The 72089-nt window shown below is 44.5% G+C and overlaps 4 protein-coding genes across 5 annotated transcripts in view; 1 reads left to right on the top strand and 3 right to left on the bottom strand.

Annotated features, from left to right (window-relative positions):
• Positions 1-4727, top strand: part of LOC307085818 (ranBP-type and C3HC4-type zinc finger-containing protein 1-like) — an 8824-nt gene extending 4097 nt beyond the window's left edge. For both annotated transcript variants that reach the window (XM_079750688.1, XM_079750687.1), the window contains 5 exons: positions 395-485; positions 1446-1731; positions 2484-2587; positions 3156-3266; positions 4003-4727. In XM_079750688.1, the coding sequence (XP_079606814.1) occupies positions 395-485; positions 1446-1731; positions 2484-2587; positions 3156-3266; positions 4003-4053 (643 nt within the window). In that variant the 3' untranslated portion in view covers positions 4054-4727. The remainder of the gene's footprint in view (positions 1-394; positions 486-1445; positions 1732-2483; positions 2588-3155; positions 3267-4002) is intronic.
• A 16965-nt stretch (positions 4728-21692) lies between these two features.
• Positions 21693-33858, bottom strand: gpaa1 (glycosylphosphatidylinositol anchor attachment 1). Its single transcript, XM_079751552.1, has 13 exons — positions 33744-33858; positions 33315-33433; positions 32850-33029; positions 32440-32551; positions 31744-31891; positions 31114-31215; positions 30440-30636; positions 29517-29713; positions 28674-28827; positions 28021-28089; positions 24114-24310; positions 23386-23556; positions 21693-22010 (listed from the first exon to the last, which is right to left on the bottom strand). Exons 2-13 carry the CDS (start codon positions 33386-33388, stop codon positions 21767-21769), a joined length of 1845 nt encoding a protein of 614 aa, XP_079607678.1. The 5' UTR covers positions 33389-33433; positions 33744-33858; the 3' UTR covers positions 21693-21766.
• Positions 33859-34733: 875 nt separating this feature from the next.
• Positions 34734-37888, bottom strand: exosc4 (exosome component 4). Its single transcript, XM_079750212.1, has 3 exons — positions 37671-37888; positions 36837-37043; positions 34734-35263 (listed from the first exon to the last, which is right to left on the bottom strand). Exons 1-3 carry the CDS (start codon positions 37839-37841, stop codon positions 34910-34912), a joined length of 732 nt encoding a protein of 243 aa, XP_079606338.1. The 5' UTR covers positions 37842-37888; the 3' UTR covers positions 34734-34909.
• A 123-nt stretch (positions 37889-38011) lies between these two features.
• LOC307085827 (cAMP-dependent protein kinase catalytic subunit beta) lies at positions 38012-47472 on the bottom strand. The gene is made up of 10 exons (XM_079750703.1): positions 47180-47472; positions 43619-43680; positions 43380-43508; positions 42768-42866; positions 42601-42683; positions 42159-42285; positions 41961-42056; positions 41250-41372; positions 40876-41040; positions 38012-40125 (listed from the first exon to the last, which is right to left on the bottom strand). The coding sequence occupies exons 1-10, from the start codon at positions 47223-47225 to the stop codon at positions 40000-40002; spliced, it is 1056 nt and encodes a 351-aa protein (XP_079606829.1). The 5' UTR covers positions 47226-47472; the 3' UTR covers positions 38012-39999.
• Between the last annotated feature and the right edge of the window lie 24617 nt (positions 47473-72089).

Raw genomic sequence — 72089 nt, 5'->3', positions numbered from 1 at the left:
TGTCTCTAACCTTAAATTATTCTAACCAAAATAAATCTGGAGACGGAACACAGAAGAGTGGCCCCGGCACTTAATAATAGTGCTTAGCATCGTGTAGTGTCTTATCCTAGCATTCTGGGAATTTGTTGCATTCTGGGAATGGGTTAACCTCACAATTATTAGTGCTTTGCACTTGGTTCTATGAACATCCTTACTGTGCCGACAGCGATATATTGTTGTTTCTCTTTCTTCCGACAAATGAACTTATTGTAAGTCGCTTTGGATAAAAGCCTCTTCTTAATGCCCTACATGTAAATGTTAGAGGGACCCCTCCTTCAAGGGATGGTTAGGGTGCAGAATGAACAGACCTAAAGGTGAACGGGGTTAACTGAATGCAGTACTTTCTGTCCCGCAGTCTGTCCGTGGCCGTGGAAGACATGACATCGTCCTGCTGTGTCACTGTCAAAGTGCTCCCCCACATGACAGTTGCGGCACTCAAACAGCAGGTTAGAAGGCAAAAGTCGCGTGACAACGTTTTTCCATCGAAGTTCTGTGCTATATTTCTTCTTCCTTTGAGATTATTTGCACTTTAAAGGTGACATATTATACGGCTTGTAACGGTACCCTCACACACCAGGTGTGAGGGTACCGTTACAAGCCGTTTCGAAAATCTGCCTCTTCTGACATCACAAGTGGGCGTGTCCACCTAGATGCACGACAGATAGATGAGCAACCTTTGCTACAGTCCACCGGGTAGGCTGGTAGACTGATCTATCCAGCACACATCTAGGTCGACAAGCCCACTTGTGAGGTCGGACGAGGCAGATTTTCAAAACGGCTTGTAACTGCACCCTCACACCTGGTGGTATAGTATGTCACCCTTAAACTTAAATTCTGCCCACTCCAGCCCTTATTGAGAAAGACATAAAAATCCAAATGCATCAGTGGACTCACATCAGTCCAATCAATTCAATTCACTACCTGTCTTTAGTTTGCTATTGAGTTTAATATTAATTCAGTACAATTGTATTTGTATAGCCATCAATCACCGGTACAGTCTCAAAGGGCTTAACAGGACATATATTTATGACACCCGCCGACCCTATCCCCCCAGAGGGCAAGAAAAAAACCAAGAGGGCAAGAAAAAACATACCTACACTATGACATTTGTACTACTACTTTGGTGAATAGTGCATAACAAACTTATAAGGCTACTGTGACATGAATGATCATGACATCCTGTGCCATCACACTATAATTGTCATATTAATGGAATACCTTCCATCCAAAAAAAACCATACACAAGGCAATCAATCATTTCCTTAGATCAATATCACTAATTATACAGTCTTTAGTGTGAATGATTGTGTTGAAGTGAATTATTTTCATACTCTTATAAATAATTTCCGCATTGTGTCACTGCTCACATGAGTTACATGTTACCCGTCTTTCGATTGTTACTGCAGGTGTTTGTGGAGTACGGCTTCCACCCCCGGGTGCAGCGCTGGGTGATCGGCCAGTGCCTGTGCACGGAGCCGCGGACGCTGGCCTCGTACGGCGTGCAGAAGGACGGCGACACGGCCTACCTCTACCTGGTGTCGGCCCGCCAGGCGCGCACCACGCGCCAGACGCTGCAGCAGGACCAGGACAGCGCCGCGCTACTGGGCCTGCCCCCGCCGCCGGGCCCCGCTCCCCAACACGACTGGAGGGGCTACAGCACGCTGCCCTGCAAGCTGACGCACAGCAGCCAGGGTAAGAGACGCGTGTACACACCGATCCCACACACACCACAACAACTGCATATCTTTCTGTAATTTGCACAGCATTTTGGCACTAAAGAATCCACCGTGGTTTGTATCACTACCACTTAGACACTTTAGTTTACACTTTACTACATTTTTATTATTATTATTTATTATTGTGATCTATTGATGCTGCTAATTATTTTTACTTATTTTTTTATTTTACTTAGTGTACTTGATCTTGTATTGTTGCTGCTATGTGGCTGTTGAGGAACCAAGCCAAAGAATTGTACTATTATTATCATTATGATTCTCTAAAAGATTATATGATATTACTATTGACTACCTGTGGCTATGCTAGGGCTGCTAGATTATGGAAAAAATGATAATGACAATTATTTTGGTCAATATTGAAATCATGATTATTCAAACGATTAATTTTGAGTTTGAAAACATGATGCATTTTTTCAGCATTTCTCTCCGAAAAACACCTAGTAAATGATAACTTTGAAATTTAGCCTTAAAAAATACACCAAATGTTCAAATAGAAAATGCTCAGATTGAAAATAATGTACAAATATGAGCTGTTCTTTAATGAACATTTAATGAATAAAATAGATTGACTCAGAAAACAAAGGAAAATGTTGAAATCGCGATCAGAATTCGATTAATGGCACAGCCCTAGGCCATGCCTTCATAGAACAGAAGCTCGCCGCCTGTGGGAGTTTGAGTGAATAACGAGCCCTCCTGGCCCTGGTTTAGGGGCGACGCCCGGAGGAGGGGAGCGTCCCACAGAGATCAAGGAGGCCCTGAACCTGGAGACCCTCCAGCTGACCGACAAACCCAGCAGAGCCACCAAGACCCAGGTACACCCCGTGCTTCTCTGTGTGTCCATAAACATCCTAATAATGAATGGGGTGTTGGAAGCTACTGTATTGTATACTGTTTTAAAAGATACCGGTGGTCCACTGGGTAGAGCGCGAGTCCTCACTGCAGCGACCCGGGATCGATTCCTGCTCCTGGTTCCTTGTTGCATGTCCTCCCCAATGGGAGATAAAATATATTAAATTTATTATTTGTTCATTTTTATGCTTTATTCAAGATACAGCGAGTGACACAGACTCACTGTGTCATTAATAAAGTATGAAAAGGAAAAAGTAATAAATTCAAAATGTATATTAAAAAAAAACAAACAAAGACACTACTGTACATGTCTTATCCTAGCTGTTTTTGTTGTATACTGAGTTGGGAATGGGTTAACCTAGTGATTGTTAGTGGTTGGTACTTCTATGAACATTCTTACTGTACCCACAGCGATATATATTTCTCTTTCTTCTGACAAATGTACTTATTGTAAGTCGCTTTGGATAAAAGCCTCTGCTAAACGCCCTAAATGTAAATGTGAATGTAATGTAAATGTCCATGTCTTCTCAGATGGAGTGGGCGTGTCCCTCGTGCACTTTCATCAACAAGCCCTCCCGGCCCGGCTGTGAGATCTGCGCCACCGCACGCCCGGACACGCCCAAGCACGGCCGCATCCAACAGGTGTGGCCCCCCAACGCACTCACAGCATGCAGCACGCTAGTGACGAGAGAACCGCGATGATACAGTCCCCACAGCATTGTGTAGGACTCAGCGCCCGCAGCTACCAGGCAACCCTCCATAACTCAACAATGAAGGCTTAATTATGGTTCCACGTTGACGCAATGCAGTCGCTTCAACGCAGTCGTGAACCTGTTTTGGTTCTGTGTCGGGTTTTAGTTAGCGGACCAATCACAGCCCTTGCTGCTGCATCGCATCGACACAAGGATACAATCTTGGGAGGCACACATCAGGCCCATGCGGTGGACGCAAGGATGGTCCGCAAGGACGTAATGGGTCTGTAACCCCCTTGTGTTGTGCGTCCACGTGGAACCATAATTAAGCCTTAAGTCGTGTGGACAAAGGCTCGAGCTAGGCATGGCCTGCTAGAAAACAATTTTGATGACTGAGCTCTGAATGATGTTATTGATGTTATTGGTCATGGCACTTAAAAATAACTTTGCATCGTGTAGCATCTTATCCTAGCTATCTTTGTTGTATTCGGGGAATGGGTTAACCTAGCGATTGTTAGTGCTTGGCACTTGGTTCTATGAATATCCTTACTGTACCGACAGCCATATATTGTTGTTTCTTTCTGCTGACAAATGTCTGCTACATGTAAATTAGAATTGATGCCTCTTAATGTTCTGTATTATCGCATCATTGAGTAGTTTCAGTCTCTGTCCTTTCTTTTTTTCAGGAGAAGGGAAGGCGAGAAGAACGAGCAGAGGCGGGAACGACCAGCAGCTGACTGTCCTCCAGAACCCTGAGTGCAAGGCTGCAATATCTCACTCATCTCTTTTACACTTTCACATGCCATACATGCAAACTCATTTTGTTTTGCATTTCTGACCGAGAGCGTATTGTAACATTGAGAGCGTCGGCGGGCTGCCTTGTAAAGACCAGATCACCAACGGCTCTCTAAGCATGACATGAGGTCCATGAACACAGACTCAACGAGTTACCGCAGACAAAAAAACAAAAGAGGACAAAGCTGGACGTCACAGTGCAATCTATAATATAGGCCTACAGGCGGGGTCAGCGGCTGACACCGCTGCAGCGAAGGGGGTCTTATTATTTATTTTAAGAAGGGTAGAGGACATTGTGTTCCTCCTAATTTTATCCAAATTGAAGCTTCAAGAGAATGGCATACTTTCAAATTCTGACTGTGAATAGATGGGGCATTGTACCATGTCCCGTTGGTGTGTGTGCGTTTGTGTGTGTCATCGATGGCAACATAATAGTTTTTAAAAAACAAACATGGCTGCTAAGACGACACGCAGCGTTTACAGGGTTTCAAAGTGCTTTTATTTTTTATAACATTGTCTTGTATTGATCTCATGACAATGCATCCAAGTAGGTGATGTTTATTTCACACTCCATGAATCATTTTGTTTGATTGGTTTATGATATTGTAAAATGGTGTACGCTAATAAATATAATCTGATAATGTGCAGAGTTGTTTTCTGTGGAAGGCCGAATGTTCTAACACTGATAACTAGTAGATCGCCACGCAAACTGCAATCAACGGTAGAACACAGCTGTTGATAGGTAGCCACTGAAATTTAAGATGTAGTTCCTATATTTTAAAGATACCGTTTCTTCTTTCGCCGCGACACTACCCCGTTTCCCGAAAGCACCGTTAGCCTAAGTGGATCGTGAAGTGCGTCGTACGAGCATCGTACAGATTTCACACCGTTTCCCGAAAGCATCGTTGGTAACGAACGTCGTGAAATCGCTTGTAGCTAACGAGGACTCCAGGGGTTCTTGTAGGATGCTAAGAGCATCGTTAGCCTACTATAGCCTCAATGGCGTCACCAGCGGACATTGTGTATTGGATGCGTTAAAACACATTGGTAATGGTGTGTCACGTCTGAGCAAATTGTGGGCCTTTATATTCTTAATTTTGCTGATTGATAAAGACGATGTTAAAATGGTTGAGGGCCAAAATAAAGCGGGACAGTCCAGAAAATGTTTGAGCAGGGAACTCAAAATGTGTGAGAGAAAGTGGGGGGATCTCATAAAACATAGTCTATAGCCTAAAATTACGTGAAACAAAATAAAATAAAAATAAGAGCAAAGGAGTAGGCAAAAGGCTGGGATATGGTTCGAAATGGTGGGGATTGGTCACGTTGACGGGGATGTTTAGTGACGTGTGTGTGTGTGTGGGGGGGGGGTCCTCAAACTGATCTTCTTCGTCATCGTCTTCATTGTCCTCCGGTTCACCTAACTTTACCCCAGCCTTAGCTGCAATGTTATGCAACATTGCTGTCACACACAGCGCATGACTTGGCTGGCGAAACCTGGAGCCCTCCGCCGGACTTGTGGAGGCATCTGAAGTGCAACTTCCACCTCCCGATCGTGCGCTCTACGATGCACCGGGCCAGACGGTGGGCTTCGTTGTAGTCTTCGTCATGGACGTCTCCCGGGTTAGCCACTGGTGTGAAGAGGTGAGGGAGAAGAGGACAGCCACTGTCTCCGAGGAGCCGCCACTCTCCCCTGGAGGCTGCAGCCAGCCGACCGATGGCCGACTCGCGGAAGACGAAGGAGTCGACTCGTGTGCTTCCAGGCCATCTCGCCACAACATCAAGGATGGTGCCCTGATGGTCGCACACACCACCTGGCAGTTCACAGCGGCATATCCCTTCCGGCATATGAAAACGTGGGTATCCACATGGGGCGTAATAATTGGAACCAAAGTTCCGTCCACGGCTCTGGCCACTTGAGGAATGCGGAACGACTGAAAAAAGTTATCTTCGGTCGCACTCATCTCGTCTCTGGTGTGGAAACGGACGTGCTGTGGAACCAGTCGAAGGAGGCTGTACGTCACTGCCTGGACCGACCTGCACGCCGACGCCTTGGACAGGCCCTGGCCATCTCAGACGACCTGCAGAAAGCTCCCTGTGGCGTGGAACCTGAGGGCGGCCGAGAGCTGTGCTTGCGGTGTGAGCGCAAAGCTTGCGCGTCTCAGGTCTTCGCTGATCGTCCCAAGCAGCTGTCTGATGGGCACCCTGGGCAGCCTGTAGCACACGCTGTCTACCAGCCATTATTTGCACAGATGTACTGCATTGCCCCTTGCACTATATAGACCTATGTTCCGAGACTAATTAATAAAACCTGACAACGAATAATGTTAATTTGATGCGTCATGCCTACTCCTCAACACATTAACAGTCAATCAGACCCTCGGTAATGTTAAAGTTAATTTGTTAAGGCTATATCAAACATCATTGCCGGTGTTTCCACATATATTATTTTATAGTTCATATTATAGTTTTATAGTATTATAGTCTATTATAATTATATAGTAGTATAATTAAAATTGATTTTTAATGATGCTATGTAGCCAGGCGTCTTTTTCCTTTCAATGATTTAAACCAAGAGTAATTTTAAAAGCTTTAACGCCAAAACATGCACACATTTTCGACAATGAAAGCAACACAGCCACTCATCTATTGCGGCCACTGAAGTGTGCTTTATCATTTGTGGAGACCATTGTGGTTCATATTAGGCTGCAGTTGACAAACATAGTAAATTAATGATTTTCACACTGACAGTGGCGTTTCTACATGTAAAAAACAGGTGGGGCTAGGCAAATATTTTTTATCCTTTTAAATGACGAACCAGTGTCCTTGACGCTACCCGATGTTTTCACAGTCGTGGCGATCTTTGTAGACGTTGATTCCGCCTGCTCCCGGCTATCCTGCACAACACAGGACTGTATGTAAAAATCTAGTTCAACATCTGACCTGTGAAGGGCAGTCATACGCTAAACAGCGTCTAAACTGCCGAAATCTTTCAACAAAAATGGTAGACCCCTTCACTTTTACGTGTTGCTACTGGCTCTGCAGGCATACAGACATCCATCCAAACAAATTACGGGGCATTTTAACATTGTTTGAAATTCATTTTTGGAAAAAGTTACAGCCCTAATATATTACAAATAAAAATGGTAATTTTCATAAAAAAGCAAAAGTATTTCAAAATAGAGATTGAGCTTCCTTCATTGGTCTCACTTACGTGTCAGTGTCCCACCATGCTGTTTGTAGCCCTGGCTTGGTGCTTCCCATTCTCTATTCAGCCCTCAGCTCCACCCACAAGGACCTGCCAGGACAGCAGGCGGGCACTGGGGCCATCACAACCATTACAAATAAAAATATACTTTAACACTTTTCAGTATGCTGAGCTTTTTGTTTTTGAGCTAAGTGACTGTTCTCCATGTATCAGCTATATATATATTTAATTAATAAAGAACATTAGTGCAGCTTTTATCTTTTATTGCTGACATCAAAACATTGCAATAATGAAAGTATTGTTTTTTTTAAAGTTTTTAAACTTTAAACTAAGCTTTCATAAACCTCAGAATAAAATGATACTACTGCAAACAGCTGTTAGAGCAACTATAAGAACCCAATACCATTTTACCATGGAGTACACCTCCCATAGGCCTAGGCAGTGTCCTGGAGGAGAAATCAAAGATAATAGCTGTGAAAGAAAAGATTCAGAATGACCTGTCTTGGTTTAAAGCCCACTCACCACGACAAGGTGCAGGCCAGGAGTGGGAACATATAAAGGTTCGGCCACACCAAACGCGCGTTAGGGGCGTCGAAAATCTGCATTTTTGCATAGGGAACCATTGGTTTAGGCGCGTAGACGCGTTACACGCAGTAGACGCACGTAATGACGCACGTAAACGCACCAACGCGCCGAGTTCAAAAAATTGAACTTTTAACGTGAGTAACGCGTGAAGCTTGCACAGAAGCACATGGCGGACATCTTACTCTTTATTCTGGGTGGAAATAGTAACATAGTTACGCCATTTAAAGCGTTTTTGTAAACATTTTTAGCGAGAAATGTGCATTTTACTTTCATAATGTTCACTCTGTGAATGTGAAGGATGTTTGGTTTGATAGTTGTGACGAAGAGGGAACGCTCCATTCACTTGCATAGGCAGCATCTTTGGTTGCTAAGCAACCTCAACGTCTTTGGCGGACTATTTCTCTGCTGATCAACACTACGAATGCTGGAAACACACCAGACACACCATGTGAAGTTATTTAACCCGATTATTGTTATTTATATCCGATATTATTTAATCTAACCCAATCTTAACTCTATCATGCACACAAACACGGCGGCGTTTGGGTTTCCTACCTCGGACTCCTAAATACAGCGTAGGCGCGTTGAACCATTTTTGTGACACACAATGATCAAGCGGCAGGTTAGGCGCGTTACACGCGTTATCCAACGCGAGTAACGCGTTTGGTGTGGCCGTACCTTAAGACGGGAAAAACATAAATAGACTGAAAAGCACAAGACATAAGGCGTTTTACCTCTAATTATTCCTCCAGACTAAGGGTCTCAAATCTGTGCTCCAATAGATGATCTACCTCATTCATGTTGTCGACTCGTTTTCGTTTGTGTGTATGGAAGTAAATCTGTGCCATCGGGTTTTGAAAATAAAAACACATTGAATTATAAGCACTGAATATTTATGCATTGAAATAACCTATCTGAATTGTTTGCCTCTGAATTTAACTCTTTACATTTTCAATTTATCATATTCACCTTTATTTTTCAATGTTAAAAAATTCAACGTTGAAAAATTCAACGTTAAAATATTCAACTCAAATATTTTCAACGTCCCAAAATTCAGTCCGCCAAAGTCACCATCAAAATTCAATGTACGAAATTCAGTGTTAACATCCGGGGACCCATGAAAGAGCAATCGATCCTAGATGCTAGATCGCGGTCAAACGAGTGGGCGCGTCATTCTCGTTGGATACCTGATTCACGCGGGAAGGCATAACAGATTTAGCCATGTCCAACGGAAACAGGAGCAGTAATGGTGCTTCGGTGAGTACATTTTTCTATCTATATATATAAATAAAACAGTCTTGCCCACTCCACAGTACACCCGAGGTAAATCAATTATAATGCCAGACTATTGATGTAATTGTCTGTGTTGATAGAATAATGTTCGATATTAAATTAACCTCGCATCGCATGAATCATCGCACTGTTTTATTAGCAGGCTAGCATTGCCCTTTGACTTGCGATAGCCTAGCACGAGCGAACTCTGCAACTAGAAGGACTGAATGAAATGTGTTAAACTGTTTCCAATGATAAAGAACACCAACACCATTCTGTGTATTTATTATGACAGGGCAGCAACGTCAGTCAGGGTGAAATCGTGGATTCAGCAAGACTATTGCTGGATTTAATTACGTCCGCTGAAAGACAACGGTGAGCCGATGTCATAGATGTGAGGTTTTGTGTTAAACTGCAATTCATGTAGGCCTATATGGCATACTTACTTCTACATTCTCGATCTATCGGATACGATCTTGCAGAGAACCGAGGCAGGTCGATGACAGTGGGCGTTCAGCCCCAAAGCCCGCCTCGCTTCAGATGGAAATGACCAGGTAAAGGCTTCAAAGTAAATAATTAGCTTTTTTAAAAGCAACTCTATGCATACTTACTTTGTCGTGCTGTCAATTTGTAGTCACATTTTTACCTGCTACTTACAGTAAGTAATGATATACTGTACATAGTGTATTGTAGCATTCTCTGCTTCTTACTAATATTGCAGACAATCTATATGCTTTTTTTTGACCATTCAGTGAATTTCAGATTCAGAGTAAAGACCTGTTTTGAAGGTTCAATCATTGCCTGTTACACTTTACTGAAACCTGATGAGTATACAATATAGTGCAGTTTTTTTTTCATGCAAGACAATGTTCAATTATAAATATGTCCGATTTTTTAATGCAGTAAGAAAACACTAACAATGTGTTTTATATTCTAACACTCTTATTTTCTATAGGTCATTTCCAGGGATGTTCACCAAGGCCAGAGGAAAGAGGCGCTTTCCCACCCCAACACTTGTCCCAGCCAAGAAGTTGAAGCCATTAGAGGTGGCTTTCTATTTGCTTCCAAAGCAGTGTGAGAAGACCCCGAAGGAGGGGGACCAAATCCTCCATCTCCAAGCAGGGTTAGGCCGCAGGACTGCTCACCTGGATGAAGCTTCAACACACGAAGAGGTATTCAAATACTATTAGTAATTTAGTCTTGCTATACAACAAAAGAGTCAATATGATGAATTGAATCATCAGTTTGATAAAAGCAGAACAGTGATGAAATAATGTGTGTCGTCAAACACTATAGAAGAACATTGTGAGCGTGGGCATTGAGCGGGTTGCAAAACTAAACTGAAAATATCAAAAGCAAAAAACAGTGGATTCATATGTTTGAGTTAAATATATCTTTTCTCCTCTGCCTGCAGTGTGCTTCAAGGCTCTTTAACGTGCAGTGTGGCACTTGTTAAAGATCACCCTAAAGGCCATATGTCAACTCGTTTTGTAGACAGAAGGCCTGATATCTAACTCCAATGCAATTTTCTGTAGTTGAATAGTCTAATATCTCTGTGACTGAGAAATCCTGAGTCGAGGACAGCCCTAATAACGGCACCAGAAATTATATATTCATGTTTTTTATTGCTTTCTTTTATTGATTTTGATTTTGCCATTGGTTTAACCAAGCTATCCTTGTTTCAGAGTGTTAAGCTTAAATACATTTGTATAATTTTAACTTGCAGCTATGTGAGGCCCTAAACATTCTTTTTCCCAAACTGCGGAATGTTTCCGGTGGGTGGCTGGTTTATAAAGCTTCAGGTAGGCCAACACAAGTGTGTTTTGTTTTGCTCATTAATTTAAAAAAGTACATATTCAGCAGCTAACTGCATATTATGCAATGCAAACTTTTAATTATTTCTTACAGATTGTACCCAAATAATCAAAATAAACTCTTCAAACTCATTTATGTAAATGTATTATTAAAATGATCTATGTTGAATTTGAATATTTTATTTACTTTGTGTTTGAAAAGTAAAAGAGACAGGTGAACTCTTCAGACTGGACTGTATTCACACAAAGAGTCTAGTCAATTGGCCTTAAAATATATTTTATACATTGTTGACCATTTCTAATCAAATTTTCCTATGCAATATTTTCTACAGCTGGATGGGGTTGCCGAAAAATCACGCTTGTGCCTCCTGAAGATAGTGGCTATTCAGGCAGGATCCTGAAGTTTGCAAGTCGTGGGGCCAAAAATCTCTTCATAGCCACAATTCAGGAAGAACTGAGCACTCATTAATGTGGGCAGTCCAGCGATAAACGATTTGCTCCGATACAAAAAAATGACAGTTACATGACAGACATGGCCTATTTAAGCCAGGGTGAGTGGGTTTATGTCTCTATGCAAATCTCAATTCAGTTCTTTCACAGGGAAAGAAATTGTTCACAAAACTGAACAGTGGCAATGTAAATATCACAGCCAAAGGACTGGGATGCAGCTCTTGGGTTAACTGCATGTCTCAAAGATGTCATTTGGTCATCAGTCAGCGGGCATTCTGTTTCTGGGACAATGATGCCTGAGTGGTCATCACGGGGAAGTCCACTGTTTTCCCACTCAATTTCTGGAATGTCCATACCCTAAAAACAGAATAATTTTGAATTTCATGCAGTATTATCTGGATAAACAGTGGGCACATTTTCACATGTCTTCTTGGATTCTAATTTAATTGCTTAAACACGAGAACCAGACTACTTATTAAAATCACATATTTTGCACGTACCTCTGTGTTATCTGGGCCAGGAATCGGGTGATGTGCATGACCCAGCACCCACAGTTGGTTAGGGGTCATCTGGCTCTCTGTTCTAATAGGATGATTGTCCCAACCACTGCGAAAAGTGTCAAGGTCATCCTGCAGGCGTGGAAGGAACACAAAGTGGCAGCAGAAGAGGTGTGTAGCATTGTCAATGCTGAGGAAGCCCTCCTCTTCAAGGTAGTGGAGAGCATCGTAGTAAATGTTGGTTACAGCTACCCACAGGTCTCTCCACAGCCGCTCAATCCTGTAAAATTATGAAAATTAACTAGTATTAATGTCATATTAAAAAAGACCTTCCACTCAACTTCTTGCATCCCCAAATCAACAGGAAACATTGATTGTCATGTATTTATTTTTTAAATATATTCCTGATGTGACCTTTCTTTATACTGTGTTTATGCATACAATTTAATTATAGTTACATACTGCGTTTGTACCCAAATGTGACATCAGTGGGGTGGCAGCTGTTAATTAGCATTATTTATTCTGTTGAACAAACCTTTGGTTGTGAACACTCTTCCCAGATATAAAGCTGCTCCTCCCAGTGCCACGGACTGTAAACATGAGTCGTGCAACATCCACGTTTTCCACCCCATGATCACCACGTACCCTAAGATAGACAAAAACATACAGTTCCTGTACTATTGATTACAGTATATTGGTTGGATATTAAAACAGTGCAACAAGAGTGGTTGAGCATCTGAATAAAAAAAACAGTTCAAGTCTAAAATTATTGTTGTGGGATAGTAGTGTTGGGCACTGTTGTACTCAGGTTGAAAAAGTATTCAGAACTACTACAGTAAAAATTTGTATTATGAAATTGATGTGTTTAAAAGTATTGAAGTATTAAAAGTCGTGGTTTGTTCCCTCTAACAGAGTTTTTATATAAGGTTCTTACCTACTTTTCAATGAAAATTCAAAACTTTACTGTCATGTTCCATGACTTCATTCAATTTAAAATATGTAGGCACATAAACCGATTACAGGGCACAATAGGAGATGGTGAGGAAGAGAAAAGTGAAAGAGTAGAGGAAAAATCAGGGTACAAATACATTTTTACTTAAGTACAGCACTTGAGTAAATGGACGTAGTTACTTTCTTCCACTGGTTGTACTGTACTATAAAAAATAAATTTAAAAAGTAAAATTTAAAGTATACATTTACCTGAGAGGAAACCCAAACTTCTCAACAGATTGTTGGAAGAAAGCCAGGGTAGTTGATGCTAGGTTGTTGGAGGCTGCACCAAGATACATTATCTGCAGCACAAATGCAATTACATCCTATGAGAGACTCAACTACTTAATGATTATAAAAATGTGTACACTTTGTCCTGACAACTGTGTTTACCTTACGGGAAAATCCATCAATGCCGCCAAAGATAACAATGTTGTAGCTGAAAGGTAAAAGGCAGAATTTGTCAACAGTACATTCTGCAAGTATGAAAAAGTGTTAAAACAGAGAACAGAACAGTTGCTTACATTGCTTAAGGTCAAAAACATCTTAATTCACTTGCATTTTTTTTTACAAATAATTACCGAATCAATTTATGGTTTGTGTCGATATGAATCAACGACTGGGGACCTGGAACTGTCGAGCAATACATCCTAAATGGACCATTCGGGAGATGACACCAGTGGTGTCAACACAGTGCATGGACGCTCGGACACGGTTATACTGCACCCTCAGTCCTCTGGCTTGCAGAAGTCCCTTCACCATTCGGTATCCAGAGTGAGGCTGTCGGGATTTAATCTCGCTCACACACTGGTCCAGCTCTGCATCTGACATGGTGCTGTATAGTGCCTTTACTGAGAGATCATACTCAGCCATGCGCCGGTAAACTGTCCTTCTTGACATCCCCAAGAGTTTGGCAATACAAGGGACCGACAGATTAAGTTCGAGAAGTTGGCGAAGGTAGTCTGGGGATATGACCATTCGCTGGCGCCCAGCTGGCCCTTCCTCAAACTGCAAAACTGAAACATGTTGCTTCCTTTTTTCTTTTTCTAAATTGATTTCACTGTATAGCTGTGTTAGTGCATCTAAAATTGATGGACAAACAGCAATTTCAGAGGATGCAGCATTTAAAAACACAAGTTCTTGTGTGCAAGTGAACTCCAAGTAGTCCAGATCCAGAGGCATGCGACCCAGAATATGTTCCAATCGAGAACGGAGTCTTTCTAACAGGTGACTAAGCAGCATTTCCTAAGAGAAGGAGAAAAAAAATATGTAATGTAAACCAGCAATAGATAAAAAACTTATGACTTTAAGAACAGTCTATATTTCAATTGATGCATCTACAGCTGAAATCTGCTGCAGTCATAGACCTAAATATTAATCAATAAAAGCTATGGAAGTAAATCTGTGCCATCGGATTTTGAAAATAAAGACCCATTGAATTCTAAGCACTGAATATTTATGCATTGAAATAACCTATCTCAAAATAAAATGTTTGTATTAATGGATATTTGGAATAATTATTAGCTATTGCATATATAAACCCACACATGCATAATCCCATTCACAAATATATACAAGTTTTAACAATTCTTGCTACACTTTTATTTAGTTATTTATTTAGTTTAATTGAGTATTTATGTTTTTTCTTGAAGTTTTACATTACATACATTGCACATATTGTACCCCTGAAATCATCAATATATACGTTATAAACAGCATAAACAATGTACATGGGGTGAGTAGTGGTGTAAAATAACGTGAATCTGCAGTGGGAGCATTATTTGATAGAGGCAATTGGTCTATCCACAATACTGTGTAACGTGCGATGGTGTAGGTCAGGGTTAGCATGAAGGAGGCAACATGCGAGAGTCTCCTCACGGTACTTTTAGTATACTATAAGCTTTTCACCATACCACGCCAGGTCTCCACAGCACTATATATATTTAACACACAGGTGGAAAGTCTTAATATGAGTTATTACTAAATAACTCATATCAAAAAGGGAGACTTCGATCGTATATTGCTGTTTATTCTAGCAGAGCGGAAGAGCACGCACTACTTCACTCCACGTTATCTCGTATAACCAAACAAAAGAGGGCGGCGCCCCCTAGTGGCGCTACACATTTTAAACCTGACTGTTAAACTGTACCCCTGAAATCTTCAATAAAGACGTTATAAACCAGCATCAAAGTATGCCCGTTGACTTGCGCTAGCCTAGTCTCCAATGATAAAGATCACCAAGGCTAACTTGAGAATCAGGTCCTATGTCCAAAATTCCGAACTACCCCTATTTTTCAATTCGACGTCCTTCTTATGTACAAGTGTCCGTTAGTATTGTCCATTGCTGAATCTTACAGAAACAACCCATACTAATGGCATATATATATAGAAAAATGTACTCACCGAAGCACCATTACTGCTGCTGTTTCCGTTGGACATGGCTAAATCTGTTATGCCTTCCCGCGTGAGAATCAGGTATCCAACGAGAATGACGCGCCCACTCGTTTGACCGCGATCTAGCATCTAGGATCGATTGCTCTTTCTTGGGTCCCCGGATGTTAACACTGAATTTCGTACATTGAATTTTGATGGTGACTTTGGCGGACTGAATTTTGGGACGTTGAAAATATTTGAGTTGAATATTTTAACGTTGAATTTTTTACCGTTGAATTTTTTAACATTGAAAAATAAAGGTGAATATGATAAATTGAAAATGTAAAGAGTTAAATTCAGAGGCAAAAAATTCAGATAGGTTATTTCAATGCATAAATATTCAGTGCTTATAATTCAATGTGTTTTTATTTTCAAAACCCGATGGCACAGATTTACTTCCATATGTGTGCCTCCTACATGTTTGTTAGCAAAGTTATCCTTCTCCTTTTCTTCGCTACCGGACTTCTCGCGCGCGGCACGTGAGGTGAGGTGAGGTGGGAGGTCACTCGAGTCATGACTCATCACAACACACACAACAGCCAATGAAAGGTGAAAAATAAAATTACGCTGTAGTGGAACGAATCATATGTCCATGGCTGTGCCGGTGGGGCCAGCCCCACCAGAAGTAAAATAATCTCCGTCCACTTCAGAGAAACACTCTGAGCATGCGCATTTCAATTTTTCAAGTCCAATACACACTACTTTGGGCTGGTGGGGCTCGAGCCACTCTTGCCCCTCCAGACGAACGCAGTCTGAAGAAGCAAGCTAGGGTCGACTAAAAATGAACTAAAAGTGCCGAACTTATTATTTTACAGTACTTTCTGGGGAGATTTTTTTAAAATACATATATAATTTATTTTATATCTAATTTTTTTATATTATTTAATTTTCTTTTTTTTCTTGTGCGAGTAGGTGGGGCCGAGCCCCACTTGCCCCTAATGACCAGTCGCTACTCGTCGTTTGAAAAACCAAGTTTTTTTTATTTCAAAACTCAAAGAAAAAACGGTTCAAAGGTGCCCACACCAACAAGAAACATTTTAAGAAGCGGGGGGGGGAATAGCTGATAATGACTGCGGTCACTAGGTCCGATGTGGAGCGAAAAAGAAAGCGTCGGAAGTTCGACATCAAACCAATTAGACCGGTGCGGGGGTGAACACGGAGCAGTCCCTCAACGATAAGGAAGAACAAACCATGGCCATCATAGGCTTCTCAGCGTCCCATGGCATCCCGGGGGATGGATAGCCATGCGGGTATCACGGAAGAGGGATATCCTTCAAGTGAGCAATGGCAGGAGGATGAGGAACCTAGGATACCCCACCAGTCCAACTCGGCTGCCCCCATGTCCTACCCTTCATGACTCGTCGCCATCTAAAAAGAGAACGTGAAAACGTGTTCACAGCTCATTCAACTTTCCCAACATCCACATCAAATATCTGTATGGAGGCCTACTGAAAAAAATATGCATCACCTTGTTGCTCCGGGATAATTATTGAAGGTTTTGCTGGCCAAACCTCTCCCCCTCGAGGGCAAGCTGACGTGCCATAAGGTCCAACTTGGCCCTCTTCAGCACAATCACCTCTTGCTGATATCTAGCGTCTCGCTCGGAGGCTTCCCGGAGAAGACTACACACGTCCTTGAGCAGAGCCACCTTCTCCCTCTCCAACTCCACCAGGTCTTGGCTGCATTGACAGCCACGACCGATGATGGAGGCGGTGGCAGTTGAGACGGTGGAAGGGGTAGAGGTGGCAGCCGAGGTGGACGGTGTGGTCAGCTTGGGCGTCATGACGGGTATAGAGGTGGAGGTAGCCGAGGTTGACTGGTAGGGGGTCCTTGGTTCCTCATCCTCCTGCCATTGCTCACTTGAAGGATCTCCCACTTCCGTGATACCCGCATGGATATCCACTCCCCCGGGGAGGCTTTGGGAGGCTGAGTAGCCTATGATGGCCATGGCTCGCTCTTCCTCATCGTTGAGGGCCTGCGCCGTGTGCACCCCCGCACCAGTCAAATTGGATTGATGTCGAAATTCCGACGCTTTCTTTTTGGTAAGACTGACATAGTCTTGCTATATTTCCGGACGTCCACATCGGACCTAGTGATGCCAGTGACCGCAGTCATTCTCTCAGCTATTTCTCCCCACTTCTTAACTTTTTGCTTGTTGGTGTGTGCACCTTTGAAGCGATCAAATAAGAGGCCTTTGTTTGCCTCCACCTCCTCAAGCAGAACGTTCAGTTCTTCAGCTTTGAACAATGCTCTCCTCTTTCGCGCCTTGTCCGCCATTTTGCAGAAGCCCTAGGCCTACCCTTTTTCCGTAGGGTTTTATAGGCGTGTCATTTCACGTGACCAATCAATGCATAGAAAGCAATGTAGCAAAAAATCAATATATATGGCTATATAATGCATCAATATAATACATGCGCAGCCGAAATGTACCGATCAAACGCCTCGTCACAAGGCATATAATAAAATCAATTGATTCCATTTGCACTTGTTTGGGAGGTCGCTTTTCGAGCTGCACTTGCCGTCTCCCTCTGATTTTAATTCAACTATCGTGGTTAAAATGTCCTCATAGTGATCAATGACAGAAAACATGAATGAATCATGCTGAGACCAGCGGGTTTCCTCATTCATAAAAAAATAAACACATTCGGGAGTATGCAAATTATCCTGCGTCTCCCCCTTTTACATAGCCCATTTCAGCACCGTGTCAGTGGACAGCTACAATCCTACGAACGTCGTGAGTGCAGTGAACGCGCGTTCATGTTAAGAGGAGTTTCGGGAAACGCTCAAAAGAAATTCACGATGGTTCGTGTTAGTGCCATTTCGCCATATTGTAATTTAGACTTAGAAATTATTAGGATTTAGATATTATATATTTAGATTAATATTTAGTGATTGTTTATTATATTGATTAACTAATTGTTTTGCATAGTTTTGCTTTTTAGTTTAATAACTGTTTAGTGTACTTGTTTTCATTGCTTATACTTATTAGAGATGCATAGGACATTGTTTGCTATAGAGGGCGCTGTTATGCCGTAGCATTGAGGGAGAGTTAAACTGTTTTGTATCTTTTTATGGCATTCAGTAAAGACGGAGCGAACGCACTGTTTTTTCTACCGTCGTTTCAACAGTAAACACGCGTAGATCTCGTTCTTTCTGTCAAAGAGTGGTTAATCGACTGAATATGTTTAGAGCAATTTACAAATGCACAAGAAGGGAGTTTTAGCCACTACAGTTCGCAAGATCCATCGTGAGAATGATCGTACGAGCATGGATCCATCGTTATCGGGAAACGGGCCCCTGGGATTGTGTCTACTGACACGGTGCTGAAATGGGCTCCATAGGAGGGGGAGATGGAGGAATGTCGCAGGAAAATGGGGTTAAAAATATCTCCCCATCAAGGCCAATAGCAGAGAAGCCTATGAAAAGAACAGACTGCAATAATATGAATGCTAAAGATATTAAAATACAATTGATTAGGCCTAGGCCGACATATGCTATATCAGTCCTAATTCTGAACGCACTGTGTGTACATATTTTCACGGCATTTTCCCCCCTGAAATAATTCCCTATTACAAAAATCCAAAGTGACAACTACATTTAGGCCTATCTTAATGTGCTGATTTCTGAAACATGCTTTGCGCAGCAAAGAGAGCCGACTTTACCTGATTCCGCATAAGGTTTCATTGATTGGCGCGCACTCATTAATAGAATCTTTGGTGTTAACATAAAAAATGCAACATTCCATTGATTCAGTATCATTCGATCGAAGAGGCTGGGCATGTACACAAGGCTATTGCTGACCCGATTAGGAGAGCTTGGCCTAGATCCTGCCCATATTGTTGGGCAGGATGATGTATAGGCCTTTTTACACTGCCATGCCGGTTCGGTAGCAGCTTGGCACCCCCTGCGATTTCACCGTCTTATCTCAAGTTTCCTGTGTAAAACCGAGGGGGTCAAATCCCCCGTTCGTCACCGCGCAGGCTTTCTTGGTTCACTGGAGAAGGCGGGGCCGCGCACGGAGTCTAGACCTATCAGATTCAAAATGAAACCCAAAAAACCGCTAATGTGTGTAGGGTCCGGCAGGGTAAAATCGGGGTGCTAGCTCAAGTAGGCAATTTACCTTGCGCAGTGTAAACGCGCGGACTATGCCGCGAAAAAGGCGTGCATAAGATGGCATATTTGGGAATGTAAAAACGCCTTATGGTGCTGGTAATGTAAGCGGGAAAGCGCGCGGCGTTCAGGCACATATCGCAGCACATTTCTTCACTGCAGAAACCGGCGATTGTGCACAGGGATGTTTGTAACTGTCTAGACAGGGTTCAATAAATAATGAACTTCATTACAGTCTCACCGAAGCGCCTACAGTGCTTTATGGCAAACAATCGCAACAAAAAACGCCTGCAGAAATTCTCCGACACCCGCTGGTCTCAGCATGATTCGTGTACAGTATGTACACGAATACATACTATGTACAGTATATGTGTACAGTCTTCTGTCATTGATCAAAATGAGGACATTTTAACTACGATGGTTCAATTAAAATCAGAGGGGAGACACAGGGGCGTAGGAATGAGTTTAACATTGGGGGGGACACATGTCGGAAACCTGACAGATCCGTTAATGGTTTGAACAGAAATATGTCATAAATTAACTACACTGAAAAAATTCACAAATATATTTTATTCTACTAAAAAGATACATTTGTAAATGTAAAGGAAAACACATTTTGAATGGCAGTAATGAACTGATAAATATCAAATCAATTCTTTAATTGCACGCTGAATCATCCAGTTTTTTAGAATAAGAATCGGTGACAAGACGCTGTGTTGACCTTTCAAAATAAAATAAAATATTTTTCTCCACCGGTATCATTTTTAGGTGGGACAAATGCACCTGTCTCCAATATTGGAGGGGACACGTCCCCTCCGTCCCCCCCGGTTCCTACGCCCTTGGGGAGATAGCAAGTGCAGCTCGAAAGCGACCTCCCACACAAGAGCTTTGGAATCATTTGATTGTATTATATGGCTTGTGAGAGGGTTGCCTTGTGACGTGGGGTTGGATCGTACATTTCGGCTGCGCATGTATTTTTGGAATTTTAAATTGCTGCAATAAATTATGTTGTTGTTGACTTCTAACATGTCTCTGTCTTTGCTGTTTAAATATAACAGTAGTCTATGAGTAATATATCAGCGGTAGCCACTGTTTTGGGGGTATTGGGAAATTGCGCCAGCTGGACATTCCGTGGTATTGGATGTGTTTTAATAAAACGCATCCAATAAACGGAATGTCCGCTGGCAACGCCACTGAGGCTAAAGTAGGCTAACGATGCTCTTAGCATCCTATGAGTACCCCTAGAGTCCTCGTTAGCTACGAGTGTTTTCACGATGTTCATTAGCAACGACGCTTTCGGGAAACGGTGTGAAAACTGTACAATGCTCGTACAACGCACTTCACGATCCACTTAGGCTAACGGTGCTTTAGGGGAAACGAGGCCCATGCCAAGTAATTGTTTGTTACATTTAGGTTTGTTATCGTTACCAAAATGGGTGCGTTATCAGGTCTCACAGGTTGGAGCTTTACTTTGGACCTTGTGGTATGCTTTATCGGTGGAAATGTTTGGTTTCAAAATCAATTTATTCATTCAAACACATGGTCAATATCGATTTCAATTCAGTTTATTTAGGCATTTATAAATAAGAACAGAAGGTTATAAAAAACTATAAAAATTTGTGGTGTCATTTGAACAGACCTCTCAAAAGGCCAACAATGAACAACATTCCATGTTCGGCTCGACCATTTGTCCGTACCCCAATATCAAACTGCCGCCAAATGTTTATTCAACAATTCCATGCATTCTAAGTTCCCCTTTTTAATTTTTTTTTTAATATAAATAAAAGTCAGTGCATTACTACATGAAGAGTCCACGGAAACAAGCCATACACGATCCCAAACCTTTCCCTCATATGCAACCATATACAAGTGTTCACCCTTGTTTTGAGTTTTAAAAACAAAAACAAATCCTTCTACTAAAAAGCCTTCAAAAAAGGTTGAGTCTTAACAGAACCTCAAGCTATAAAAACAATCACCGTATCCTCAGCTTGAAGCTCCCTGGATGTTCCGCTTTAAAATGGCCTTCAATCTGAATGTGTCCCGACTTTTGTCTCCGCCAAACCCTCCGGTGGACGTGTGGTTCCATGCTCCCAAGGAGGGAACCTCATGGAGGTGCCTCTGCCTCTGCCTCTGCCTGCCCCCCCCCCACAGAGGGAGAGGCAGAGGCACCTCCATGAGGTTCCCTCCCTCCCTTTAGGCCCCCCCAACGCCCCTAGTAGCACAGAGGTCGCCCCCCCGACCACCCCTCGTAGCAGAGGACGCCCCGTGAACGAAGGCCCCTTTCTGGAGCCTCTGTGCCTTACTTCCAGAACAGGATGTTCCAGAAGAGCAGCCAGCAGGGGTAGACCAGCAGCGCCACCAGGGGGTAGACCAGGGAGCCGTACAGGGCGTGGTCCAGGATGCCCTGGGAGATGACGGACAGGAAGAGCATCCAGCCCTCCAGCAGCGTGACCGGCGTCTCCTGCAGCTCCTGGAAGAAGAAGACGGCGAAGAGCAGCGTGAGGCCCGGGCTGAGGACCACCATGACGAAGGCAGACAGCGTCCTGGAGAGGGGGGGAGAGGGGAGGGGGGGGGGGGGGGAGCGGTTAGGTCAACAGGTCCTGTTTAACATGCAATGTATTACATTATTTATTTTTCCTGGTAAAGGACACTTTAACTACAAACTTAGATTTTTGCAACAAAAACATTTAAAATATTTTAATATCTCAAATAAAATATTTAAGAATATTTAAAAATATATTTAAATTCAGTCCTGATTGAAAAGTCCTGTGTGTAGAATCCAGAACTAAATAGCGGTTATCCAGAACTATATCCCCCCTCACCCCACGCTGTCCACTGGCCGCCTGCATTGTCTAAAGGGCCAGTAGGCATTTCCCCTTTTGCAAAGCATCCACACTCATTTCCCCTACACAGCGACAGCACTAAAGAACGAATCACAAATGGGTCGCAGTCTACTAATGAGGATAACATTGGTATCCTCATTGGATACCAATGTACAGTAGGGAGTTGATACTCCCTACCGACACCCCCGCTAACCCTAACCCTAGAAGGGAAGGGGGGGGCCTTCCCTACCCATGTTATCCTCATTGTTACACTAGGACCCATTTGTGATTCGTTCTTTAGGGCTGTCGCTGTGTAGGGGAAATGACTGTGGATGCTTGGCAAAAGGGGAAAGCAACTCTTAGCCCAAAACACACGTTTAAACGTGTTCCCAGAAAGCCGTCTGACTCTTCTAAGATAGTGTACAAACATGGCGGCCCCCATGGAAGAGAACCCTCCATTAAAGACGTAGAGGGCTCATTCCAAGTTAAGGAAAAACAACGATTTCCTACTTTAAAAAGGTTGCATCAGCGATTCTAGGCCGAAACATAAATGATCACATTCATCTGATCTTTCCTCAGGATCCCGCGTGAGGAAAGCAGGTGCCCGCCCCGTAAGCAGGCAGTCAAAAAACGCATCTCTGTAGGCAGCCTATGCTCAGAAATCGCGTACAAAAACAAAATGGTACTACCAACCACTCAAAACCAAAATAAATAGTATTCCAACCAATCACCAACAAGGGGTGGGTGTTGCGGGGTTTTGCGCTGCGTTCATGATAGTTTTACTGGATGCACGTAACACAATAGGGAGGAGCGAGCTGGCTCTGTTTGTTTGGGATTTCGTCTCAAATACCAACATCGCTGATACAACCTTTAATTGGTTTTAAAGGTTTTGTTTGTTTGTTCTGTTTGTCTTTTCCTTACTTTAGCATTTAGTTTAGCATTAACGTCAATCTTTCGTTTGCATTGGTAGTTTGTATTTTTATCCTGCGTTGTTGTTGTTCCACTGGGCTGTGTACGGGGGATTAATAAAGTTGTATCTAATCTAATTAGTCACTCATTAAAAAGCACTAACAGACCCCACCCGGGGAATACTTACTTGGGCACGTGGGGCGTGATGAAGGCGGCCAGCGGCACCAGGGTGAGCGCCAGTATGAAGCCCAGGGAGAAGTTGATGAGGGCGGTGCAGCCCAGCAGCACGGCCAGGTACAGCACGGCCACCAGCTTCAGTACCCTCCAGCCCTGCTCCGTGCCATCGCCCGCCAGCAGCCTGCCGGCAGGGGGGGGGGGGGGAGACAGATCAGTCAGAGAGTCAGACGGTCAGGCAGGCAGGCGGTCAGGCAGGTGAGGCCACTGTGGTACAGTACAGTTTGAGTTAATGGGGTGATATCATGCTTTTTTTCCTTTGCTTTAGATGTTATACATCCTATATATCCTTATATGGTCATCAATAAGGAACCATATAAGGGTCTGTGTCCATATATGGACATAGGTCCTTATTGATGACCATAGAAGGACGTGTATCCTCAAATGGACCATAAATACACATAGGGCATACATAAAAGATCAAAACACTGTGGTTCACCACCATCACCACCACAGGGTCGCCCGATGCACTCTCCCCATCTGCGGACCCCTTGTCACGGGTTCGAGTCCCACCCTACCGGTGTGTGTGGCGGGTTCGAGTCCCACCCTACCGGTGTGTGTGGTGGGTTCAAGTCCCACCCTACCGGTGTGTGTGGCGGGTTCGTGTCCCTCCCTTCCAGTGTGTTGTGGGTTTGAGTTCCACCCTTCCGGTGTGTGTGGCGGGTTTGAGTCCCTCCCTACCGGTGTGTGTTGTGGGGCAGGGCCAGGCCCGCCGTGTAGATGGCGATGGCGGTCAGGACCACCGCTTCCGTCTCGGACACGGGGAAGTGCTCGACGGCGAGCTCCTGGGAGAGGACGGGCAGCGTGTAGAGGGCCACGCCCGTCAGGTGGCTGATCACCAGGGGGGTGAGGATGGAGAGGACCCCCGGGCTGGTGGGCTGGGGGGCAGAGAGGGGGCACAGCGGGGGACAGGGTTAGGAAAATAAATACTGAATACACATAAAATATATTCATGTTATTGATAAAGTAATATTTATATATCAACATTATTAATATTAATACTCCATTAAAACTTATATGGACTGCCTTTGTACAGCGGAAGAAAAATTGACGAAAAGAAATGCGTAGACTGAATACACATAAAATATATTCATGTTATAATTTATATAGCATGAAACCCTATATAGTAATATATATATCAACATAATTATTAAAACTTATATGGATTGCATTTATCCAGCGCTTTTCTAACCAGTGGCCACTCAAAGCGCTTTACAATATTGCCTGGCATTCACCCATTCATGCACACACTGACGGCAGTGTCAACCACACAGGGCGACAGCCAGCTCGTCTGGAGCAGTCCGGGTGAGGCGACACTCAAACTAGCAACCTTCTGGTTACCAGCCAACCCGCTCTACCTCCTGAGCCACATGCCTCCCCTAATACTAGAATTACTGAATATTAAGTAGTAGAAAGCAGTTGTGTTTTCATCCGCTGCCACAATGCTACTAATGGTATATCTGTACACAGGTACCACCTTCACCTGCCAGAGTAGCACCATGTGTCGTATGAATACGATCCCTGCCAAATGGTCAAATCTTTCCACCATTGGATGGTTGTGTTAAGTTGCATGTTATCTACTGCGCGTGCGCAGTTGGGTTGGCTGAGTGTTCTATCGGGGAATAATGGCGGCAGCCATGGTTGTGCATGTAATATGCTAACTTTCAGTAAACGTTTCAACTTGTAAAAAAAAACTCGATGCACAATGTACATGGTTACAGCCCCTACCAACTAGTGTTTGGGCAGAACCCAAATCTGCCTTCAACCATTACCGATAAGCCACCAGCTCTGGAAACAAGTTTGAATACTTGGGTAGCCCAACACATCACAACATTACATGCATCAAGAAGAGCGTTTACGGAAGCCGAATGCTCTGAGAGGATCCGAAGAGCCCTTCGCAAACAACTCCGGCCCAATGATGACAGATATGAAACGGGGGACAAAGTATACTATAAGAGAGTAGACTGTAACGAGTGGAAAGGTCCAGGCGTAGTCATCGGCCAAGATGGTGTGGTGATTTTTGTCAGACATGGGGGAACCTACATTCGAGTGCACCAGTCTAGGCTGAGAAAAGTGGATCACCCAGAGCTGGAAGAAAATACAAAGGGAGATTGAATAATTGTCAATGAAAAACTTACAATGACACCAGCAGTTGGACTCAATGATCATAACTATGACAGTGACGATGAATTACAGGAAGTGGAACCGACAAATGATGAACACCTTGATGCTGAGGATAACACTGAACCCTCTCATGCATCAGTACAGCCTGGAGGAGGTGATCTCGATCAACCTGTCACGTCGCAGATAAACTCAACCGCGACTTGTGAAGGCCTGAGGCTGAAAGCTGGACAGTTGGTTCAATACACAGACAATGAAAGTGGCCAAACCCACACTGGAAAAATTCTCAGCCGGGCAGGAAAGGCCACTGGAAAACACAAAAACTGTTATAATGTGCAGTACAGTGAGCCCGAGGAAACTGATGGCACAACAAGGTCAGTTGACTTAGGACAAATTAAAGATCTTCAAGTTATTCTGCCTGAGCATGCCAAGGTATGTACTGACTACAATCAGGATGACATACTGATAGTGGATGATGATGCCTTCATACCTGCCAAACACATTGAACTCAGCAACTGGAAAAAGAATGATGTATTTGAAGAGGTAAAAGATGAGGGTCAGAAATGCATCTCAACAAGGTGGGTGTGCACACTCAAGGAAACACCTGATAGCATTGTACCTAAAGCCAGACTAGTTGCGAGAGGCTTTGAAGAAAGAAACACACAAGACCTTCCCAAAGACTCGCCTACATGTGCTTCAGAATCTCTAAAGATGATCATGGCTGTCATATGTCAAAATAAATGGCAGCTGAACTCCATGGACATTAAAGCAGCCTTTTTACAAGGTAAAGAGTTAACCCGAAATGTCTACATTCGCCCACCACAAGAAGCACAGTGCAAAGGAACTGTATGGAAGTTGAAAAAGTGTGTTTATGGCCTTACAGATGCTTCTTTGTACTGGTACAATAGAGTGAAAGACACTATGCAGCAGTTGGGAGCTACTGTGTCAAAAGTTGATCCAGCAGTATTCTACTGGCTGGATGATTCCTGTGCTGTAATGGGGATCCTTGCAGCTCATGTGGATGACTTTATCTGGGGTGGTTCACATGCGTTCTCCACAGCTGTCATCCCCCAATTGAAAGATGCTTTTCAAGTTGGACGTGAAGAACACCACAGCTTCAGCTACATTGGAATGCAGGTTCATTCCCTGAAGGATGAGATACAGGTACAACAAAGTACATACATAAAAAGTCTTCAACCTATTCATGTGGACCCCACCAGAGCAACACAGCGTGAGGCTCCTTTAACAGAAATCGAGCTTGACATGCTTAAATCAAAGATTGGCCAGATATTGTGGGTAGCAAGACAGAGCAGACCGGATGTAATGTGTGACATATCCATTTTGGCATCTAACACAAAGCACGCTACTGTCCAAACCCTGCACTGTGCAAACAAACTCATCAGAAAACTAAAATCAGAAGAGGTGATCTTGAGGTTTCAGTACTTGGGAGAAAACTGTTCCCTCAAACTAGTCGTGTTCAGTGATTCCTCAATGGGGAACCTTGCAGATGGAGGAACACAGGGTGGACATTTTATCATGCTTATGGGAGAAGATGGGAAGTTTTCAACAATATGCTGGCAGTCAAAACGCATCAGGAGAGTTGTACGGAGTACGTTAGCAGGAGAGACATTGGCACTTGCAGATGGGATCGACAGTGGAGTTTTTCTAGCTACTATCTACTCGGAGCTTACCACTGGGGGTTGCACACACAGCAATTTGCCCATTGTGTGTGTAACGGATAACCATTCTCTTCTTGATGCTGTCAAGTCTACAAAGTGTGTCACAGAAAAGAGACTCCGCCTCGAAATCAGCAGTATTAAGGAGCTCATGCACTCTGGAGCTGTTCAGCAGATCATGTGGTTACCTACCAAGGAACAGCTTGCTAACTGCTTGACGAAGACAGGGACTTCTGCACTAAGTCTGCTGAGGGCCCTCAGCGAAGGTGTACTGCATCTTAAGGACTAAATGATCTTGACAATAGACTACAGTTAGTTTGGTCATTAAAACTGTCATTTAATCATACCTGTTTAGCTGTTGTAGGTTTAAAATATAACCTATGTTGATGTTCTATTTCTTGGACAGTGTTCTTAGTTTTTAAAAAAAAAAAAAAAAAGTCCTTCGTTATGAAAAATGTTCTTGGTTTTGAAAAAATGTTTTTCTTTAAAGAAAAAGGGGAGATTGTTAAGTTGCATGTTATCTACTGCGCGTGCGCAGTTGGGTTGGCTGAGTGTTCTATCGGGGAATAATGGCGGCAGCCATGGTTGTGCATGTAATATGCTAACTTTCAGTAAACGTTTCAACTTGATCAACTGTCGTTGTGGTTATTGGATTATCTCGATTAACAGGTTGAACCTGCATGTACAGTTTCTCAGGACCAGATGCCACGATGTGCCTCTCAGTGAAGTAGAGACACCGGTCTTAACATGCCTTTAGAAGAGATAAAAGAAAAAACACCGGTTTGACTCACCACCACCTCAATGCCGTCTTCAGTTGTTCTGGTGGGCGGGGAGGACAGTTGAACCCAAAGGTCTAAGGCCTGGACACACTCAAGGTCAAGGCAGCGAATAGCGTTACGAGAGCTTGGAATCTTGTGTTCATCAATGCATCAGCAACATACATAGGACATCCTGAATAAATATTACACCTAAGCAGCTTTACGAGTTACAAAAAAAACTGCACACTGGTCAAGGTAGCCAATAGCAGTACGAGATATTTGAATCGGGTGTTTGTCAATGCATCACACCCCTCCTACTTATGGTATGTTGTACGTCCTGGCCCTTAATGTAGGCACTTATTGAATGTTGTACTTAGTTATAGTACTTAGTTGTGTAGCATCCTATCCTCGCTATCTCTGTTGTATACGGGGAATGGGTTAACCTAGCGATTGTTAGTGCTTGGCACTTGGCTCTATGAACATCCTTACCGTACCGACAGCGATATATTGTTGTTTCTCTTTCTTCTGACAAACGCACTTATTGTAAGTCTCTTTGGATAATAGTATCTGCTAAATCCCCTCAATTCAGTGGGACATCATAAATAAATATTTCACCACAACAGCTTTACAAGTTAAAAACCCAAAAGGCCAGAGTTGGGAGCGCGGGCGTGAGGGCGGGAGGATACACGGAGCAGCAGGATGAGAGCCAGCAGGCCGAAGGCCGGCATGTAGTAGCCGATGGAGACGAAGCGGGTGAGCGAGGGCATGAGGTAGAAGAAGTACGACTGGTGGAGGCGCTCCAGGAGGTTGTTCAGCTTCCGGTACATCCCTTCCAAGAGCCTGGCGACGGAGGGGCGGATGAAACGCAGGGATCACATTAAAACCGCACCGATCTGACCTACTGTCGAGGGGCCCGTCCTGTGGTTTTTATCATCACTTGTCAGAAATCACAATTGCTTTTGTTACATTCTTATTGTACACCTATAAGTACATCCACAAAAGTATTTTGCTTGGTACCTCAAACAGCCACATTGCAGGTTTAGAAAGTAAAAAAAGTTTAAAGTGATCAAGTGGTAGCGGTGCCAGATACGGTTGATTCTAGTGCCAAATGCAGCTAATGCATCTATTCCGTACACTAAGCCAGTTTTTTTTAAAGGTTTTCCGTGGGAGTGTATTTGAAATGTATTTGAGTTCTGGTGAAAACTTGTTTTGCCTGCATGTATGTACAGTATTTATGCATGTATGTCAATGATGGCACCCATGCACTCCTGATCGTCCTGGAAGGAGGGATCCCCCACTCTGCGTTCCTTCTCTAGATTTCTTCCTTGCTAATTAAGAAGTTTTTTCTTTCCCTCTGGGGGAGCTAGGGTCAGGGGGGTGTCATATATATACGCCTTTTCAAGCCCTTCGAAACTGTACTTGTGATTGAGGGCAATACAAATAAAAGTAATTTCAATGCAGAGACTGCCCTCTAGTGGTCAGACATAAACACGCAGTTCCAACAAAGACTTCAGAAGTGGCGTGCCCACCTGCCCACGGTGGTGGCGTCCGTCTTGTACTGGCGGAAGCTGTTGACGCCCTTGATAGAGGCCGCCTCGATGTGGTAGCGCAGGAAGAGGCCGTGGTCGCCCCAGGCCCGGCCGCTGGCCTGCTTCAGCACCATTAGCATCATGGTCTGCACCGCGTGGCTGTAGCCCGACGTGGTGTCCCAGTCGTTCCTGGGGAGCTGCAACGGAGAGAGAGGGGAAAAGAAAACGGACGTCCATAAAAACAATACGGCTCCCGGATTTTTGTTTTTGTTTTAGTGGTGAAAAATAACTATTCCTATATTTGTTCTATATGTTGTTCGTCCTGGCACTAAATGTACGCACTTATTGTATGTTCTTATCCTACTATCGTTGTTGTATGCGGGGAATGGGTTGACCTAGTGATTTTTAGTGCTATGCACTTGGTTCTATGAACAACCTTTTTTTTATTCTACATGGGGAACAGAAAGAAAGACACCATTATTTCACGTGGGAAACTTAAAACCTCCGCTGACCTCATTTTCGAATGCCAGTTCTCACACACCCATTGTAGGCATCAAGACCTCTGCTACCAAGCTTGCTTTAAAATAACTAAATAAATTAATTAATGGGCATTCCTCAATGATTTTGAGGAAGCAAGAGGCGTGTCTGCTCCGTATCTGTCCGTGGGGACTTCTCTCAGGTCCTCGTGGTCATCAGAGAGCGGGGGCACTCAAGGGAGGGGTGGTGACGGGCAGCGCACAGCTCAGCCCTGCCCAGGTATCCGCCTCCCTCTTTCCCTATGAACATCCGTACTGAACCGACATTGATATATTGTGGTTTCTCTTCCTCCTGACTAATGTACTAATGTACTTTGGATGGGAGCGTGTGCTAAACGCCCTGAATGTCAGTGTACCCCGCTCCACTCTCTGACCCGGGGCTGTTACCTTGCCCTGGGTGGTGCAGAGGACCCCTATCTTCTGGCAGAAGGCGTAGAAGAGGTTGGCCAGGTCCAGGTTGGGCAGCTGGCCGTTGAGCCCCTCCAGGACCAGGTCCAGGCTGGTGACCACGTCGCTGCTGAGCTCCAGGGACAGGGCGGCCTGGATGGAGCCGCCGCGGCCCTGCAACGGGGACCAGTCCATGCCTGGGGCGGCGGAGGACCAGGCGTTGTGTTGGGGGAATGGAATGTTCCGTGTTGATTAGATAAAGGGTGTGTGTGTGCGTGTGTGTAGGTGTGTGTAGGTGTGTGTAAGTGTGTATGTGTAGAGGTGTGTGTGTTTGTGTGTGTAGAGGTGTGTGTGTGTAGACGTGTGTGTGTGTGTGTAGAGGCGTGTGTGTGTGTGTGTATAGGGGTGTTTGTTGAGTGTGTGTGTGTCTAGTCGTGTTTGTGTGTGTCTAGTGGTGTTCGTCTAGTAGTGTGTGTGTGTGTGTGTGTGTGTGTGTGTGTGTGTGTGTGTGTGTGTGTGTGTGTGTGTGTGTGTGTGTGTGTGTGTGTGTGTGAACTGATTATACAGACTTTGCATAAACTGTGCTCAGCTCAAGTGCTGAAGTACATAGTACCTTTGTGGTGTGGTGGCTATTGTGGTGGTGAGGTAGCAGCATTGTATATGCACGCCCTTACCTGTGGTGTTAGTGTGGTGGTAGCCTTCCAGCCAGGCCTGCATGCCTATCAGGTCATGCTCGTTGACCAGGAAGATGATATCCTTGGCCCAATAGATCTGACCTATTGCAAAGCAGAAAATAAAACAGTCAACCAATCAGGCAACTCCAGGACGTGCTGCTGGCCACTGCATTCATGTTTGATGATATGCAATAGCATACCAGTGCTGTGTATTTATTACTGCTCTGCTATTTTTTTTAATCACGTTGTATCTTATACAATCATCATATATATAGATACATAATATATGTATCTATATATGAAAAAGAAAGACGTATACAACTTGTAACTGATTTTTTACTGCTCTGCATTTTCTTAAGAGCGTACATAATATACATCTTATATTTGTATCTAATATCAAACTGCTTCTGAACCACTGACACCTTTTAATTTCACTGTATACTTGTCTGCATGTGACAAATAAAGCTCTTGAATCTTGGATCTTGGCTGATGGTGATACCACATGTATCACCATCACCGCATGTGGCTCAGGTTGCGCAGGTTGGCTGGTGACCTGAAGGTTGCTAGTTTGATCCCCGGCTCCTCCTAGAGTGTCGAGGTGTCCCTGAGAAACAAACTGAACATACTCACTCCTGAAGTACTGAGCCAAGCCGAGCAGGAGTCCCACCGCCTGGTTGTTCTCGTTCCCCGGGCTGCAGGGGGCGCTCAGCACCAGGGCCTCAGTGCGGGGGGCCCGTGGGGCCCTCAGGATTCCGTACACGTTGGTTCCCTTCACCATCTGGGAGGGGAAAGGGAGACAGAAGGGGGGGGGGGGTCAGTGACAGCAGATTGACAATGTGGTTGTACTCTCTTGGTAGGTGACGTTTAGCCGTTACAAGCCATTTGAAAATCTGCCTTTTTCCTGTGTTTTAGTGACATCACAAGTGGGCGTGTCCAGCTAGATGTTTGCTGGATAGATGAGCAACATTTGATACAGTCCACTGGGTAGGCTGGTAGACTGATCTACCCAGCGTACATCTAGGTGGACACACCCACTTGTGACGGCTAATCACACTCAGACCTGGTGGTACAATATAACCCCACCCCTCACCACATATAGACGTACATAAATGCATACCACTACAAACCACAGCTTTTATGGGGGTCGGCTAAGCTCAGGAGGTAGAGTGGGTTGACTGGTAACCGGAAGGTTACCAGTCAACCAGAGTGTTAAGGTGTCCTTGAGCAAGACACCTCACCTGCGCCGCTGGTGTGTGAATGAACGGTTGCAAGTCGCTTTGGATAAAAGCGTCTGCAGAAAACCCCCGAGTGAATGAATGTACTCACGTATCTCTCCTTGTCTTCATCAGGGAAGGGCAGCTTGCGGGAGAAGCGCTGCGTGTAGACCTCCAGCCCTCGAGCCTGCATGGTCCTGACCAGCCAGTCCACCGGCATGCCTCTGAAACACAACAGAGGACCGTCTTAATTCCAACTATAGTTGAGGGGCGCCCCGGTGGCTCAGCGGGTACAGCGCGTACCATTAAGGCTCAGCCCTGATCGCAGCCACCTGGGTTCGATCCTGCCTGTGGTCCTTTGCTGCATGTCCTCCCCTCTAACTCCAATCCCTTCCTGTCTATCTTACTCTATCATAAAAATTTAATAAAAATAAAAACTACAGTTGCTGAGGCGGCGACAAACATTATATCATACATCTTATCATACATTTTATCCCGTCAGAGGCAACGTCTCAACCTTACCCCGTTTTCTTTTTATGCGCGGCAAACTCCCGGCCGGTGGCGAGCGCCCGCTCCCCCGCCGGGAAGCGCTCCTCCACCATGGTGGAGCCCATGGCATTCTCCGACATGTACGTCCGCAGGGTGAACGGCTCGAAGGCGAGGCCCATGAACCAGGCCACGCCCGCCATGTAGCAGATCATACTGAGAGAGAGAGAGAGAGAGAGAATTATTATACATTTGTTTATTTTCCACAGCTTTTCCAAAAATATACAAACTATACACCAAATATGTAAAAAGGATCCATTTATCCATGCAAAATATTATATCTATATAATCCTGTCCAAAATGATGACTTAATAAGTATAGACATATTTGCGCACACAAAGACAGAGAGAGTGACAGAGACAGAGAGAAAATATACATTTTCCTGGTATGTATATATTGGAACACAATATGGTGCAAGGCAAAAAAAACGTGATATCGCACCAGATCGGGGCATTGAGGCGGGTGAGCATGCCGATCAGAGCACGCCTTCTGTTGGGGTCTGACAGGAGTCCCATGGCGATGTGATGATGCTACTCCCCTCGCATTGGCAGTGTCAGGATCTGGGGAAAACAGGATAAACCGACCTCGTCAACACACTCACAGCGAAAGTTTACTTTTGCAATCAACCCTGCACGAATAGCAATAATGTTGCCTTTGTATACACGTTTAATGTCAATGGAATCCATGCTTTGGTGGAGATCATCGGCTGCCATTGTCATCGTATCGATCGGTCGGAAGGTGGAAGGTGGAAAGCTAAGCTAAGTGGCGCTGTGTACGATTACCAGCCATAGTAAATGCCAATTTGTGAATACAAGGCGTATGATCGATATTCAATATTAACATATATTTTTTTAAGAATACTGTTCCTACCGAATATTGGGTTGCATTTACGAGATCCGTTTCCACCGCTGCAGCATTACTCCTCGAACCCTTCCTTTTTCCTGGAGGGCCACTGCTTCGGCGGACCGACTTCCGGACATGCGCATGTCAAAGGGCGTCTGACAGCCTTCTTCTTCTTTCCCTTTACCTTGGGCGCCTGGACTACTTACTGTTTACGATTGCCCCCTACGGTTGACCAAGAGAATGCACATTTCTAGCTAAGAATAAAACGATAAAAATAAATAAAAAGATAATATACTTTACGAGTTATAGGCCTATATGCCCCGACTATAGAATCAGGGGCGTAGCCAGGATTTTATTACTGTGGTGGCCAGCTCGGGCCAGTGTTATATTATACCCTCTCCAATTATAACTGCTGTACATAGCATTTAGTTTCCCACCACCTCTACATCTACTTCCATCCATGAAAATCCTATTCCACAACAAGTCTTCTGTACCATCACCTCCACATCTGGACGGCCTACCAGCCCCCATCATGCAGGGCCTTGACTAAAATGGCTTAAATAAGTTGTGGCCAGTCCAAACCAACAACTCTGAATTCCTTCCCTGATCCCTCAATGGATTCAGTAGCCATGTCCATTACCTTATGTTCAGCAATATCCAGAGAAATTCCGTCATATCCTGAATCTAGACTCAACACCACGCTGAACAGGAGAACACAAAGAGCTCCCACATACCTGAGCTAGGACCACTGAACCCATCTGTAAATATACATTTGAAAGCCTATCAGCGCAACAAGCCGTTTAATAGCCCTCTAACATCAATGGCTGTAATAAAGCTATGGATCAGTTATTATACACACATGTAGCACACACCAGAGGTGCTACACATTGTGGAAGACAAATCTTAAATCTTGCAATTGATTTGATTGCTACACAACACATCATTCTACAACACATATGCACCTCAGTCAAAAGCACTTTTATATAAAGTATGATTTATTAATGTAGCAGTGGAAATAAAAAAACGAATCGACATAATAATACATGATGAAAATATATAAACATTTGTCAATTCTTTTTTAACCGAGGTCCCGTATCTCTCCCAGCATATGGCCCCAAAAACAACAAAGCCTCAAAGTCCTCTCCTCCTCTCCTCCATCCTTCCCGCCCGCGTCACTCTCCGGTGTCCCCGCCTCACTCTCCGGTGAGCACGGACACCTCCTGCAGGTGCTGCCTCACCACCTCGTCCAGCACCTTGCTCACTCCTTTGCACGCCGTCATGGCCGCCTCCATCAGGGCATTCAGGTGGTCCTGGTGCAGCCGCGCGTCCATCTGCAGCAGGGCGATCTGCCCGCCGCGGGGCAGCAGCGCCAGGGCTAGCGAGCTGCCACTCTCCTCGGCGAAGCAGAGGTCGGCCAGCGGCGTCTCGTCCACGAAGCCCACCGTGCAGGCGCACACGTAGTCCCGCATGGGGATGCCTGCGTCGATGATCGCCAGCGTGGCCGCGTTCACGCACACGCTGTAGTTGCCGCCGTCGGCTTGCAGCACCTGGTGGGAGGGATGAGACGTTTTGAAAACGTGTACGAAGTGAACGCTTGTACTGATGCGTCACACGTTTACTATGCATTTACACACGTTAAAAAGGTCCACCTAGATGTACACTGATAGAGCGGTCTGCACAGTGGACTGTAGCAAACGTTGCTCCTCTATCCATCATAGATCTAGGTGGACACGCCCACTTGTGATTAGGGATGGCGAAAATGTAAAATATTCTTGACCGACCACCGAGCCTCATTAACCGGTTAACCGATCAGATTAAAATGTGCAATTTGAAATAACAGCCATTTCGAGCCGCACCAGCCGCCTGCTATTTTGTAACTCAGCTTATCTGTCTCCCGTTCTGCCTCCGACTCACACACACACTCCGAGTGAGAGGCAGTGGCTCTAACCGCGGCACGACCTGTGTTTGAATTGAAACACGAGGCATGCTTTCTGCAGGTTTACCGTGTGTAGAGAGCGGGGCCAATCGGAAGAGGGCAGCGTTAGGAGCTCATTTGAAACATTGCCGCGGCTCATTTAAGAAAATGACAGCTCAGAAGAGACGCCGCTTGTTTAGTTTGGAGGAGACGGAAAAATTGAGTATGAGGGATAATTTTTTTCACTTCACACAAAAAGATCTTGGAATGAGATGGCTAACTGTAGTCTTATAGCGTTTAGTCTACTGGCCATAATAATTTAGAGATCACAGGTACTTAATTGTGTAGCATCTACAGTAGCTGCTATCATTGCTTTACATGGGGAACAGGGTTAACCTAGGGATTGTAATACTTGCACTTGGTTCTATGAACATCTTTACTGTACCGACAGCGATATATTGTTTCACTTCTTATGACAAATGTACTTATTGTAACAAATGCACTTATTGTAAGTCGCTTTGGATAAAAGCGTCTGCTAAATGCCCTTAATGTAAATGTAGATCATATTCTCTGCCGCTCGCATGCGGGAATAATTAAGACTTGAGGAGAAATTAAACAGTGGGCTAGAGAAGCAGTGTCCGTCCTACTTCCAATAAGTCACCTCATCTGATCATCTTTTTGTGAGAAGTGAAACCAACACACACTCCACAGTCCACAATGACACACTTTTTTTTTAACCGACAAGCGACAAGATTGATCGGTTAACGTTGATACGGTCAACCATTGGTCAAACGGTCAATGGTTAACATCCCTACTTGTGATGTCACTAAAACATAGGAAGAATCAGATTTTCGAAACGGCTTGTAACGGCTAATCACACTCACACCTGGTGGTATAATATAGGACCTTTAATATGCTGTGAATTACTGGCACTTGGCCACTTTATTATTTATGGGGTTGGTGTTACTGTTTATATTTACTTTAGCATTTACTTTAGCATCTATTTTTGTTTTCCTTAGCACTAGGGTTAGGGTATCACATTTTCTTGTATCTTGTATTTTTATTGTATTGCATCATAATATAGTTTTATCTTATCAGTATGTGTACAAGATATTTACATCAGTTAATACAAGTAAGTGATATGACTTCTCTTTGAAGTACAGATGTAAAACATGACAACTGCTGGAATGAGAAAGTGCTCCGACCTTGACGTAGATGTCTATCTGTGAGCGTGGGTATAGCTGGGTCATCACGGCCGCCTCAAACGTTTGCTTGAGGTGGAGGCTCATCTCCGTGGACTTGCGGTCTCCGTGCGGCCTCCTCTTCCGCTCCGCGGTGCTGAAGGTGGCCATGCTGTACTGACAGTTGATGACAGCTCGGTCGTGGAGGGTTCGACTGCGGGAGCCTCGCATCTGGGGGAGGAAGACAACCGGACATTGTTGTTGCTGGTCGTGTTTGGATCCAGATGTGCCACCGATCGCTGGTACATCTTTGTACGTTCACCCCTAGCCAGGCCATGAAGCCTATCCTTGCTGGCTGTAGAAGTAAGGCAGATCCAACACCTTGTCTCTTTCCCACCTTACCTGAAGTAACGCATCTCTTAGCTTGTGCCTACATTTAGCAATGTATAACTGGATTACGTCATACATAACCATGTTAAGACCTCATTGGATCCATCAACAAAAGTTGCAAGCAAAGCCCACACACACACACACACACACACACAGTAGTACTAAAAGTGCATTGTTTAAGTTCAGATATTGTCAGCTGGTGACACGCAAAAATCATTCAGCACTTTCACTCCACTGACAACTCAAGAAGTCATATTGTCTGGTAGGTGAACAGCATGCGACGTGCCTGCTATTAACGTTAGCTCCTATCAAGTCCTCTCAACGGTCCAGTGCGTGTGACCGAGGCAGCTAGCTGAACGTGGACCGTCTCTACCCACCTCATGAGGTCCGTACACCACCGCCAGACCTCATGGGGTCTGTACCCCACCACCAGGGCCTTAACGTTAAGGGTCTCTGCTCTCCACCCACCTCATGGGGTCCGTAGACCACCGCCAGGGCCTTGGTGTTGCCCTGTTCTATGTACGCAGAGCCGTCCGCCTGGGCGAAGACTCCCATGCGGGCTTGCACTTTCCGCAGCTCGGTGGCTTTTCTCCCATCCAGGCGGTATCCCTGGTCCGAGAGGAGCTCAAGTCCTGCCATTTTTGTTTAAGAATTGAATGAGGGGGAAACAAAAACACATGTGCCGACTTCTGGTACTACATTACCCATAAGTCTACAGGCTGTACGGTAGGTCCAGAGGGACAAGTGCGGTTTGAGATTCCCGTTTAAAAAAATGAATAGCAATCAATGTATGTTTTTTTTAAGGTGCTTCTCTTTATTATAAGGGTTTTATATATAAGTGTTATTACTTATTACTTTGGTTGAGTATTCACCTCTTCAGTGACAGTAACTGGAAAATCAGGTATTTTGACACTTTTAAAAATAAAATTTATTAGCATCTCTAATGTGTATAAATAAAAACATATATGAAACAATGCATACACACATGTTATGAGTTAAAACAATGAATGGATTAAATGTGGTATAAAGGAGAAGTCTTGCTTTAAGCTATTATTCTGTGAGGACATTTGTACCTTGAAAGTTTATTTTCTCCAAAAGATGCATCCCTATAAGTTGCAAATTGACATTCTTTAAAAAGATTGGAACAAACAAGGAACAAATTGGTAACAGCAACAGGAGAGAAAAAAAGACATGCCATTTTGCAATTCTGTCTTAGAAGATTGAAAAAACATCTTCATGTTAACAGTATTATAAAGAGTGTACTTCTGCAATACTTCACAAACAACGTTGAGGCACAGAGCCGCAATCCTATACACATTAATCTGTTCAACTTTACATTACTCTCTACAAACCCTAAAAAGGATTTAGTCTCCTTCTTCCCCTATACTGGAGTCACACTGCTTCATAAAACTCGTATCAAACAGTCTTTCATAAGCAGACAGACTATAGGAACCGAGTGAATATAATGGTAGACACGGCAAAAATGATTTGTGAAACAGCAAATTACATAGGTTTTTTTACATAGCAATAAGACCCAAACAAACAAAACAAAATTTGAGACTTACTTCCTGTAACACGGTTTGTCATTTTGTGTAATGGCTATTGTTGGCTGAGTCTGAATACTAAGTAGGCAGTGAACTGATGTGGGAGGGGGGTTTGAGGACGTGGTTCTCTAAGGCAAAAGCAAAGAGAGGGGGAGACACCCCTTCTTCTTCTGTTATGTTTTCTATTTGGTCATGCTTTGAAACACTCAACATGTTCCTGTGTCTTACAGAACGGACAGATATGCACGTAGGACACAGTACCACTGCTCTGCAGTTGGCTGGAACGAACGTTACCGTGGCCAGTTTTCCGGACCTGTGGCTGACCATACATATATATTTGACATAGAAGAGGCAGTTATGGAAAGCGATTTGAACATTTAAATGAAGAAGTAGAATTGCCCACATTACAAATGTAGATTTTCCCCAAAATAGACATCAATATTGTGGATATTCATGGCAATAGCGATGTTCCAAATAAAAGTAATCATGTGTCAGTATTTTACTTACTGTCTTGCATCATACCAATATGATATATTGGTTGTTTTATAGGGTGAAAAATAAAAGTATAACTCAAAATCTCTCTCATATATATATATATATATCTCCCTCTTTCCTCCATAAGTTGTAGCCAGTATCCCCTCCGCCTGTAGCCAAACTTGTACAGGTGTGAACCAGGACGGATTCAAGCACAACCTCTGCAACAGCCTTCCCTTTTAGCCTCTGAACATTAGCCAGTGTCTAGCACTTTGAACATATTTATATTATCATATAGAAATCTGATGATAACAATAACAATCCCATATCATACACCACATCATAGTATCATTCTTCAGTAACCTTTTCAAACCTGATTTTAAAACATTCCAAAACTTATCAAGATTAATATATTCTTATACTTTTATCTACAAATTTGATTGAAGGATGAGACGGCCTGCGATGCGCGTTGCCCTTAGTGTGTATCATTGGAAACATAATTCTGTAATGGTGTGAACTCGGGCGTTGGCCCGAGTTCTCCTCTCAAAGTAAAACAAAACATCTTAAAAAGGGGAGCACAACATCAACTAGAAGTAGTAAAAGTATAAAGTGGATCATGGCGACCTCATTCAGCAGTGTGGAATAGAGGGATTAATGTAGTAGACGTGAACAACGTCGGTCTCTGCTCTTTCTTCTTCCCAGAGTCCTTTTGAAGAGCGCCGTGGTTCCGCGGTGTGTTTTATGTGTTTTAGCCCTGATGTTTCCACGCTCTCGTATCTTTAAAACTCGGCAAACTCCTTGCCGCATTTCTCCGTTAGCGACACGTGGATCTCCTCCTCCTCATACTCGTCGAAGTTGCTCGTGTCCCCGGGGCCCCGGCACTTCGGGATGAACGGGGCCTCCACCTGCAGGAGGGACAGGAAAATAAACGGTTAAAAGTGGCTCCAAGTCAGACAGTACTTTATATGATTATAAAAAGGTATAGGACGCAGATCATACATACATATATATATATATACATACATACATAGCGTCTAGCACTTTGATATACACACACACACACACACACACACACACACACACACACACACACACACACACACACACACACACACACACACACACACACACACCCCGGTGAACCACCAGGGCGCCCCTACATCTGATAGTTTTAATGAGCAGACCATTTTTTTTTATTTTATTCAATTAACACATACAAATATGAAATAAATTACTCAAATATTATGAATAAATAATTTTACCTAAATCTATTAATTTGCATGATCTGGCAGGTAAAGGCAAACCTTTTAAAAATAAACTGGCTAGAGGGTTTCTAAGTAATAAAATGTTTAAATGCATGTATTATAGAAACAACAACAAGCATCAGCATCAGTTAAGACATAATTGGTCATTAAATTCTCTAAACTTAATGTACATTAGCCTGCAGACTCAGAGTCTGGTAGAACGCATGGGATGCCAGCATAAGAGCAATATACTGTAAGGCAAACTAACCATTGTGTTATACTGACATGTGTACTTGTGCAGTATAATAGTTAACAATGTGAATTCAACGTTTTTTTTTTTTTAAATGAAGTGAAAGCATTGCCAACTCAATGAGTAATGAATCCATAGTGCTCTAACGTAGAGCCACTTGCCTTCCTCTCGTAGATGGCGATCCAGTCGGTGGTGGCGAACCACTTGTGGCCTTTGATGTCGTTGACGCCGTTCTTCAGGTTGCCGTAGCGCTTGGTCAGGTCCACCTGCAGCAGGTTCCTCAACAGGTCTTTTAAATCAGAGCTGAAGTGGGAAGGGAATCGCACCTAAAGGAAAGACACATAAATAAACAATGTTTGCGGTTTTATTACAGAGCATGAGTTCCACACAAGTCAACTTTACAGACTGCTCATAAAAACCCAGGAACAGGGGGCTAAATGATTAGTATTAAATGTACACTATGCCTATTGTAGAGTTGCTTCTTAGGGGAAGAATTATTTTCAATGACAATTTTCAAAAAATCTAAACCACTTACTTTTCCAGAAACAATCTTCTCATAGATCTGGATAGGTTGATCTGCAAAGAATGGTGGGTAGCCCGCTGCCATCTCATAAATCAGGACCCCCAGGGCCCACCAGTCCACAGCCTTGTTGTAGCCCTACACACCACAAACAAGAGGACAGCACAGAAACATAAATTGCTTTAGGAGGTATAAAACTACTTTATTATCACAATGTAAAATATACATCTAAATCAAACTTTATTTATATACCGTGTTTCATGCAAAATTGCATAAGAGGTGCTTTACAATGCAATGGAAATGAATAAAATGGTTGAGGAGAATGCTGAGCTGAATAGGTATGTTTTATGATTTTGAAAAGGTGTTCACAGATTGTGATTCCCTCAGCTCCTCCGGCGGGCTGTTCCAGAGGCGAGGACCATAGACACTAAAGGTCTCTGTCCTCACCTGGGGAACAACTCAAAGGCCAGAGGACCTGAGTGATCTAGAGGGAGCATGTCTGACAAGTATTCGGGCACTCATCAAATTAGTGTTTTGAACACCAATAAGAGGATTTTAAAATCTATTCTAGAACTGACGGGCGTCACATACTGTGAAGCAAGCGGCCCAATCCGCATCTACTGGGTTAAAAATCGAATAAAAACGTAGAGAAAGGCTTGAATGCATTACAGACCATGTGTTGCCGGCTGTTTGGACCAAACCACAGGTCTCTGGAGAGGGGCTTACTTTGCTTAGAATGATCTCTGGGGCCAGGTACTCTGGTGTTCCACACAGTGTCCAAGTCCTCCCTTTTACTCTCTTGGCAAATCCAAAATCTGTCACCTGGTGGGGAGTGAGAGCATCACCTGTTACACGCCTGGGAGGAATATGAATTTGTTTTAACAAGCAGCAGTCCACATGTTTAGCGAGAAACCGCAAGCAGACCTGAATATAGCCATGGTGGTCGATGAGGAGATTCTCCGGTTTCAAGTCTCTGTAGATAAGGTCTAATGAATGGAGGTACTCGAATGTCAGCACTATCTGGGCTGCGTAGAAGCGTGCGTGCGGTTCACTGGAGGGGAAAAACGGGTGGGGGGGTTATTATGTTAACAGGTGTCGCGGAAACCACATGTTACACCATCGAGCAGGTAAACAATGGATGCGATTGGGCAGAACTTGACCCCGCCGAGAAATGGCGTGGCGATGAGTGTGGGGAGACACACAACAGTCCTTCAGGTAGCGAAATACGACAAACAGGTCACAACAAGCACTAGTATTGACACACTCGCGCTGTACTGTGGTCCCCATGGCTCTACCCCAGATCATGAGGGAGATATTGGATGGATAAGGAGCCAGATACCTTAGTCTGAACTATTCACTCACTCACCTGAACCTGCCGATTCGTCTTAGATGGGAGAACATCTCTCCTCCGGGAACGTACTCCATCACCATGTACAAATTTGAGTTGTCCTAGTAACGTCGGAATATAATTAGTGATGAGCTATTCAAATGCAGTGTGGATAGATAATACTGTAGAAACTATGGCCGCCGTACCTTGAACGAATAATCGAGTTTGACGAGAAAGGGGAAGCTGACCGCCTGTAATATTCTCTTCTCGTTTAACGTGTGCTCTATCTGCTTGAGTTTCACCACCTGAACAGACCGAAGAGACACAAGACCATTCGTGGATTAATTGTGGTTGATCTCAAATCATCCTCAAAAGTCCACAGCACTTCAGGCCAGCATATATTCAGACTACACATAAAACAAATCCGATATTGTCTTTGTACAATGTAGATGTAGAACATTTTAATGAAAAAGAAACTTAATTTCAGTGATAATTTTGGGCCACACTCATGTACGGTTCAAGATCCAATTCACTGCCATCCCACTTGAGTCTGACCATAGCATGAAGTACCATTGACGCAGAGTGCTGCATTTCGATATACCATGTGACCGGCTCTCCACACACTGGGGCCGCAGTCCTTGAACACATTCGCCACTTGTTAAAAGCAGAACATGTGCCAATCAAAATATTTGGAGCACAGTGTTTAGCCTCTGCACAAGTTAGGTTAAGGACGCCGTACCGGTATTGGGATGGGGTAATTAACTCCAGCTTCCAAGGTAAAAGAGACGGGCAACAGAACAGAACGCGGGCCCACTGACCTTCTGCTTCTCCAATATCTTCATGGCGAAGTACTGCTCGGTGGACTTGTGCTTCACCAGCATGACCCTCCCGAACGAGCCTGTTCCCAGCGTCTTTAATCTCTCAAAGTCATCGAGGCACGTCGTGCTCTGTGGAGACAAACAAACACACACCGGTCAGCCAACAATAGACGCACGGAAACCAGTTTACCGCTTTGACTTAAAGCAAATACAAGAAGGCCTCGGTTCCCTGTTCTCACCTGTGGCGGGCATTCCCATTTCCGTAAAAAGTCTTCTTTGGCCTTCGCTAGGAACTCTTTCACTGAAGAGGGGAGAGAGACATAATCATTCAAAGAAGCTGGTTCCAGCATTACAACCACATAATTAGGCATTTATTGATGCATCATGGAGTAGACCAAACTATAGGAATGCTGTGGTGGAGAGGCTCAAGACAGACTAGTTAGGATGGAAAGAAAACAAGGGGAGAGAACAATCTGCATGTAATAGCAAACGGGATAGTAACAACATCATTTCACTTGTCTAACGATACGACAACACCAAACAACGTCCAGGACAGGCGAACAATAGTAAGAAATGATGCAAAAGAGTTTGATCAATTCTGCTTCGTGTCAAAGCGAAACAGAAATCTTGTGTCTTGTGCATCGATTTCTGTACTAAACACGCAGGGCAAGGCTACGACACTCACAGGGCGTAAAGATGAAGAAAAGGCAAGGGCATTACATGGGAAACACGGCAGACAGTGGATGTCCAGACCGACAGATGTGGGTGACAAAAACAGGCATTTGTTATTATCAAACACAGGCACACAGAGACCTGGTTGGGCCAGTTATCACAGCGCGACCGGGGAGCATACCAAAGGTCTCTAACAGATCACCAGGGATACGCAGGAACGACCGGCGCCCACACGGACGGGCGATACAAAAAGAGAGATACAGAGAGAGATATTGACAGACTTCATGTGTTAAAAAATAATAATAGTAAAGCGAGACAATCAATGTGATTAGGTATACGTAGAGAACAATCCCTCGACATAGAGCACGATGCAGAGTAGACTTTGACGTGGCTGTGTAACAATTTGAAGACCGTAGCGTCTAATGAAGTTTCACACCGACTCACAAAACCACAGATATCAATCAACAGTCGAAATGTCAGCAATGTAGTCGTGCAATGTCGTCATTTAGATTAAGCAGATATAAAAACAAGAGGCAGAGTACAGAGGGAAGGTCCATCCTAAAAAACACTCACCCCTAGTTCTATCTAACCCATCCATGTAGTTTCTTTGTCCCTTTCCACATAATCTCTCCCCAACAAAAAATGTAAAACTGAAATTCGGTTTGCGAAGCAGTAACAGCTCAGTTTCAACACACAATGGCAGGATCTCAAACGCTAATGCACCGACCCTGTTGACATTTACATGGACAACCGTTTGGCCGAACTGCAGTGCACCCTCAAACTCCAGACCTCGATACAAGGACCCAGCTATCGTGATAGGGGTCCTCCAGCAGAGCAGGCCGTTGGCATATAAAGGTTAACTGTTAATTAACTTTCTGATCAACGGGGATAACTGGGTCCTTGTTTCTTGGGAGATTTCATTGTCGAGTTCAGTTTTTTGGGTCCCCCTGTGTGCTACAAATCTAACGCCATTGATTTTGTTATTATAATGGAATTGTAGTGAAGGAGTGTTCAGCCGTGGACACATGATAATGATCATATAGGAACTCCTAACCCCTTAAAAAACTACACTGAAAAAGGATTTGTTTTCAAATTCATACCGAGCCAAACCTGCCATTATTCGAGTAATATCACATGGTGTTCGTTATGAATTTCAAAGACATGTACGAATAGTCAGCAAATGATGCCTGATTGCCTTAACGTATGAAACAACCCTTTACTGACATTGATGCTGTCTGTAAGAATACCAACTCAATGCAAACCGGTTGCAGAGTTATTCTCTGGTAAAATAGGTCTAGTAAATTGTATATCATGTGGCCAATAACAGGCGGATAACTCCAAAACGGTGGGTTTGAATTTGCGGCACCAATAAGGGAAAGCGCTGCAGAGGTGGTAAGCATGGAAGGCTAACAGGCAACACATACAGCACAAGCTGCTATATGGGGAACTCCAGGTTTGTCATGAGAGGGCGGTCACTCACCGCGGACAAATCCCAAGCTCTGGGCAGAGGGTCAGCTTAACCAGATTAAACAGCCAGCCCCTGACAATCTACAGATCCTAAACACAGTGAAGATATGACCGAGAGTGGGACACTGTGCTGATCTAACCATCCCCACCAACTCCGGAGCAGCTTGGCGCTGGCAACACCACTGCCTCTGAACATTCTTTTAATGTTCTGAACTAAAATATATCTCTACGTTGTAAGGATGATTTGGATGATAGCACTATGGTGCATGCCCCTATCTAGTGTGATTTGTCTATTTACACAAAGCCACCACTATCCTAACGCCATCAAAGAATGGAAAAACTTCAGAGAACGCAGCAAACTGGATCGCCTCATCACCTACCCACACACGTCAAAGCTTACCGTCACAAATTAACTCTAGCCTAGTTGCAGCTACGTCAAACCTTTCAAAGCTTGTAATACCCCTTATCCTCTGACGAAGGTCCTGATGACAAGCCTTTACTGGTCAGTTATAATATTGTCTGCGAGTGTGGCACGACAGGACCTTCACAACATTTAGATTATGTCAAAACTAAAGCTCTTAGTAATCTTACTCATGAATGCCTGAGTGTTAAAGGGGTTCCCTGTAGTGGAGCCCAGTTTTATGAATGGAAAGAAGGCATTTGTCATTTCTTCTCCATATTTGGTCACTGTGCTGCAGAGGCAAAGATGTGTTTATGTAATGTAGGCAAGGACACAACATGCTCTGGAAGTAGACACTGTCAAACTTAAGTAGAAAAAATACAATATCATGTTTTGAAGTTGGGATTGCGTTGCATTTGACATAAACAGATAGTGGAAACATCTGCACAAAGTTGATGTAAAACCAGTTTAAGCTGGAGGCTGATAAGAACTTAAATGGGCAACACCCAGGTCTGACCAACTGATCTCGGTGGTGTTGGGAAAGAAAAACACAACATAAGTTAATCAAATACACCTTTAGAAAGACAAACACCAGGGCTACCGGGCCGATCTGTGCAGCACATATGGGCAGCACAGCTAGCCACTTAAAGGCCAGCTCATCGACATCAAGAGAGGGGGACTGACTGGGCCTTGTGGAGGCTAATCCCCTGCAGCTAATGTTAGCTGGCTGGCTAGACATCCCTTCCTTACGCATTGTGCATTCAACTCAAGACATATTTTCTCCAAAAGCATCCAAAGAATTAAAACAAAAACAATAGTATAGAAACAAAATGTTCAGGAGGGGCGTGCATCTGTAGACTGGGCGGGCGGACATCATGTTTTCCCGGTGGTTCAGAGGGTAAATACTATCCCCCCTCCTCACAACTCATAGGTTTTTAATTATAACACCGTTTAGACGCTACTGCTGCTGGTTCCGGAGATGCGATCCCACCAAGCCTCACAAGCCTGATCCATAATAAAGTGTCCAAATGTTTACCAGGCTGTGATGGAGTGAATATGGCCAAGGGAGAGTGTACCCACACCCCGCCACCACCAACCCAGACCCCCGCCTGTTTGGAGGCTACAGATTAAGAGTATAGAGCGGATATCTCCAACGCTATAGCCCTATCTACCCAGTGTTTGGAGAAGATGGAAACTAATTAAATGACACGGGGAAACCATGACACCCCCGTCCTGCCCCTGAGTGGAGCGGATCGCTCACCGTTCTCCAGCTCGGTGCCCTTCTTGGCCGTGGCCGCGTTCCCCATGGTCCACACCGGACCGGGAGAGATGGCGCTGGCTGGAGACTCCACGCAGAGCTGATGCTTGTGGGGGTTGCAAAAGCTCGTCCTTTTTAAAACGTAGTCACCCTCTCTCGGTGTGGACACGATGCATATATTCAAGCGTTGGATCCCACTGTTTCCAGGACGATCGAAGCGGCCTCCCTGTCCTTTTTAATCGATATCCGTCCCCTCTCTCGTTGTGTGTTTGCTGATCGCGATAGCGTTGACATGAAGCTAGCGGTCACTTCTTGTGCGCTTCTCTTCCTCCCCTCCACCCTCCCCCGACCCCCCCCCCCCCCCCCCCCCCCTCAGGGTGGCTTCTGATTGGTTGGAGATGTGTTTGGATACCTGGACTTTCTTCCGCGTTCTAGTGCATCATGCACAGATTGTCTGCAAATGCATTGGAGAATTGCATTTATGGATTAAATAGACGCGTAAAAGTCATGCGTAATGCGTAATGTCTATAGAAAATACAGACTGGTCCCTCCCACTCTTGAATATGTTATAGCAGCGTATGTCTGTAGTAGCTGCGCATTCAACTTTCACTGTTTGTATTGTTTTCTGATATTGTGCTTGCAATATTTAAAAAGATGTATTGTTATTATTGTTCAGTCTCATACCAGTCAAGAACTTGCAATCAAGCATCATCCCATGTGTGGCTCTGATAAAGAGCCATTATTAACGACACAGCTCTATTAATGTTTGCAAATTCATATTCAATGATTGTAATAAATATAACAAGTATTTACAAAGGGAACTGCAAAATATGTTAAGAGTAATACCTTCACCGTATTCAAGCGATTTGGATACATTTAATAATAAAGTGATCATGTTTGTAATCTATATAACTGTGATAATCATTCGCAACAGACTGATATAGTTAGGATGCCTTTGTAGGCCTATTTGTAATTGTTTATTTGAATAATTCCTCTTTAGCGTATTCAATAAAAAAGCTCATCCTAATTATCTAGTTGACAGAGGAAAAATAGGACAATGTTTAATTAAATTAACAAACAAACTAATTAAAAGCACTAAAGGGACTGATGTACTTCATTTCACACAACACATCCCTTTGAATAAAAAGGCCAAATCCTTTGTAGACGTGGAAGGTAATTTCCATTTTGATCACCTGGTGTCAAAACATTTTGGGATACCTTGCAGTTTACACCCCGATCATATAGGTGTATTGTTCTGTGTACATTTCATTAATTTCCACATAGGCACCAACTATGCTATAGTAAGCCATTTAAAATAAAAACGTCGGTATTTTATACAATCAACGTATGGATGTGTTCAAACAACCTATAAGCCTCATTGATGGGTGGAAAATCTCATGCGTCAATTTTTCAACAGCTTTTACTGCAGCATGTTTCTATAGGCCACCAGAGGGCAGCAATGCTCTATCTTGGGTCGTCATTTCCTTTCAAAATCCACCCGCGGCTTGTAGGACTACAAAATATATTTGTAAAGAGGATCATCTTGCTCAAATGTTGTTGTCATTATGGCTGCGGCTTCAAAGCAACTTACTGTGTTGTAGTGTACACCTGTGTATCAGTGTGTGTGTGTGAGTGAGTGAGTGAGTGAGTGAGTGAGTGAGTGAGTGAGTGAGTGAGTGAGTGAGTGAGTGAGTGAGTGTGTGTGTGTGTGTGTGTGTGTGTGTGTGTGTGTGTGTGTGTGTGTGTGTGTATGTGTGTGTGCGTGGGTACGCGTGTGTACTTGCGTGCGTCTGTGTGCGTGGGTTTACTTACTTACTAGGTCCATGAATTGTCCAAGCCTGGTAGCGTTTGCTGGTCTTCATAATCAATTAAACTTGCCGAAGGCTGAAAGAAATGTTTGACCGCAGAGTTCACGTGTTCCACTCTTTTATCTCTTGTTTATCCGTGCTTTTCCCTTCCCCTATCGAGCACTGCTTTGGGTTCTTCGCAGATGACCAGACGCGCTCCATATTGCTTTCTTATGTTGCTCACGAACTTAAACGGATGTGCTTCAAAGAGAATGATTGATGCTTCTTAATAAATTAATGATAAAGTGTTATCTACGTGGCTTCACTTTTGCCGTAAAAACAGAAAGACTTTTTAAAATGCATACAAATATAGCCATGATCAATAATGAAAAAATTTGTATTGATAAAAATACTATAATTAATAGTATCAACAACAACACAAATAATATGATTTATGATTATTACTAATACTACAAATACTTATACTACTACTACTAATAATAATAACAATAATAGTAAAAGTTATAATATTAATATGTTATTATTATAATCGTCATTAGTAATATGCATATTATTAATTCATTCCAATATTTTAACCTTAATTATTTTTTGCACATGAGACAAATATGTCACGTAGGCTGGGATTATTGGAGACGCAATCTAGTGACGACCTTGTTCCATATATTTATTGATGAATGTCAGCTTACTGATCACAGGTCTTACATTACGGTAACTCCTTTACCTGACTAAGGCTGACTGATGCCTTACTGAAAACACAATTCAGGGTTTTCAAGACTTAACGCCATGTTGTTATCAACACTGATTCCTATAAAATAATCTTGATGCATGTGTTTCACTGGCCAGAGATGCAGCTGGTTTTATAAATACTGCCGATCACGGGGCTGACATGACCCTTTACGCTGTTTAATTCAGAGGTTAACTCACCTAGACGATAATAAATGAGTGCTCTAAAAGCCTCAATATTTTATTTTTATTTTCAAGATCAAGACAATTAAATAACATGTTTGGCAGTAGTAAGAGAAAACCTGGCCATCGCATCCACCAATCCCCAGCTCCTCTAAGGATGCTGCATGTGGTTCCAGGACCCATTTCCTCGTCTGTATATCAAAAGGTTCAAGGTCCTCCACCCTCTCTCCCCTATGTGTAACTCGCTCCAGATGAGCAACAATGGTACATTTGACTTAGTGCGCAAGACACATGTATACAGCTGTGTCTTGAGCTGCCTCCAGCTGGCGTGGTGCCTCCTCTGCGAACGAGGGAAACCTTCACAATCACGCCTTTGTTTACGCTATCAAATGAAGGCAGCGCCCGGCGGTGGATTCTGTGTTATATTCACCTTCCAGGACTGTCGGGAGACTGATTAGACGTTGGAGAACGTGTGACACACCTTTTGACTGGGCTGCAGCCCCAGCTGTTGAAGTAGCAGACTGCTACCTGATTGTGTAATGAGCTGAAAAGGTGACAAACGTGACGGTAACAGTTTGAAGGTGTTCCAGGTGTGGAGGAACTGCAGCTTCATCTGGAGGTTTTTTTCAATCCTTTTTGGTCGATATAAAGAACCAGCCAAATATCATTTGTTAAAGTGCATTAAAATATGTATTTACATTTAAATAAATACATAGATCTGGTGATCAGAAATACGGTATCAATGTGTGACGTAAAACTACAGTGACCCTAAGTCATCTTTATATGGTTTTGTTTTGGATTCGTTCTGTCTTTGTGTATCAGTTTTATATACGTTTATATCAGTTTTACATAAGCTTCCACCCAGTCCAATTTTTTTTGTAATATATGCACTCAAACGTATGGAGGATTCTGGCCCCTTAATATTTACAGTTGGATGCTCTCTTGCTTGCTTTCAGGCAAATTGGTTTCTGGGCATGGAGGCAGAAGCATATAGCATACATTTGTCTGGGAATGTTGATCTGAAAACCATAAGGGTATGTCTCTTCCACGGACCTGACTCACCATTGTGGCTTCATGATCCTGGAGGGGGGGGGGGGGGCTGGAATCAATTCCAAGACATTTTGTTCCTTGGCAGACCCAGTGGTGCACTACAATGGAAATGCCTGTAATTTCACAACCACAAGTTAATGTGTATTTTTTCTCTTCCCTTTTGACCAGGCAGAGGGTGGTCTCAACATAACTCAGCTCATTACTCTGGACGGGCTCAATTAGAGTTGGGCAGTGGGCGATATGTCCCTGAAGCTCTTTGTCCTGGACCGATTCACAAATCGATCCGTCGAAACAGGCATGAATACAGACAGGAGAAGCGACTGCGTGTGTCAACGAGGGGCGGAACGCCGCGTTTCCATTGGCTGGCAGCATGTGGCTCTGCCCAACCTGAGTTCAGTCATCAACGAGACAGAGCACCCACAGGCGGCGAGGAAGACTTCAAAGGGTTCGGCTGCCTCACCATCCATACCGTTAAATGTTACTCTTCCTTTTTTTTTCAAAGGAATTGATTGTCTTTCACCAAACATCCTCAAACAATCTTTTTGTGGTATACGTTGTATTGTTTAATCGCCTTAACAGACATTATTCATGTAAATTCATTCATGGAAAAAAAACACTGCAACACGACACACACCCTTCCCTTTCTTTTTTCTTCTTCTTTTCCTACATCTGCATCGGAGGAGATGGCAAAGATTATGGCGGGATAACACTGCACAAACATGGCCGCCCCAAACTAGATCAAAGCAAAGACAATCAAAGCCAGAGTGAGAGCTAGCCTCAGTAAGCTCCTCTAAATATCTGCAGTCCCCCGAAGCCCATCCAAACTGTGCGTTGCATCACCCTACTCCAACTGCTTCCATGCCTGATCTTTCCGAGTCTGGGAGAGGAGACATAAGCCCCCTTTTGCCATGAACCTTAAAGGGCTAGTGAAGTCCTGACGTATAGGGAGACTTAAATCCTTCAAAGTGATCGCAAACACAACAGTGGCTGACCCGCTGTTGATATTTAACCTGGGGTGTCCCATTGCAAAGCCCACATAAAGCCATATAAGATATGACATGACACTGGTCGTAATCATTTACGTCTCCGCGGGATCACCATGATGAACGACTCTCAGATACAGGGGTCTACAGCTTGTAAGCTCCCACACTAAACCACTGTGTTACTCTCTGCTCCTGTCTGTTTAGAGCCGGCTTGTTATTTTAGCTACGATCAGGACTCCGGCCACTCATGATTTAAGCCTGTGCCATCAAATGTTTCAATAAATTACATTAACTAGATATTAGTTTATGTGTGTGTGTGTGTGTGTGTGTGTGTGTGTGTGTGTGTGTGTGTGTGTGTGTGTGTGTGTGTGTGTGTGTGTGTGTGTGTGTGTGCATGTGTGTGTCATGTGTATTCCAATACATGAGTCCTGTCCTGTAAGGTATGGTGTGGTTTTAAAAGCGAACACATGATCTTGTGAGAATTTCCTAGGAGGGTTAAATAAAAAGCCTTAGAACTAGTCCACTGGCTTTCCGTCATAATATCCATCTGCAGGGGCTGTGATTGCACCAAGAGCGAGAGAGGAGAGAGAGAGAGAGAGAGAGAGAGAGAGAGAGAGAGAGAGAGAGAGAGAGAGAGAGAGAGAGTGAGTGAGATTGAGAGACAGAGAGAGAGAGAGAGAGAGGAGAGAGAAAGAGAGCGAGCAAGCGAGCGAGAGAGTGAGCGAGAGAACGAGAAAGCGCGCGCAAGCGCGCGCGAGAGAGAGAAAGATAGCGAGAGAGAGAGCGAGAGAGCAAGAGAGCGAGCAAGAGAGAGAGAAAGAACGAGGGCGAGAGCGAGAGAGAGCGAGGGAGCAAGAGAGAGAGAGAGAGAGAGAGGGAGCGAGAACGAGACACCACGTGACCGGTAGACTATTTCTAGACTACCTGTCACTCACTGCTCTCTTGTCCCCTTTCTGGGACAAAGAGGAAAAAAAAGGAAAAGAGGGTGAGATCAGACCGGGAAGAGAAGTCCTTGATGTGGATCCAGGCAGCACCTGTACTTCAGCAGTGCCACGGTACAACAGGACCAGCAACACCGCAGCAATCACTTAGGGAGCAGCGCTACGGTTACCACGGAGATCAAAGCCCTTGACCCCGCACCTCTTGTCACTTCCAGCGAGAGAGCGGCTCTTAGAGTCGTACAGTGCCTATAGAGAGGAGGGATGAGACACCTCTGGGGAGAACGCTCACTTTGATGATGTTTCATTAATCTGTTTGAAGTTTTTCCTTTTTTTTTTTTGCTCTTCCATTCTCTTTGGCTACTCGCCCCAGCTCCGCTTTAGCGAAACGCCTTCTGAAATAATGCTGTAACCCGCGCAAAAGGACGCGTTCGCGCAGAAAAACACAGCCCACGGCTGCTTTAGGGATGCTTGCAGAAGAATCCTGTGGTAGCTCAAATGTAGGCTGTTCGAAAATGTGCGAACCAAAATTATTATTATTATTATTAAGGAGATTTAACAAAAAAAGAGAAAAGGATAGTGGTGTACAAGCTACAGCGTTTGAAAAGGGACAAAGGCCTCATTAAAAAGAATTGAACATAGCCTGATTTAACAGGTTGTTCTAGACACGGTAGTGAGGTCATTCAACCAATTACTTAGCCAAGTACTAATCCTTTATTCCAAAGCGGTGCTTTCCAATGTATATAAACGGGCCTGATGGCTGCAAGAGGCCTGGTTTCCTTATTGTTGTCATGTGTACGATAGGGCAAGTCTCCTTCACGGAGGACGGCAGTGCCATGTAAAGAGAACCTGACAACACAAATATCCCCGCGAATAGCGTCGATGCATAATTAGTAAGTGTTTGTTTTCATGCCCTACTCCGTGGCAGATGGAAGTCCTTATAGATCGAAAAGTTGCTCACTTTCCCCGCTTCAATATTGAAAAAAAGGAGGGCACTTCTTTGGATCAGGAGATGGAAGTGTTCGTTATGGGGATAGCAGCTAATAAAATAGCTCATGATGAAACGTCAGTTACGGCTCTTGATGCGTGTCCACTGGAGGCAGAGGCCGATGCTCGGCTGATTTCTACCGCTTTCTCATCCCCTTTTATATGTGGAGTGTGATTCTGATCTTTCATTTTGAATATGGGCGCAGATACCCCCATCTCTCATCTCCTTTTTTTTTTTTTACATCTGTGAGGTGGGAATCATCGCTTCTTCTTCTCCTCCTCCTCCTCCTCCTCCTCCTCCTCCTCCTCCTCCTCCTCCTCCTTCTTCTTCTTCTTCTTCTTCTTCTTCTTCTTCTTCTTCTTCTTCTTCTTCTTCTTCTTCTTCTTCTTCTTCTTCTTCTTCTTCTTCTTCTTCTTCTTCTTCTTCTTCTTCTTCCTCTGCCTGCGGTCTCGTGTCATAGTGTGGGTCTGACTGCTATCGTTACAAGCCCTCCACAGAGAGATAAGGGAGCATTTGCCTCAGAACCGGATAGATAAGGGCACTAAAGAACTGTCATTCCCGTATGTACCACAGCACAACCCAGCCACCGCCCGATCGTACAGTGGATGCGTTTCTCTTTGTTACCCTGCTAATCGTCCACAGAAGGGATCCATTGGCTCTGAAACATAATTGAGATTTCGGTGGTCATCGTAGAAATCAGACAACAAACGGTTTGCTGGGAAATAAAACAATGAGGCTCTCTCTGTGCTTTTGGTCTTCATTATTATTTATTGTTACCAGGACGGCTGGAGTAGAGTGGCCTAGGGTAGGAGTTGTTCTGGTAGGCCTACCGCACAATAAACCAGCTTGTTATGGCATGCAGAACACATGAATGCACTGTGTATTGCACGGTATGTTTCGCAAACGCCAAATTATTTTTGCCTGACATCTTTCGATTTTTAATAATTGTGTACAAGATAGTTGTCCGATTTAACAAACCAAAAAAGACGACCGTAAGAAATCGTCGTTGTGGGGCGTCATACCCGACATTTCCATCGGGGGGCGGTGTTCGCACACAGCCAGGAGTCAGGATGACTCCTCGTAATCATTTCGCCTTATCACTTATTACCACATTCAAATGACTGGCGATAATAAGTCCCTCCGAGCCCACGAACTCACATTGATTTTCAGAAACACAAAGACCCACGATTCCTCGCAACACGCATGCAAATCAATCAACGAGCATAACCCCTATATGGGCAGCAGGGACGTCCATTCCTCCCTTCTCCCCCTCCGACGAAAATGGAATTTCAGATTCTTTATTATTATTTTTTTTCACACATTCACAGCGGCACCTTTGTACGTAGTCGGTAGATGCACGTTATATAGGCACACGGCACGCTGGAGGCAAGGATTTTAGAATACCGACCAGCCATGAATGTTCAATCAACCAAGGTCACTGTGCTGCTGTTGGAGAATGAGGAGGGAGGGGAGGGAGGAGAGAGAGAGAGGGAGAGAGAGAGAGAGAGAGGGAGGGAGAGATGGTCTCTGATCTGTATTCCCTTCAATAGGCTGGGGTTAGTGACAGATATGGGCTACGGGATGCAGATATGGGATTTTTCCCCTTCTCCCAGGAATGAAAAACCCAGATGTCATGCAAACGGACACACATCTCCTCACTGCAGTAAAAAGTATTATTTATGATTATGCAGTCAGCATAACTAATGCCTCACATGTCGCAATCACTCACGGCGAACAATGCTAAAATAGTCCCCAACCTGGGATGCTTGGCAATAATCCCATGTATCCTCCAAGCTTATTTCCCGACCCCTATTCTTCACGCGTGTTCAAATCGTGTGTGTTACACACACACACACACACACACACACACACACACACACACACACAGAAGTGAACATGGACGTACAAACACACACACGCACACACACACTTGCACTTTTTCAGTGATCTTAGACACATACACACACTCACACACACCAACACACGCAAATAAACACACATACACACAGACTCACACACACACGCACACTCTTGCATTTTGTCAGTGATCTAACACACACACACATACACACACACACACAGAGTTGATTTGATGGCAAAAACGCAACAGGGACCAGCACCATTTGTTGAATTTAATCTCCTACGTGGGAGGGTGGTTGTGTGTTGTCATTTCTTAATATTTATACCAGAGAATTACTAACCGGACTGATGGTACTCCAGTTTGGTGGCACACCACATAACCGGATTACCGTGTTATTTCTGTGACGCTTTTGCTTACTTCAAAGATAATACACTCTGCAGAGTTAGTGGTGGATTTTGTGTGTGTGTGTGTGTGTGTGTGTGTTTGTTCTACAATATTACATTGCATCCATAATTTTATGTCTAGATGGCAAATAGAATATTTGAGTTTTAATATCACGTTGCAAGGAAACAATAAATCAAAACGATATGTTTTTCGGATATCGACTGATTTATCTGTGACAAATATGTTTTTGTATATATTTTTTATTCCTTGTAAGTGTGTTAACATTTATTCAAATTCCCATTATATGAATATCTGCTGATAAATTGAAAAATATTAAGGCTTCATATTGTTGTGTCAGAAATCCTGCTCCTGTTATGAATTGACAATTGAGTGAGTTAAAGATGCATATACTGATCCTTTAACTTTCTTTTTGTTTTTTTTCAGGTTTTATGTTTTCAACAGAAGTCATTTCGATGTCCCCGAACTGTGTCTCCACGTCAGCAATAAAAATCATAAAAGTGAAGATATACAAGACCAGAATGGCAGCTGTTTCAGCCAACGATGACTGATAATGCTAATACACCAATAGTCTTCATAGGTTCTCAGCTATATAAAATGTACTACAAATTAATATCATGTCATGAAATCATAAAAATAAGAAAACAAGAACCACTTATTTAATGAATCGGTCACACATATCATAAATATATAATGAATATAATTCCTGCTGCAGGCAGATAAGAAATGAATAGGAAAATAGGTTAAGCAATAATATGGCATTAAGTTGTGCCACAAATGCCAAATCACAGATAACATGAAGGTCATTGTCATAATAATGTTCATGATGACATGTTTGGCAAGAAAGTCCCGTCTGGGGGAACCTGCAAGTAAAACCCTTTTTATTTTTTTGACACTGCCATATTATGACTCCTCTCACTGCCATTAAGATTATGCACTGCGGAAAATTAGCTGGAGCCAGTACCAGCCGCCCATACTTAGAACGGAAGACATTAAATAGAGAAATACCTGAAGTGACAGACTTGGCCGGGGCTAAAATAGTTTCCAGATAGTTAATTAACCTAAGTTATGGGCACAGCAGTTCCAGTGCAATGGCGTTGCTGCGATGGGGGCGAGGGCAAATGCAACCAGTCATACTGACATTTGGCAGCCCGTGCATGTCAGTTGTAAACTGGTATCCTAACACTTTGTTTAAAGCTGGATTCACTGTGAGTTTTCCATTATGGATTCGCTATATGAGCATAATGTTGTCTGAATATATACAGCAAAGGACAGGTTGTATAAATACATAGCCCATGCCAAAAGACAGCGTGTTGCTCTATATAAGGCCAGCTAGGTTAGACACGGGCAATTGTAAATAGGACTCCTGGATAATTTGTAGCATGCTAATCTACACATGGAGGAATTTCAATACATAATTTAATAAGTTGGTTGGTAAATAAATATACACTGTTACGCTAAAATATAATTGGTGAACATTTTCAAGTTTTTTTTCTACCTAATTATACAACTTTATAAAGGAAACAACATTTAAGTAGGTCTATAGACAAATAATGATCTGAATTTGGTTGCTGCTGCAAGTATGCAGCTTAAAGTCAGACCCTGTCTTGTTAATGAGAGCATAGGGGGGTGAGCTAGCCAGGATGTAGCATTACTTTAAAGGCTAGTTTCGCTATCCCCAAATGCTTCATTATTATTCACGTGCGGTCCCTCTTCTGGCTTCTTACATTTCCACACTCTCATAACCCGATGTAGTATTGAGCTACAACTCAACATTTGGGCTGTGAGAGAACAGTAGAAAGCAAAAACATCTGTAGGCTAACACCTCGCGGCTCAGGGGAGTGAGACAAGTCAGCGCGTTTGTTAAAAGAGATTGCATGCGGTCGCAACCAAGGTATTCAGGCATTGGAAGACAATACCAAATAATGACAGTGAAGACACTTGTAGCAGTGTGATAACACAGAGGACCAGTAGACAGCAGGGGAGGGGGAAACAAACCACTGAGAAATGCTCCCATTCATTTCTTGGCCTTCTTTTGGCATCAAAGTATGCTGTTTTTTTTTTTAAAGAGGGGGGGGGCTGAAAAAAAAAACCTGGAAGAACGCAGATTCGTCTCCTTGGCCACAAAACCCCAAAAGTACCATGGCTCCTCGTGCTGTAAATCATGGCAGTTGCCCCCCCCACCTCCCACCCCCAACCCCTACCTCACCGGTCTGGTGCTGCGTCCTCCCACCGCTGAATCCCCCTCACATCAACAGCTGAGGGCTTTGAGACCTGCGAACGCTGGCGCCCGGCCACGGATGTGGTTCGGGAGACGGAGAGAGGAACCACGATGGAAAAGTTCAAAGACGCCAGGAGAGACTATTTTTTCTCCATTTTTTTTTTTCTTCTTCTACTCTGGAATAGACTAGTACACATACAGAACAACTTGTAATGTTTTGTAACGAGGATGGGGGGGGGGGGGGGAATAAAATAACAACCAAATAACACCCGCCAGGTTGAATGAGTGTTTTAGTGTGAGGTGGACGCCAAGGTCAATCGTTGCTGACGAGGCGCTGCCCCCACCTAGGGTGTGTGTGTGTGTGTGTGTTTGTGTGTGTGTGTGTGCATGTGTGGGGTGTGTGTGTGTGTGCGGGGGGGGGGGGGGGCATGTCCAGCATCACTGCCTCCTCAGATTGTCCCTGTCAGAAAAATGGACCGTGATATTTTTTAACGGTGCTGCTGAGGTGATTTAAGAAACCCTAACAAAAAAAGACAAGCAGTTTATATTCTCATGGCTGTCCCGAGCCTAAATGCCTCCAGATTCTGGTGTTTTTTTCCTCGGGGAGGGGTGTGCGGGGAGGTGATTTGCGGACGTTATTTACACGGGCTAAGTTTCGTAGCCTCCCTGTCGGCCAGAACATCAGGATTTTGGAATTTCTGGCAGTGACCTACATCTGGATTTCTGCACTGCGATGTGGTGCCCCACCCCCGACAACCTCACACAGAGCCAGGGATTCAGTCGCTCTTTCTCTCTCCCTCTTTCTCTCTCTCTCCCTCCCTCTCTTTCTCTCTCTCTCCCCCCTCCGTCTTTCTATCTCTCTCCCCCCTCTCTCTCTCTTTCTCCCCCGCTCCCTGTCTCACCCCCTCCCTCTCCCCTCTCTCTCTTTCTCTCCCTCTCTCTCTCCCCCCCTCCGTCTTTCTATCTCTCTCCCTCCCCTCCACTCTCTTTCTCCCCCGCTCCACCTCGCCCCCTCCCTCTCTCCCTCCCTCTCCCTTTTTCCCCCCTCTCTCCCTCTCTCTCCTTCTCCCCCTCTCTCTCTCTCTCTCTCCTTCTCCCCCCCTCCCTCCCCCCTCTCTCTCGCTCTCCCTCTCTTTCTCTCTCCCTTTAATCCACAGGGTTGTAAACGGCGTACCTCAGTGTGTCTTACCATCACACCTCTCGCATGTGGAGCGGAACTGTCTGTCTGTCTGTCTGCCCCCTCTCCTCCTGGCCTCCTCATTGTGGCAGCGTCTCGCCTGCATGGGGGTTAGACACCGTAAAGAATAGCCAGGCCTACCATGCTGCTGGTGTGGGGTTGTTTTTTGGGGTTGTTTTTTCCCTGGTATGTGGAGGTCGGGTCTGGTTTTCATCCTCCGGTGGCTCCACCCTTTCCGAGCTGAAACACAATGAGTCGGGGAGCAGGCCTGTGACTTTATAACTCCCTGCTCCACCGCCAAACGCTTGGCCAACGCACAACCCAGAAAAAGAAGAAAAAATGGGGGAGAAAAAACCCTTGATGTGTTCGCCAGAGCAGCTTTGAATCCAATCATTAGGCCAGAGGTTCCTCCTTGTAATAGTCGATCCATGTTCCTTCACTCTGCCCCGAGGGGATTGCGTCTCTGGTCAGCGATGTGGGATAAGACAGGGCCCGGACTTCAGTCACCAATCTGAGGCCACAATGAGACAGGGGCCTGTGTTTGAAGACCGGAAGAAAAACTAGCCCAGCATGGACTCATCTCATGCACACACTGGATACCCTGGGCGGTGCTCTCTCTCACTGCGTTAGAAATATAGATGAATGTGCTTTGGGATATTATCTTATTTTTACATGACTGCATCTCCTCCCTCTCTCTTCTATCACTTGCTCACTCATTGGTTCACCCACTCATTCACGCACTAAATCAACCACTCGCTCATCCACTCCCTCGATGACTTGTGTGCTCATTCCTTCACCCCTTTGAGGAACTCTCACTCACTGCGTTAGAAAGGCTCTGCGCTTGGGTCTGAACACATCGCAGTCGCATGAAAGACCTCCATCGGTTTGTAACCAGGGCTGTCAATCAATGAGCTGCCATGCTGAGCAACACTTTAACTGCCCCGATAAAATTATCACCGTTAATACCATTTATGGCAATTTTTTTGTGGACCCACTTAAATGTGTGTTAATGCTACATGGACGGGGTCCAGTTGGCAGGGGTTCATCAGAACCAGCCCTACAGATGTGATGGCGTCCCCTGTGGGTTTGAATGGGTGGGTTCACTCAGAGCCGCCAGCACCACCACCACACACACAAACAAAGGCAGCCCCCTGAAGATTCATACGCCATCGTGCCGTCTCTCTCCCTCGCTCTTTCTCATATTGGACTCTGCGGGCTTTAGGGCTGTAATTAAATTCCAATCCCCCTACTCTCACTTCTCCAGGCCGCTGTCCCCCTCTCAGTGGGAGGCAGACTGGCTTTAAGTTCCCCGCCTGTTGTGGGTTTGTGTGAAGGATCCACTGTTCTCTGTCTGTCTTTCTGTGTGTGTGTGTGTGTGTGTGTGTATGTGTGTGTCTTTCTCTCTTCCTCTCTCTCACATTGTCTGTCTCTCTCTCCCTCTCTCTCTCCCACATTGTCTGTCTCTCTCTCCCTCCCTCCCCCCGATCTCTGTCTCTCCCTCTGTCTCTCTTTCTCTCACACTCTCTCTCTCGCTCGCTCCCCCCCCCCCCCCTCGCTCTCTGGAAACGCCGGCTATAATGATGGAATTCGAACATGTGGTGCAGGAAAGGAGAAAATATAAAGGGTCTGTGATCAGGGGCTTTGACTGACTGGTTGTGTGTACGTGTGTCTCCATGTGTGTGTGTGTGTGTGTGTGTGTGTGTCCATGTGTGTGCGCTCTCCAGCGGTCTAGTCAAAGGATTAAAAACCTGCAGCTTGTAGAAGTGTTCCCCAGCACCTCTCTCTCTCTCTCCCCCCCCCCTCACTCTCTCTCTCTCGCCCTCCCATCCAGCCCTCCATGCACCCCTTTTCCATTGCCCTCCACACCTCTGCAGTGCCTGGCGTTCGCAACCTCCCCCCCTAGGACGAGCCGTCCACCGCCCACCCTTCCTTTAATGAACCTTTCCCTCAGACCTCTCCAGTTCCCCCCCACCCGCACGCCAGGCAGTGGCGGCGATGGCGATGGCCACCCACGAAGCTGCGATCGCAGATTGCCCGGTGTATCGGCGTCCGAAGACCACGGGTGAACAAACTGGAATCAGCTGGAGCAGCAGGGAGCCAGCCCGGGCCCCGGCCGACAGCGATACGCGTCGGCCGGGGGGGGTACGGGGGCCGGCAGCGAGGGGGGGGGGGGGGAACGCTGAGTTCTGCTCCGCTGATCCCCCGCGACAGTGATGGACAGGTTCAGGGAGGGGAGCTGATGCCCTGAAGGTTTTATTCTCCGGCCCGGACAGAGTTTTAGAAGATGGACACGATGGCGGTGAAGGCATTGAAGTCTGGAGAGGTGTGTGTGTGTGTGTGTGTGTGCGTGCGTACGTGTGTGTGCGTGTGTGCGCACGTGTGTGTGTGTGTGTGTTTGTGTTAAGTCATGCCGATTCATGTGTGCAAAGCGCGCCAAGCTGTCGAGCAGCTCGGTTGCGAGTGCGACGTCGTTCGATGTGTGTTTGGTACAGTGTGTATTCATGTGCTGTTTATGATCGCGATGGTGTGTGAGGTGTGCTGTTTGGCAGCCGTCCAATGATGCTAATTCTGCTTTGACATGCCTTTAAAACGTATTGGTGTTATTGCCGTTACACAGGCTGTATATCTAGCAAAGACCAAACATACACAAATAACGAGCTACGTTTTATATTATTGAATTGCTTATAGCGTGTTTTAGAATTAATGACTTATTGTGATGCAGGACATCTGGTTTTATGGCTCAGAAATTTGTTGTTAGTTGTTTTTTCTTACCGTTCCCATCAAGGAACGCGACTTGGACTTTGGCTTTGACTCGTTAACAGTAATGTGATTGAAGCGATAAATCACGAGAACATCGACTATTGACCGTCCGCCAGGGGGAGGAGAACGTGCCGTCGGCCCCAGACGTCAACGCTAATGGCCGAGCGGTGATCCACAGTAATCAAACGCTTGGTCAAGAACAAGTGACCGTGCGGTTTTAGTCTCCAAGTTCATGGGTTCGGGGGCCCTATTCAAAAACACATAGGAAAAACACATGGTTCAGGGTTCAGCCGTGAACCCCAACGTCATAATTGGGGTAATTGTTTAGGCCCGCTGCCATTTCCTGTGGTAGGCATAGCCGCTGGGGCCTCCATCGTGGGAGATTGTTGTTCAGCCATCAAGGGCCCCTGACTGCTGTGGGCTCCTGGCTGCTTGTCTGATAACCCCCCACCCCCCACTTACTCACAAGTCTACTCTTGATTTAAACGCATCTGGCAATGGAGGATCTTATTTTTTTATCACGTTCAAATCCTACTCCTCCGACTGAGGTTGTTAATGCTTTGCTCTCTTTAGGGCCGTGACAGCCGAGGGGCCTCGATTAATCAGGACGTTAGCGACGCCTTGTTCCGCCGTTTGCCAAAAAATGTCTTGTTTTATGACTCAAATGAATACATATATAGATGAATGTGTTTTTCGTATTTGGGCCTTTTTTCCCTCTCTTCACTCACTTGTTCACTCAGTTGCTCACCCACTCATTCACGCATCCTTAATCCTCCCACTGCAGACTCGCTCACTGACACAGCCACTCGTTCATTCAGTCACTCGATGACTTGTGTGCTCACTCCTTCACTCCTTTGAGGAGATTCATGCTCTCACTGTCTCACTCGTTCACTGGACATCGATTTCTTCACTCCCTTCCATGAGTGCTCGTTGACTCATTCGTTCACTCCCTCACTCAAGGACTCACTCATTCAATCACATACTTCTTCACTCACTCAATACCAAATATTCAGCCGTCCATGCGTGTATGAGCCTACCTCATGAGAAAAGATTGACTGCAAATACAATGGCCCAAGGACATCATTTTTATTCCTTCAAACACCGACATTACCAACAGACACACCCTGACAGTTTCTCTCTCTCTCTCTCTCTCTCTCTCGTGATATGAATCTTCTTTGACTATCAAGGTTGCTCTCACATTGGCTGCTGCCTCAGAAAAGATAAAACTCTAAAATGTCCTGGATATCTTTTCCAGCCTGTCAGAATATAGTCAAAAACGTATAAACCATTTCAGGCCTAATGTCAACAGAAAATATAAACGACAAACAACCCATCGCCAACCTCATTTGGATGTTCGTTTTGGCCATGGTGAGACTTTAAATCAGACTTCTATTTTTAAAACTTGTGGTCATTTTGCGGGTGTAAGAGGGAATAGAACGAGTGTGTTGGATGATCAAGGCGTCAGCAGGGAAACGCAGGGAAGATCAAGGTATGCCCCAAGGTTTAGCAGGGGAGAGACAGAGGGAGCAAGAGAGAGAGAAGGAGAAAGAGAGAGAGAGAGAGAGAGAGAGAGAGAGAGAGAGAGATACAGAGATAGAGAGAGAGAGAGAGAGAGAGAGAGAGAGAGAGAGAGAGAGAGGGAGAGAGAGAGAGGGAGAGAGAGGGGCGTCTCTTCCCTCTGCGTGAGGTTGGTCACAGACAGAGATGGGCTTTAGGGGGGCTTTGTGAGACCGTTAACCATGTTCCTGCTCACTTTTCCAGCTGGATCTTTTTTAATGGTGCATTAAACTCCGGTAAACCCTGAGAAAATCCACCAGGGAGAAGTGATCTTTGAAAATCAAGAGGGTTCAAGGACAATTCGTTTACAGTATGCTGTGTTTTTCAGGAGTCTAGAGTTTACCGAGGTGGCGGTGGAATCATAAATCACTTCACCCCCAATAGAGAAGTGCATTTGTTCTGCCAACTAAGTACCTGACATTATGAGGAATGTCATCGCCTTTTGTGTATTTTCCTATCTGCCCTTCGCCAACCTTCTTTGTGAATATTACAGTGGATAACATTTACATTTTCTCCATTCTCTAACACTGCCTTCCATTAATGGATTTAAGATGAACATTTTACCTTTGCCGTGTAGTCAAAGCTTACAAACATAGTACAACGTAGGTTAAAATGTATGCTAATGCTAACAAAATATGACAAAACGTAATTCTTCTGCTTTTCTTTGTCTGATCTAAAATAACAAGTGTATGATAATGTCCTGGTCCGACTGAGGGCTATAAAACTAAACGTGGTGCTTTTTTGAACGGCGGTGCGTTTCGTCTGCTGATGGTGGCCAGACGATGCTATTAGCACCAGGCATGCCATCACAGCCACATTTGCAAAGCATATTCACGGAGCCCCGGTTAAATAAGTACAGGATGCGCTGCAGCAAACAGCTTTTTCTACTCTCAGAGAGGAGATGAATGCCATAGACCTTAAAAAGAGATGCCTTTTGATGTTTCCTGTTTCCAGCCTCGTTCTGTTGACATCAGAATGTTAAACATCTCCAGCGAAGCCTTGAGTCAAGACCTTTTTGGTAAAAAAAAAAATTAGAATGCAGGTTCAAGATAAGGAAACAAAACAGAAGTCGTACACCGCGCAGGTCCCGAGCATGCTGGGGGTTTTGAGTTCACACTGAACCGGGGAAAAAAACACATCACCTTATTTTTGAATCGGTAGAAGTTCTGTGTGTAGTAGTTTATCATTTTTAAAAGGCCCACATCAGTCAAGTTTTATTGGACGAGACGAAGCCTTGCCAAGTTTGCCACTGTCCTCTTCCTCCTCTTCACTTCAAACGGGAGCTGGAGTGTGTGAAGTCGGGCAGACGAAGAGCGAGAGAGCAGACATATAGCGTTCTCTCTCCTGATCTCTCACACACTAAAGAACACTGGGTAAAGGGTTGTCTTTTTTTAGTTAAGAGATCCTGTTTTGCTTCACTATTGACAACCTCAACTGGCTTCTCCCCCCTCCATTACAAGAATAATGAAGGCAGAGGTAGTGAAGCAGATTAAGGGTGAAGACAACCTCAGCAGTCACCTATAAACGGATAGGAAGAAGGTTTTCACCGGAGCCGGAGACTCCGCATTAAGTCAAATTGATAAGCAGTTAGGCCTACTATTCCAATTGAATGAAATGACACAATCAACCCTAAAATCACCAGGAAAAAAGTTCCCATTTTGGATTTATTTTGCCATCACTGTTCCAGAGACTACTGTCCCTGATAGCTAGATAATAACCTCTCGGGAGAGTGCCGATGTTGGAGTGAGTGCCTGAGTGTTGCAGAACCAGTGGGAGAGATGTAGTTGAGGAAACCGCTCCTGAAAAAAGGCGGTAGGAAGTGGTCTTCTGAAACAATGCAGTGCTAAGGCGGAGGGGAACATAATGAACGGTTTCCAGAACAACACAAGCTCACACGTACACAGTTATTACGCCGATAGAAGGTCAAGTGTGACGTGCATCGCTATGGACACAGTGTGCAGTGTATCCGTGTTGAGTGGGAATCATGGGCCTTGAAACCAACCAAAAGCCAGAGCTGGTTTGCCCAGGGGGGGGAAGGTCAACAATGTGATCTGATTTAATTGGCACACTGTGTTTGTAAAAATCTTTATTTGTGTTTTAATGTGTTTCTTTATGTCTATTTTTATGGGCGTTGTTTTATGGGCGTCCTTTTGATGTGTATTACTTGCTCTGCATAATTTCGGAAATTGTCTTGAGTTTATTGCTTTGCTAGCGATGTGTTGCCTTTTGAATGTGTTGCATCACTGTGTGTTGCGTGAAAATGTTGTCCGCCAATTTAACAATGTAACAATTGTGCTGTATTAATATATTTCATGTTTGATAGTGCACGGTTCATGGCTAGATAACTTTTCTAAAGGCACAACTAATGAGAGGAATAAATAAGACTTGGCATGAAAGCAATTCACATTGAGAGATGTAGTATAGTTCTGAATCCTTTGAGGACAAGCAACATATTGGCATCAGAAACATTATGTTCCGTGTCCTTGAAATAGTGTCCAATTAATTTCATTTTTTCCCCAGTATGACCCATTATGTAACCTTTTCATTAAATGCAAATTCACTTTGATATTCTCCTTTTCCTACCGATTGGTATACATATATATGTGTGTGCATGCAGGTGTGTGTGTGTGCATGCAGGTGTGTGTGTGTGTTTGTGTTTGTGTGACTTTTTGGTGGCCTTTGTTCCTAACACTCCATTCAAAGACTGTCACTTTAATTTCCCCCCAAACTCGAGGCCCTGCGCGGGTCGTGTGTTCAATGCCTTCTGAAAGCAGCATCAGCACGCCAGCCATGACATTGATTCGCTGGGCTCCCTGATTATCTCCACATGTAACCCGTACTACTGTATCTGTGACATCAGCTCCTGTAAGTGGCGGACTACATTATGTGAGCGATTAAAGCGACTGTAAGCATATTAGCCGTGAACGCTAGCCTATTTAAAGACGTGTTAGCAGACGACACCCCGCTGTCATTCTTTCCTCGCCAGTCAAGCGGACAAAACTAAAACATGAAATACTCAATCGAATCAACCTCTCAGTAGTGCACGACAAAAATTGTTTTTTTTGCATTTATTATTTTGTCTTATCTTCGGTATTGGACTGCAAGCAGAATTTGAGTGAAGGAGTTATAATTTATTTTAGTTTCAGACAAATTATGTTTTTGTGATGTACTCAGAGAGAACGGTAGAAACAGGTTTCTAATATTCACACAAAGCCTTGGGAATATTTCCCAAGTCTGCCACTCACTATTAACTTCTACCATCTCCATGTGTCAATCGTACTGATGTATTTCATACATACGGCCAATCGTGTGATTTAGTGACCTTATATTGCACTAGATGGTCATCTTTATGAGACAATATGATGGTTTTTCCCACTTGAAGTGATGGCGGTGTCCTAAATAAGCTGCGTGAAGACACAGGCTATTGAAATATACATGGGGCGCAATGGTAGTTTAATTTCATATTTTCCTGTGATGCCACTGCGGTTGCTAAATCGTGTTCATCACATTCTCAGTGGTGTGTGTGTTTGTGCGTGTGTGAGAGTTGTTTGGCAGGCTCTTAGTAAAACTGAGACACCATTATCTTACATTTAAGCGGGGAGGATAAAAACAAACACCCTCTTGAGAAAGCTATTCCTGCTGGACCAGATGGATTATATTTGGATTATAAAAAAGTAATTTGTTAGAATTTGTGTTTTGGGAGGGGGGTGGTGTGTGTGTGTGTGTGTGTGTGTCACCGTCACTGGTGTGGAGGGAGCCCAAGCAAGACATACATGTCTGTTGAATGCTCACTGGGTAATGGGTGTGGCGGCTTGGGGAGCCCAATTTTAAAAGTAGCCGAGGTGTTTCATACAGGGCGTGACACATTTACAGTGGGGCTGGGGCTCAGATTGTTTTTGACATATTTTACAGTGCTGCTCACAGTCTTCGGAGCACAATTACACACGCAGCAGGCTGGGGAGTGTGTGTGTGTGTGTGTGTGTCAGAGAAAAACAGCATAAGTGTGTGTGTGTGTGTGTGTGTGTGACTGTGTGTGTATGTGTGAGAGAGACAAAAGAGTGACAGGGTATGCTTGTGTGTGTGCGCGTGTATATGTGTGTGTGTGTGTGTGTGTGTGTGTGTGTGTGTGTGTGTGTGTGTGTGCGCACACACTCAGTGACGCACAGTATTTTGTGTGCAAACGCACACACAGACCCAGACTCACACATGCTGTCAATTGTGTAAGAACACACAACCACACAACCATACACACTCGCGTTTTCAGTTGAATGAGTGGTTCTCTTGAGTGTGTTCGAGTGACGGTGCTCAGCAGTGCTAATCTCTCATAATAGGGCTGATGTGAAAGCAGTAATCTCTTATATATCATATTAACAAGCCCTCTTTAGGAGCTGTTGCTTATCATGCAATATCCCGACAATCATTAAAACCGAAACGATACGAACAAAGCTAAATCTGGATAATTACAACAGAATCCACGGAAAGAATCGGAACAAACAAAAACACAATTACTTATCCCTGGAGTACGGAGGGATTATGGTTGTATGCTAAATGATTACAGAATGACTCTGGTTAACGTTGGACCATGCACTTTTAAAAGAATGATGGCAATTTTGTTAGGAAGACTGAACACACACTTCACACACACACACACAGACACACACACACACACTAGAATGCTCTCTCTCGCAAACACACACACACACACACACACAGACCAGAATGCTCTCTCTCTCGCACACTCTCGACACAAACTCTCTCGGACACACACACACACACAAACACACACTCTCTCGCACACAAACACACACACACACGCTCTTACTCTCTGCCAAACACACACAAAGGGACAAGCCACACAAAACAGCCACGAAAAAAAACAAAAAACGGTGCACTAATCTCATTCCAGTTTGTGTTGCTGTTTGTCTAGGCAGCATTTTCTTCCTCCCCTTTCCTCCCTCCTTCCACACGGGAGTCTGTCCTCCCTCTTCCCCAGTAAATGCACACGGAAAAGCAAACACAGCCCGTGCCGTGCGGTGTGAGCGGCCACACAGCCCAGCAGGAATAGCAATGACGACGGCCCGCGCTCAGACGCTCTCCCCATCGCCCCGCTGCAGAGCAGCGTAATGGGCAGGAATGTTAGCCGTACGTTTAAAGAGGGGCTGGTGGTAATACTATACTCCTTCTGCATTGTACCCGCACTAATGTAATTATGCATAGTTCCGCCATAGCTAAAGATGACTATCCTCCAATACAAACATTGGTCCGCAAGAACGCCTTTCACATTGTTAAGGATTTTCATGGCCTCTTTTTCTTTTATTTTCATCTTCCTTCCTCCTTTTACATTTCCAAGGAAGCGAGGCGGAGGGGGGGAGTGGGATGGGGGGGAGGCAACATACACATGCAGTGCACATGGAAATCATGGAGAATGAAAGGATGTATGTACCGTTTGAGATACTTCATTAAGAAAAGATGACCCACCTGTTACACCAGCACACACACCGCATAACACACGTGCACGCACACACCTTAACACACGTGCATACATGCATACACACACGTGCATGTACACGCACATACACACACACTTTAGCACACATGCATACACACACACAAACACCTTAATACACGTGCATGCACACGCAGACACACACACCTTAACACACATGCATGCACGCGCACACACACACCTTAACACACACGCATGCACGCGCGCGCACACACATGCATACACGCACACACATGCATACACGCAGAGACACACATACGTGCATTTGCATGCACACACACTCACAGACACACACACACACACACAGACCCACCCACACACCCAACCACACGCACACATTTTGGAAAGGGATCTGTGATCCGATTCTGAATGTGAGGATCTTGTTTGATGTCTTTTGATGATGGACATGAAATAATGTCCAACTCACCAGAGGCTGCAACATCAAACGGGGCCAAATGAAAACACGGTAATGTCGTCACAGACTCCGGCTTAACACGCCGTAATTTGCCACACTGCCCCGCGCTAGCTGAGCTTCGGTTGCCAGCGGATAAAAGACAAGCTACTGATTAGCAAATCACTTTTATCTCCAGATAGCTCCAACAAGTAGGTACCCCCCCGCTCCCCCCCCCACATATTCATTTGCGAATGCGAGCATGGCGAGTGAGGCTAAAGAAACGCTGTATCATAACAACCCTTGTGATGATCATCGGATCAGTGTCGATTCGGGTTCTGCACCAAACATGCCCCCGGCGGAGGTCAGAGGGCCCTCAAGAGGACACACGTGCACGCCCGCGGGCATCTCACACGCAAGAGGATTCAGACGGGGTAGAGTAGCATCCAGCTGCAGCCCTTAAAGATTAACTGAACTGAAATTTGAAGTTTAGTTGATATAACATATCTATTGTCGGCCTTCTCATTGGTACAATAACTAAAAATGGCTGAACTTGCTAAAAGGGATGAAATTGTACGGTGAAAGTGTTGTTTAAGTTACGGGGCGCCGCCATGTTGGATTTCAACAATCAGTTACGTCACTGGCAATGGTAACCTACTCCTACCCTGTGGCTCTAGCAGCCATAGCAGGTAATGAGTCAGGCTCTGAGGCTCGCCGAAATGGCTACGGAAAAGCAAACAACCAGGTCTACAGGAGGATCATACTGCATTGCCCCTGGCTGCAGTAATGAATTATATAGGGCCAAGGCAGCTGGGGTAATCATACATTTCCACAGGTTACTTTTGAATATGAAACCAGCCCTTAATACATGGCTGGCAGCCTTAAAACAGGCTAACCCTCCAATAGCCCCTGTCATGGCAATCTCCACAAGCTAGCACTCCGACCATAAAGTGTATAAACTATTACTCAGACGATATCACAGATCTGTTTCCAAGCTGCTAATTAAACCACGGCGGGTCTGTAAACAGAAGTTCCACACATGTCCCTTTCTACTCACCCTGATGACCGCAGACTAGCCGATTGCTGATGCAGAGGGAGTTACACTCTAAGAAGTAGTTTCATAGTAAGATGTATCTGTGCAATATCCATCTGTGCAATATCCATCAACATCCACGAGAAAGTAAACCTCAAACATCCACCTAAAGTAAACGGGACACTCGTGAATCCGCCTCGCATCTATGCTCATCCGCGGGTTTATCTCCCAAAGTGCATCTAACATGTCTTTCAAGGCCCCGTCCACACAGAGCCAATTTTTTGGTGAAACCATGCCTTTAATAACCATGTTATTGGGCAGATAATAAACCATGTTCTTTAATAGGTCCATGGTCCCAGGGTGGTTTCAAATAAAACCGGACCTATGCGGTTTCGTGTTAGGATTCGTGTGGACGCCTGAAGCGACGTTAGAGTTGCGTTGAAAGTTACTTTTTTTTTTTTTGTAGTTTTTAATACAACCCCTTGGTCAATTTATTTACTAACTGTACATTAAAAAGTATTTCTACTCAAGCTAAAAGGTTTAACAACTGCTATCTCCTCCTTGACTTGAATGTTTTTATACAGCGACGCCCAGGCTGGATGCGCGCAGGCTTGATGCGCTCCACTTTCTTTTGTGGGGAACCAGTGCCTTGAATATGTAGGTAGGCTACTACAGCGTTTGTACAGCTCGATGCGTTTTCGCAATGAGTCCGTCGTTACGGAGATATTCCTGAAAAGCATCAAAGGAAAACGGAGAGGGAAAGATCGTTTTCGCCTAGTTACTTGTGGTTTCTATTATGGGGCGCTCCAGCGTCTCCGCTTGGACGTCCCTTAGAGAGAGCATGGCCAGTTCCAAAACCTCTCTCTCTCTCGCACAGCATCCAAAATGTCCTATGCATGGTTATGCAACCTAGTCCCACCATTAGATGGTCAAGGGGATTGACCGGGACCTCTCGGCAGCAGACCGATTCAATGGCACTGTCCATGCTCCGGCAGCACCCACACGCACACCAGTCACACCCACATGATCCGAAGGTGGAACTGGAGCCTGAAATTTATCCCTCTCCACCGGGTGGTAGTCGGACACTACACAGGCTCAAACGCGTAACCAGCCATATTAAAATCGCTATTCCGCCGTGGAGTGTAGAAGACGTTCGCGTGTCTGCAGCAACGACCTAGTCCTACCATGCCAGTGACGTCATCGAAAATGTCGGCGCTCTAATACTAACAGACGCATTTTCTTTTGTTGCTAAAAAAAGCTATGTATTGATTTTTTAAATATTTTTTTTAGTGTCATTTTTTTATAATGGTCATAACTAACACGTTATCGATG

This window comes from Pollachius pollachius, assembly GCF_949987615.1.
Source record: "Pollachius pollachius genome assembly, chromosome: 14".
Classification (NCBI taxonomy): domain Eukaryota; kingdom Metazoa; phylum Chordata; class Actinopteri; order Gadiformes; family Gadidae; genus Pollachius; species Pollachius pollachius.
The sequence above is the reverse complement of the archived record's forward strand: the minus strand, read 5'-3'. Positions and strand labels throughout refer to the sequence as shown.

Bases quoted from the DNA above. Each gene is read 5' to 3' on its own strand.
- gpaa1 (XM_079751552.1), bottom strand. From the start codon at position 33,388: ATGGGACTCCTGTCAGACCCCAACAGAAGGCGTGCTCTGATCGGCATG. The intron at 28,828-29,516 runs GTGGGCACGCCA...CTCCGTCGCCAG, and splicing joins GACGCCACCACCGTGGGCAG to GCTCTTGGAAGGGATGTACC. The intron at 23,557-24,113 runs GTAGGGAGGGAC...CCCTGCCGGCAG, and splicing joins CTGCCCCACAACACACACCG to GCTGCTGGCGGGCGATGGCA.
- exosc4 (XM_079750212.1), bottom strand. From the start codon at position 37,841: ATGGCAGGACTTGAGCTCCTCTCGGACCAGGGATACCGCCTGGATGGG. The intron at 37,044-37,670 runs GTGGGTGGAGAG...TTCCTCCCCCAG, and splicing joins TGGTCTACGGACCCCATGAG to ATGCGAGGCTCCCGCAGTCG. The intron at 35,264-36,836 runs GTCGGAGCACTT...CCCTCCCACCAG, and splicing joins AGATAGACATCTACGTCAAG to GTGCTGCAAGCCGACGGCGG.
- LOC307085827 (XM_079750703.1), bottom strand. From the start codon at position 47,225: ATGGGGAACGCGGCCACGGCCAAGAAGGGCACCGAGCTGGAGAACG. The intron at 42,057-42,158 runs GTCTGCTTGCGG...ACTCCCCACCAG, and splicing joins ACCACCATGGCTATATTCAG to GTGACAGATTTTGGATTTGC. The intron at 40,126-40,875 runs GCAAGTGGCTCT...TCCCTCCTGCAG, and splicing joins TCGCCATCTACGAGAGGAAG to GTGGAGGCCCCGTTCATCCC.